General features: G+C 35.7%; 3 protein-coding genes across 3 annotated transcripts; 2 read left to right on the top strand and 1 right to left on the bottom strand.

The window, feature by feature from the left end:
• Nucleotides 1–39894: 39894 nt before the first annotated feature.
• LOC131873928 (probable LRR receptor-like serine/threonine-protein kinase At5g48740) lies at nt 39895–41188 on the bottom strand. Its single transcript, XM_059217107.1, has 4 exons — nt 40602–41188; nt 40383–40509; nt 40229–40297; nt 39895–40091 (listed from the first exon to the last, which is right to left on the bottom strand). Exons 1-4 carry the CDS (start codon nt 40794–40796, stop codon nt 39895–39897), a joined length of 588 nt encoding a protein of 195 aa, XP_059073090.1. The 5' UTR covers nt 40797–41188.
• LOC131874558 (LRR receptor-like serine/threonine-protein kinase GSO1) lies at nt 40992–55002 on the top strand. The gene has a single exon (XM_059218001.1). The coding sequence runs from the start codon at nt 52707–52709 to the stop codon at nt 54993–54995; it is 2289 nt and encodes a 762-aa protein (XP_059073984.1). The 5' UTR covers nt 40992–52706; the 3' UTR covers nt 54996–55002.
• A 122-nt stretch (nt 55003–55124) lies between these two features.
• On the top strand, nt 55125–58342 carry LOC131049090 (receptor-like protein 19). Its single transcript, XM_059217106.1, has 6 exons — nt 55125–56118; nt 56260–56321; nt 56501–56510; nt 56802–56858; nt 57628–57782; nt 57920–58342. The coding sequence occupies exons 1-6, from the start codon at nt 55125–55127 to the stop codon at nt 58340–58342; spliced, it is 1701 nt and encodes a 566-aa protein (XP_059073089.1).
• Nucleotides 58343–72089: the final 13747 nt, after the last annotated feature.

The following is a 72089-nucleotide window of genomic DNA, read 5'->3' as shown; positions in this document are numbered from 1 at the left end:
ATATGAATCAAATTTTAAAAGTGGAGAAGGATAGGGATAGTATATTAAAGAGAGGAAATGAGCTCTGAAATCTTATAATTTATTGTTTCATAAAATAGTGTATTTCTAATATGCAGAGAGAGGATCCCACTACGTCAGATGAAATTGAGTATTATGCCAATATCTTGAATGGTTTCATCTCCATTATTGAATCTCTTAAACAGGGTTGGGATACCTATTTTTCATTTTTGAAGACCATGTATGCAGATATTTTGAAGTTTGTATAGAACCGGCTCATGTTTATAACTGTACAAAATTCTTTGAGGACACCCTGCTTTGTTATTGATGTCAACGGGGGAGGAATAAGTGAAAAATGCATATATTTCTCAAGGGGAGCATCAGATGTATATAGCAGAGTCATGTACAGGTTAGGAGGTTATACAGATTCAGAGGAAGATTTAGGGTTGATGTCATTTTTCACATGAGTGTTGCCATCAATTCCAAAAGGGGAGATTGTTGGCAATTGACACTCATCCGGTAAGAGTTAATGGAATTTTGGGTTGTCATTGATGGAAACTCATCATCTCATGGGATTTAATCTTCAGGTGTATATAGTCTATTTGGTTTCATTGTCTTGTCTCTTTTGGTTAATTGTCATTCATTATACATCACCGACATTCACATTGCTTCACAACTAGCATTGACATTCACTTTGCTTCATACCCAGTTAAGTTCTGATCCTGATAACATGTATATGGAACCCGGTAATGGATAGGACCCATATAGGAAATCTTTTGGTCCCGATTATTTCTTTCATGGATTTTGTGGTAACGTGTGATGATTGACATGGTCATTGGGATTATGTTTGAAACTCATTATGTACTAGCAACTGACATGTTTATATTTCTCATTGAAGTAAACATGGTAAAGTTGGAAGGATATTTAAGAAGATCATTTCAGCGATAGATCAGATATGTGATGGAATGCGAATTTTTGGGTGCCAATGTTTCAGTGAGTATCGGTATACATTTTGGTCAATGATTAGAAGCATCTGCATGCAATTTCACGTGCACAACATAACCGGTAGTAGAACAGAGCATCAGACAACTAGTATACATATTTGGTTATCAAAGCTTGATCCAGAACTTATCCAACATGGTCAGATGCATTTCATAAGTTCATTTCAGTTTGTAATTACTTTTTAATACTTTCTAAGTCAATGAGACTTCCTATTTTGTGTTTGAGCAGTAAGCTCTAAGCGGTTGGCCTGATTGCATGTGCAATCCCCTTTATATAATATTTTTCTATCTTGATCAACTATATAGATTGTGGGTATCAGCCCCACTATGGTCTTCCCCTTTGTAGGGTTTTCCACGTATAAATATTGGTGGTATGGTGTTTCCTTTCCATGTGTTATTTGGTGTATGCACTTTAATTTTATTTACTGTTAACCCGTTAATAAGTAATAAGTTCAAAACTAAAATTACTGGTATAACACTGATTCACCCCCCTCTCAATGTTCTTGGATTCCAACAGAAGGTATGGAAGTGAAATAGCTTCTTCTACTTTATCATCATTGAGCTTTATTATGAAAAATAGGTTATGACAATCGAGGTTTAAGTTCGACCTAGAAAGCCATTGTACCCATTTGCATGGAGATCAGACAGTTGCAAACAAGGAATGCCCCAGTTCACACTAGACTCACGGTGTCCTCATATCCTTGGACAAGTCATAGTATTACTAAGAGACAATCCGCAGACAACAAATAAATAGTAGGTGAAACATATCCCATCCTCGCCTTTCTAGTCAAAGACATCTTGGAGATGAAATCTCTAGTCAGAGACATCTTGGAAAAGCTAAAAGACATGTCACCAAAAAGATGAAATCAAAAGAAAACCAAGACATGATACCAACACACAATGAAATCTTCAAGTTATTTGTGTTTCTTGCCACATAGGTTAACATGTTTGATTTGGTCATAATGTTGTCATCCTAATAAAGGATAGATCATGCTGAAAACCATGTTGTTGCAAAAGTTTGTTGAAAGATTTGATTTGTTGAAAGCCCACTATTGCTTGTGTCTCATTTGAAACTGATTGAATCCATGAAACTAATACTTTATTGCGAATAAGATCAAAAATTTATTGTGGATTGGTGATACAAGTGACTTTTTATTGCGAATTATGCACGAAAATAATGAGGAATGAGGAGATGATGCTCCTCAAAACATGTGATGCTCAGGGTACCACTTGCATCAATGGATTTAGGATTTTGCCCCATTTATAGATTAGACCTGATTTATTATGGAAGGAAAAGGGGAAAATGAAGGTTTATTATGAATGGTTAACCAATATTAGGTAGATCAATAACAAGCCATGATGGGAATGGGTAAATTTATTATGGATGGATAGGCTGTGATTGTGTGCAAGGTGAAAGGATGAGACTGAATTCTGAAGGAGAGAGGATCAATGTCTCTACACATTGCCCCAACAACCTGGTTTTCACCATGGTACTTGCCCAAGGTGCCACCAAAGTGGTTTTCACCATTAGAAGGATTTATTTCTCTTTAATTTTTTCAATTTTTCTAATTTTTTGTGTCACAAGGCGCATATTTGCTAGGTTTTCACCAAGTAACGATTTTTCTATTTTTTTTTGTTTTTTTTGTATTTTTGATTTTTTTTTTTTTTTTTTTTTATGCAATTTTGAATTAGTATACTCTGAAAAGCTATGTGTAAAACCTATGAAGGTGCATGTTGTTGATAGAATCCTCCAAAGGTTTTGAATTTGGTGTTGAAAGCTTAGATGTACCTAATCCATAAATTGTTGTGATGACGTAAGGACCAAGCCAATTGGGCTCAAATTTTCCTTTCTTTTCTCGATCCTTCTGATTTTTGGGATTCTCTCTCAATACTAAGTCACCCGCCTCAAATGTGCAAGGCTTTACCTTATGATTGTAGCTGCAAATTATTCTCTATTGATAAGCCTTAAGATGATTAAAAGTAGTTTGTTTTCACTCATCCAATAATTCTAGTTCATGTAAGCAGGAGACTCTGTAGTCTTCATCATTGATTATATCATCAAAAGAGATTCTTAAGGATGGTAACTCGACCTCCATAGGAAAGATAGATTCGACACCATAGAAAAGTGAATAAGGGATAGCTCCATCAGGTGTACGAACACTTGTATGATAATCCCAAAGTGTGGGGTTGAGTTGGATGTGCCAATTTCGGCCAACGTCATTGACTGTCTTTTTGAGGATTCTAAGAATGGTCTTGTTAAATGCCTCAGCTTGATCATTACCTTTGGTATTGTATGGAGTAGAGAACCAGTGGTTAATATGAAAGTAATCACAAAGTTCACGAACATCCTGATTCTTGAAAGGACTCCCCATTATCTGTGATGATGGAAAGAGGAACATTGTAGTGACAGATAATGTAATTAAGGATGAATGCAAAAATCTATTTTCTGATCACTTGGGTGAGACCTTCTTTGTTTTGTCAGGCCTGTTACCGGTGGAAGGTAGCCCTGTTACAGATTTTATAGCTTCTTTTGTGATTTTATGAATTGAATCCAACCAGAAAAATTCACCATGAACTCTTCTTAACACAATCCTTATAATATCCTTGGGAAAATCCGAGACACTAAGGATTTCAGTAAAACCTAGGGTTTCCACTATCTTACGTTCAGGCTTGACATTTCAAGACTCATCACAAATCATAGTGCTATACATATTCTTAATCTCATTATCACCTAATTCCTCAATATGACAATTTATATACATCCTAGGGTCTTCAACATATACTACTCCCTTAGGAATTTGAGAAAATGCACCTATGTTGTCATCTTTCTTTGCAATTTCGGGAACTAGTTGGAATATGGGTCTAGGGCACTTAACAACCTCAATAACAATAGTGTTTGCAATAAATTCAGGAGTGGATGAAGATGCCATAGCTATAAATACCTCAATCTACCTTAAGGAGGAATGTTTTGATGGATTGCTTCACTTCTTCGCTTAGAATGCCTTCGCTCGAGAATTTTTGCGCTCTCGAAGATTTGAATGCTCGGTGAATGAAAAAGGAGCCAAAACACTTGCTTTATAATGTTATTTTCTCCAACTACCACATTTAATGCTTGCCGGTTAAGTCACAAATTATCTCATCTATTGGTATAGAAGTAATTTCAACTTCTCACCATCAACCGAGGGAATAATAGCATGTTTTTCATTTTGTTGATAAACCCCCAAAATATTTTCCTTCAGTTAGATGAAGAGTCTCCTGCCGGTGGAGTGTTACTCTGTTCTGCCAGTGGAGGAGTATTCCTATCAACATTCTGATATGACTTTCTGATCCATTGTTTTGAGAATTCTTGCTTTACCTCTTCAAAATTTTCTTTACCTTTCAAACTAGGACCTTTGTTATTTGCCAGTGATGCCTTACTTCTACAAAATTTAGCAATATGTCCAATCTTGTTACAGGCATAACAAGTCAAATTGTTCTTCTGAATATCTTTCCCATATCCTATGCCGGTATGTGTTTTGCATTGATTAGATAAGTGTCCAAATCTTCCACAAACATAACATCTTACATTCATTCTGCAATTTTTTGAATTATGACCAACTTTGTTGCATTTAGAACATTGACCGGTGGGTCTATTAGTGTTTTAATAATTTCTAGATCTACATTGATTTGCTCGATGACCATACTTGTTATAGTTAAAGAATTTGCCATTAAATTTGTAAGCAGTGGGTTGCCTTACCGGTTTGCTATGATCATGATTGTTTGTAGTACCGGAGCTTTCACCAATTTCAAATCCAAGGCCATTTGTATCACCATTAGGTTTCTGATTCTTCAGCATGTAATCAAGTTCCTCCAAACTTTTATTGAATTTCCCCTTGTGTTGATTTGTAGTAGCCAATTCATTTTCCAAGAAGTCCTTTTGTCTCATGAGTTTAGTTTTATCATGCTCTAAGTGAATTAGATCTGTCTTTAGCATATCATTCTCATGATTAAGTCTGAGATTTTCATTAGCAGCATCATTCAGTCTTCTAGTCAAGTCATCTTCATTTTTCTTTCTATCTTCAATTTCTTTACAAAATCTCATAGTCATATCCTGTATCTCATTCTTTGTTGTACTGCTTTCTTGTCTTAGCTTGTTTACCAGATCATTAAGAGTTTCCTTTTCATCATTCTCATTCTACATCTTTTCACAAAGTTCTATTCTCTTGTTCCTTGCAATAGTAAAATTTTCTTGAAGTGCTTGAATAATATCCTGAGCAGCCTTCAGATCATCTTCAAGTTTGATATTCTTCACCTTTTCTGCATCATAGTCTGAAAGAGTTGTTTCCAATTGCTTTCTAAAGTTTTCCATCTCTACCAGTGACAAGATCTTCCTCAAGCTGTTAGGCTTTTGAAATTAGAGGACCAGGCTCTGATACCAATTGTTAGGATTCCCAAAGATACTGAGAGGGGGGGGTGAATTAGTATCTAATCGGTATATGAAATTACTTGACTTAAAACATGAAAAGTATATTAAAAAAGTGTACCGGTAAACCAAAAATAATGTAGTAAATAAGAACAATAACAACAACATGAGAAGCACACCATAACATAGTATTTTAACGAGGAAACCCAGTGTGGGAAAAACCTCGGTGGGATTTGTGACCCACAATATTCACTTACTAGCCAATAAGAGAATATTACTTTTACAATAGGGGCCTGCACATGCAGGAAGGCCAACTGCCTAGAGCTCACTGCTCAATTACAAAAGAAGTCACACTGACTTACAAAATTGGATTAAGCAAATCCAATGTCTTGTACTGCTTCAATTAGCATATGCTATGCCAGATTTAGTACCGGTTTAAGCTCTTCTACATACATAAACCCTTAACCAATAATTTACATATTAGGTCTGCTATTATCTTTCCATTATTCGCTACCTATCCCTTCTACAAAATTATCTACAATTATCTCATACATATATATGAGTCATATTACAATCTGCCATGTTGGCTTACAAAAGATTTTACAATTAATCACAAAATACATTAATACAAAATTGTTGTTAGCCAGGGTGCCGGTATTCTTCCTTTTCGGTGCCGGTGTTCTGTGTGCCGATGTAGAGTCTGTCGGTGTCGGTGCCTGCTGGTATCATATGATTGCAAGGTTGCCATCAATGAAAATACCTTCAATCACCTACAATTTCTCATTGGAGTGTGTATTTGCCAACATCAAACAGGTGAGAAAGCCTCAATCTAGTGGAGCACAACCCAACAAAAAGACTAAGTCAGATCCTGCTCCCTCCGGAAGACCCCAAAGAAGCGGATACGTCAGAAGTCAATTGGAAAAGGACCTTGAATTTGGAAATATTCAAGGTAAGTATATAATAATTCCTCCACTATCAATAGATCAATTGATAGATGAGATATTAATGGATGGTAATTTAAAGAATCTTCAAGCAAATTTTGACAATTTTGATGATGGCGATCAAAGAAAAGTAGAGGAAGCGATAGTATTATACTTGCATAATTTTAGTAAGACATTAATTGAATTAGAGAAGTCCATTCCAAAGGAATTGTACAATATAATAGATGCTAGAAGGATGAATGCAAATAAAATGGATAGAGAGATGAAGGAGAGAGAACTTGTAAATAGATGTGCATACATTACTCATGATGAAGTTAATAGAATAAACGAACAAGCTAATAAAAAGGAATTCGGAAGTAAGAAAAAAATAAAAAGATTGATGATTGGTAATATAGAGGAGGTCAGAAAAGAGATAGAGGAAATATGGAATAAGATCATTTAGAATGACCCTCTATACAATGATACCTTTAAATCATCTCGACCAGAAGACAAGCAAGGTGATTCCAGAAGTCAAAAGGTTGAACTCATCGACCAGAAGACCAAGGTAACACCACTATTGATGTTGAGACTGGTGGAAATCCTTTGAAGACTGATAGCACTACAACCCCTGAAATTCAATAGATTGGTATTAGGGACAAGGGTGAGAAGAAGGTTGCTAAGTTTGAAGAAGTTGAGACAACAAAGGTGGACAAAGGTAAGGGCATAGCTGATCTAACAATTTCCACTCCTCCGATAACAGGGATCCCACCTCAAATAAATCTTGATGGGTCAATTGATCTTGGCATGATATCTCTTGCAGAGAAGCTTATGCTTGATGCTGCAGTCCAAGCTCAAGCCAACGAAGACCTGGTGAAATCAGAGATTGAAGATAAAAAAGTTAATTTTGATGTCCATTGATGTTTTGCAGAAGGTGGCTACCAATGTATAGCTAGATTCAAATAATAGCCCCTCTGGTAAACTATTACAATTGATTAACAATGTAAATAATAATTTTGAATCTTTAGAAAAGACGACAACTCGAAAAGTTTTGGATAGATTTAAGGAAGTCAGAAAGAAAACATTCTTGAAAATGATTGAAGATGACAGGGTGACATTGAATAAGAGACTGTAGACCATTTTGGACACATTGTCAGAAGCCGGTAAACTTGATAAATCTTGTCTCATTTTGTCTAAATTCACTATTGATATTGATAAACAATTAAATGATTGCCAGGGCGAGCTCACAAGTATCTCACAATCTTTTGAACCTAATGTAACATTAACCAAAAGAATTGGGGGACAAATTATAGGCTTACATGATCATATCTCCGACTTGCAAGCAGATAAGGAGAAAGTTTTGAGAAAAGTGGGTAAACTCTGGAACCTGATTGCCATCCATATAGATACTATGTTGAGCAATAAGGCAGATTGTATGAAGGAGATGGCTCAACCTGTACCATCAGATCTGAGAGATTTAGAAATTCAAGCCACTGTATTCAATACATTTATTACAATTTTAGATAACCTGAAGAATGGGTGGGAAACTCACCTAGGATTTTTGAAAACCATTTATGTTGGCATATTCAAATATTTGTAAAGTTCTCATTTGTATATTAGTTTTGGGCAGTTTGGCATTGTTGTCAAAGGGGGTGAGATGAGGTGAAAAATGTATAGTCAGTTCGATGATGTAGATTTTTGGATTAATGATATAAGGGGGAGCCTTATAATTCCTTTATTCTTTCCTCCGATGTACAAGTTTCTTTCACAAGTTTCAACGCTTAGCCATTTTTCATAGGTTTTGCCATCAATGCCTAAGGTGGAGATTGTTGGCAATTGACACTCATCCGATGGTTTCAGGTGGCTTTCGATAGTTGTATATTTGTTTAGGGTTGTCATTCATGGCAATTCTTGGCAACTCTTGGAAACTCTTCTTGATAATTCTATTTGGCAGTTCTAATTCATCTTATCTAGAAGTTGGTGTTAACTGGTAGCTAGTTAATTGGTAAAATAGGGTATTTTGGTAACGTGTTGGTTTAGAGTGATTTTCGATGATTGTGTTGTTTTTGGTGGTTGTTTTTGTGATCTCAATGACCGGGAAGACCTTTGGGAAGCGTGTGATTATAATCTTTTATTCCAGTGCTATGTTTTGTTTGAGATTGAAGCTGACTTTGAGCTACACGGTACATCTCTTGAAGCCGAAATGAAGGAGATTTCTTTTGTGTTATGAACAAATATATAAGAACCATTTGGTGATTGATTTTTGGTGTGATTGAGCGTAGTTTCATGTGCACATTTTTCTTTTAGACCAACTGGTAGCTGACTAAGATAGAAACAGAGTATTCAACAGAGCAGAGATAGTCAGTGATTCAGAGCTTAACTACAACTCATTTTTGCATAGTCAGATGCTAATTAAGTGTTCATTTAATTGTACTTTCCTATTTTAATTATATTTTAAGTCAGTGAGACTTCCTTGAAGGTTGTAGCCTTCTAGACAACTTTATTTGAGCAGTGAGCTCTAGGCAATGAGTCTGCATGCAAGTGCATTCCCCATCTATGTAATTTTTATGTACTCCTGGCCATAGTATATGAATATTGTGGTTTCCAACCCTACCATGGTTTTTCCCTTTCTGAGTTTTCACATAAAAATTTCGGTGTTGTGGATTTGTGTACTCTTTGTTGCATGTTTATGTTCCTTTTTGTTATGCATTGTTAACTGGTGGATAAAGAATAAGTTTGAAGATTTAACTTCTGGTAGATCACTGATTCACCCCCCCCCTCTCAGTAATCTCTTATGCTAACACTCTCCTCATTTATCTCAATCGTAAATGAATCCAAATTGAAATCACTAGAAGTGCATTCAACAACGGGAGTCCTCACTTTGCGTGATTTTGACCTAGAACCTAGAAACGGGGATTGTTTGGGATCCTCAAATTTTTTTTCTTTATCATCCTCTTTTTGTGGTGTAGACTCTGAAGTATTTTGACCAACCCTAAATTTTCTATTAAACTCTTCTTCCTCTATGGGTTCACCTAGTTCTTTGAATGTTTCAGTGAGCTCATAGTCACTAGATGATTTGTCTGAACCCCATTCCCATTCATTGGAATTGTGGAGTAGCATTTTTCTTGTTGACCATTAAAGTCCATGATTTGCAATGCTTCTTTAGATTTGTGAGTACCTAATCTGAAAGGTATGAAACCAAGTCCTTTAAAGTGTTGATTTTTTAATGTCAATTATGGTTGCAAAGGTTGAGTAATTCCTTATTTTCTTAAGGCAAGAGGGCTCTTACCATCATATCCAAAATTTTACAAGATCTTGAATCCTTTACCATACTTTTCACATATTATCTTGATGTGATGATGTTTTGATGTGATGGTATGATGAAAGAATAAGTATCCAGTAGAATACTGAGAGAGGGGGGTGAATCGGTATATTGAAAAACAGATACAGAGTTCCCAAACTCAAATTCAATCTCACAAAGTAAAGTTTTCTTAATCAAAAACAATAATCATAAGAATACTTGACATTCATCAGTTTGACTGTTATATCACCTTAACAGTAAAATAACTTCAACCTTTATGTAAATCATCAATGCTTAAACATAACCTTCAATACTTCATCAAAAATTAATCTAATCATGTGACATCACATCCACAAAAGCATTCACCACTTGACACAAATATTTATATGTGGAAAACCCAAATAGGTAAAAACCATGGTGAGATGGGACTCACAAAGCTAGCTATTTGAACTCTTTCGAAGTTTGCCCTGTTAGGAGCCAAAGCTCGTTAGAGCTTTACAATAAGTCATGCTAAGAACTAATTCTTGTTTAGGAATCACCCAATTAAGGGATTTACAAGTATGCCTTGATGAAAAGCACAATACCCTGTTAGGATTAACCTCGCTGAAGGATTTAAGAATCCAAGCTAATGGACCACCTTGTTAAAGGATTTAATGAGTAACCAATCTTGTTAGAGCTTACCCGGTTAGGGGATTTCACTTATGTCGTAATTGTTAGAAAACAACAGTTTTTGTTGATCTATTTGAATAACACTATACTCACTCGATTTTATCCTTCTTAAGCTTCAATCTGTCTTTACTCAAAGTACAAATCCATCCATCAGTTAGGCAATTGCACACTCACAAGTTTCTACCAATCTTGTCAACTTTGCCAACACTTTTAATAACAACTTCATCGACCTTAAATACACAAACAATTAGGTCGGTAACACAAGAAAAAACCTAATTCTCATAATCAAGATTACAAACAAGTCGGTACAATCTTGACCATTAGAAATCATAACAATCTCTTCACATTCTTCAAGACAATTTCAACCGCTCCATGATCACCGCTCCATTGGACTCTGTAACTCATCACGTATTGTGCATTAGATGCAATCCACTTTGCTCCTTTCCAAGAAACCAAACAAACACGCTAAATTAATTTGAACGTATCCTTATACAATGATCACACGTGTCTCCATTATTTTTTCTCAATAGGTAGTAAACCAAGAAACTTGATCGGTTAGGGTTTATCAACAGGTTAGGGTTTACCGGTTACATTACATAGACATGTTTAACTCTTCATACCGGTTCACTGGTTTTACTCACAAACTCTACATACCGGTTACAACATCTTACAAATCTCTTCTTACTCTATTCATACATGTTTACAAGAAAAAAACAATAATAACGATAACATCAACAATATCATGAATATCATTATACCGGTTCAATTGACATCAATGACAACATATTATTAATGCAATCTATATGCAAAATGCCAACAATATGAAAATGCCAACAATGATGTTGTGTATCCTCTTTAGGTTCTTTATAAAGAATTTTTTATAATTCCTCTTCTTCCATCTCACCCCACTTTTGGAATATAGTCAGATCCCATTTTAGTGAATGATAGATACTCTTTTAGAAAGATGTGGTCATCCATACTCTTTTGGAGAATCCGTTACTTGTCTTAGATACATAGTTTGATTTAGAGTGTACTCATCCATGCCTTTATCCTAGTATTTCCCTTTAAGCTCACCTTGTTTTGATGTTGAAGGTTTTAATGATTCAGGATCAATATATGCAGATGATGGAGTTGCTTCTCTATTGATTGGTATTATTGTTTCTAGTTTTGACTGTAGACTATTGCAATATATGAATGGATTCGAGTCACCATTAATGGTCACTTAAACTCCATTGTGTGGGAACTTGATTCATTGGTGATATGTAGAAGGAACAACTCTTATTTCATGAATCCATGGGCATCACAAGAGTATATTGTATGTGAGCTCTAAATCAAGGACTTGACATACCACATCCTTTGTTACTAACCCAATTGTGAGAGGTAAGGTGATTGTGCCCTTGGATGAGCGCTCTTCATCATTATATGTCTTAATGGTGATTGCATGTGTATAATTCACATCCTTTTCAAAATATCCCATTTGTTTAATAGTATTCAATGTACAAATATTCAAACCTACTCCTCCATCTATCAGGACTTGGTTTATTCGGTTTTTATAGATAAAGGCTTCAATATGTAGAGGTGCATTATGAGGTTGGGTTACATATGCATCATTGGATTCCATGAATATAAGGCTATGCAGAATAGAAAGGTATCTCACCATGGCTTGAAATTGGTCCACATTCAGATCAATGGGTATGGAGGTCTCTCTCAAAGTTTTATCAAGGATGGCCTTGTGTGCAGGAGATATGCGTAAAATATCAAGGATGGAAATGGGGGCAGGTGTTTTCCCTAGTTGATCTATAGTATCATATTCATTCTTTGTGGATGATGAGGTTGTGGGCTTAGATGGAATACCTTGCAAGGTGACTTTATTGTGACGAGTTGTGACATTACATTCAGATGTTTCATTTTTGGAGGATGAGGAAGATGGTCCACTGTCTTTCAAAACAACTTTACTCCTTTGGGTGGAACCTTTGGGATTTTTTCCCTTTATGATGATGGTAGAAACATGATTATCCATTGAAATGTGATTAATAGTAGAGTCATAATCATAGGGCATCTTGGTATAATTATCTTGATTATTTGTAGTTTTGGCTTTTCCTTTGTCATTCTTAGGAAATGGTTCTTTGAACATCGCATGCTCTTCATTGCAGGTGTGACCATCAAATTCTATTTTACCTCTGTCAATGAGATCTTGTATGATATTCTTCAATCTTGTGACAATTGCTAGTTAGATGCCCTCTTCTCTTGTGATATTTGTAATATTCATCATAATTCCACCAATTTGGTTTTACTTTTGTCTCATATGGTGGATTATCTGGTAGTGTTATGATCTTGTTTGCCACTAACTTCTTGAATGTTGTTTCAATCATTTCTCCCAACAAAGTGTACTTTCTTCAGGGTTTTGATTGCCTTTGATTGTTCACTTGATCATTCGTATTAGAAGAACTTGCAGCAGGGAAAGTTATCTTAGGTTTGACAACATTTGCATATACTACCCATCATTGATTGTGTTCTTATTCTTGTTCCAAAAGCGGGGTTTGTCTTTCCCATTTGTTTCCTCTTTGTTATCTTTGAATATCTTAATGACACCTTGTTCAATAAGGACTTTCTCTATTGCCATTCCTTTCTCAATGACCTCTTTGAAGGTAGACAAAACAACATTTTCTTAGCTCATATCCAATATCCTTGTTGATGTTTTGAGTGAACATTTATACCATTTTTTTTGTGGGATATCACAAGAGAGAGCATCAACTAGAAAGACCTCTCCATCGCTGTAAAAATGAAGAGAAAGATTCCCCATTTTTCTGCTTAGTATTGCACAAGGTAGTTGCTGACACATCCATTTCAATGTTATATGAGAAGTGTTGTATGAAAGCCTCAGCTAGATCACTCCATGACTTAATTCTAGGTGGAAGTTGGGATAACCATTCCATTTCTTGTTCACCTAAGCTTTGTACAAATAATCTCATAAAATATGTTTCTTCTCTTACTACCTCAATGCAAGCTGTGAAAAATTGTCTTATGTGTGCCTTAGGATCCCCTTCGTCTTTGTAGTTATCAAATTTTGGTATCACAAAATGTGGAGGTAATGGAGCCATTGGAATGATTCTATCAAATGGGTAAGGACATATATCCTTCACTATGCATTGTTTCTTTGGTGTATTCATGTCTACCATTTTCCTTTGCAAATCCTTGATTTGTCGTTGCAAGTCATTCTTGGGTGGTGTCTTTTCTCTTTGAGCTAGTCCCATGCCTAAGCCACCGAGCGGAGGAGGAGGGATATAATGCATATATGGATGGTATTGATCATATATGTGTTCATATGGAGGAGGAACATAGTTATATCTTGGATATGGACCACTTGGTATGGTGTTATAATGAGGAGCACTAGGTCTAGGTCAATACATGTCATGACCATGAAGATGTGAGGTAACATAAGAGTGATCTTGAGTGTATTGCTCCCAAATCTGACACGGGGTCTCCTCGTGTCATGAATTTTAATGTCCACTTGAGTGTAATTGTATGCATTGGTATGATCTTGAGTATCATCATGAGCATGTATGGTGGTAGTTCTTCTCCATAGGAAAGAATGATTGTGGGGTTGTTCATGAGAGGTTCTATCATAACTGGCATGAGAACGAGTGTATGTGTTTGGAATTTCAGGTTTTTAAAATAGGAAGGAAGGTGACTCAAGCATGAGATGCTCTTTCTTATTACCACCATTATTAGGCCTCGTAAGCCTTGTATTAGCTAGATTTGATTGATTTGGATCATCCTCCAAAATTTGTGACATATCAAAATCATGGGGTAGTCTTGAACCAATTTATTAAAATGGGGATCCATGATAGTTTCCTCAACTTCTGTAGAATCCACAGATGCATTGTCATTGTCATTATCATTTCCATTGTTGTTCTCATTGTTGTCATTGTCATGGTCTTGTATATTACTGCGATTGTCAAATGGATTGTAAAATTCATCTCCCTCGAATTCATAGGTACTCAAGTTTAAAGACCTTAAAGCTTCTTCGACTTCCCTTCTAGACCTTTGTGAATGGGTTTTAACCATGGACTAAAGTCTTGACCAAAATGAAAGGTAAGATGAAAATGCAAAGACTATGGAAAACCAAGAGGTGTATGAGATGTAGATGAATCTAGGGTAAGCTTGAAATGTCCAAGAGTGTAATACCAAAGTAAGTATATTTTTAGAGTGAGGTGTGGCTTCCAAAGAGATGATGGATCTCTTGATGAGGTAAGTGGACCTTGACTCAAGAAGACTAAATGAGACCCTAAGATGATAGATCTTGATACAAGAATCGCCTAGTGTTGTGTTGTAGTATGTTTGAAAAGTTTGATGAGGACAAACAAAATAACCTTTTGACTCAAATTTAGAAAATATGTATGAGGGCAATGCAAGTCAAGAAAAATGATTGACTTTGTATGACCAAGATAGGTTGACTGAATAATGAAGCCCTATAGGAAACAACCTTAGAAGCTCTTTGAATCTGAAAACTTAAGTTCTTTTTCTCTTGACAAATATTTTGGAATTTATTAGTTATGAACATAGGCGCAGTTTAAGTAAACCCATACATGATTTTTCAGCAAGAACTATGTTATAGTAGACATAAACATGTTTTCTGGAAATTATGATAGTGACAAGTTTTGTAAAACACATACACAATGTTGTACTGCACAAACATGGTTTCCAACCAAAAATATGATTAGATCTGATACAGGTGTTGTTTCTAAAAATATGACAATTTCTTGTTGATATTCTGTTGTAGGACACATATGCAATTATGTACTGCACATATGTGATTTGTAAACACAAGCATGGTTTCAAAAGTCACATACGCGTTTTCTGATACTTTGTGCAATTCTATCTGATTGTGAAGTTGTTCAATATGACCAAATCTCAATTTTTTTGACTCTTTTTGTGGCAAGAGGATACAATAACAGTGAAGACTCAATGTTTGAAAGTGTTTTGTCCAAGGGATAAAAAATGTTCCAAATGTGAAATGTTTTGCATACACTTGAAAGCACGGTAGATACAATGTTTCTTTGTTTTGTTTGAAAATGTTTGAGTGTTTTTTATCATGCAAATACAAATCCTAGGGCTCGCTGAGACAAATAGCTGTTGAATCTCACTTGGGGGTTTAGCCCGAGCTAAGCAATTCGGAGTGGATACTTAGATTCTTGACCCCACTAGCTCCACCCTCGTCACTCACTTCTCTGGGGTAGCCAAGCACCTGTCCCCATGAAAACTTCATGTGGAAAACTTTGTATCTCTATTAAGAACCGTAAAAATGTGAGTCATTTCACAAGTCCAACCTCCCGTGCCAACAACTAGAAGGTTTTTGGCTTCTAACACAAAAAGTGTCTAGTAAGGGCATCCGTTCAGGTGGCTATAATCAGCAGCATCTTACACTCCATTAAATGGAAGGCCTCCCAGCCTATAGAGGTTACACTCTATAGGGTTTATAGGGAGTCATAACACCGTTATAGCAACATGTAACACTCATTGCTTGCAACTTTCGTCACAAACACTTTTATTTATAGTGGCTTGGAAGAGCTTGGCTTTATCCCATTACCACTTGGGTCGTTCCCTCTCACTTGGCCTTATGGGCTACTCAGGAGGCAGACCCTCTAAAATCTAAAATAAAAAGAGTCTATTTCTCAAGACACAAAAGACACTTGTTAATTTTAGAGCACCAATTGAAGTGTTTTGCTAGACTAAAGAAAACAAAGCAAGCAATTTCAAAATCAAATCTTTGCCAAAGGTCCTGCACCAAACTTGTTAGTAGTTTTGAAGTAATACCCCTCCTGCAAGCACACAAGTTAGGTAAATTTTAAAAAACCCAAAAGATTTGTGAAATTGGGGCCTTTGACAAGATGTTTTCTCGTTTTTAAACAACTACACCACTTCGTTAGTTGGATCAAAAGAGGTTAGATCCAAAAATCAAATCTGAAAAACCCTAAATGAAAGCGAAAAATACAAAATTGAAAAACACAGACACGGCTATACCGGACGTAGACATGGAAACAGATCACAGACACAAAATGATAGATCAGAGATGCAATTTTTAGATCTGAGATTTAAAAAATAGATAGCAAAACACAGATGCAACAGAAACTTGCACAAACACAAGATCTGGACACAGACATGAAAAAAGAACTCACAGATGCAATTCCAGAAACTTGCAACCTGGAAAGCTGACTGAAAAAATTGCAAAACAAAAATGCGACAAAAGGCAACATAGGCGTAGAAAGAAATCAAAGACGCGATTAGAAGTATCGCAGATGCAACTTTGAGATAATGGATCTGCAAAAATAACAAGAAATAAAAAATGCAAAAAAAAGGTAGTCGCAGATGCGGAAAGAAAGCTTAGACACGGTTAGAACCTTCACAAATGCAGAAAAATGGAGGATCGTTGCAATGTTGAACTTGCAATTTTTAAAATCACAAAATCTGCAAACAAGCTGTCAAAATAAAAAGAGACAAGAATCCCGTCGAGCGTGCCAAAATGTATACGATAAAAATGGATAGTGAAAACAACAATATTGAAAGACTAACAAAGATCCAACCACAAAACCCTAGCCTAATAATGGAAATGATTCACCATACACAAATGAAGATACCTAAGACCATGCAAACAAACAAAATAAACCAAGATATACCATTCACATGTCAAGTAGGGTTTCAATCTCCATTTCTTCCTATCTCCATTGATCTTGTTTGATATAGTTGCTCTTAGATTTTTATGTGTGCACAAGAGCTCAACAAAGAATGAAAATGTGGTTGATAGCTTGATTGCAAGAAGGCTTGATTTTGTCATTAGGGTTGATAATGAAGGAGAGTATCCTCTTATATAGAAGACACTTTAGGAAATGGAGGGATAAGATTAAAAGGCGAAGAGGATAAATGGTAGGTAAAGGAAATAATTAAATGATAAAAGGGATAGGCAAGTGAAGAATTAAAAGATGAATGACATGTGTCATGGGTAGAAAAGGAAAAGGACAATTTAAATAAATAAAAGTATTTATTTAAATGAGGAAAAACTTAGAAGAGGATTAATGAATTAATTAAATAAATAAAGATTTATTTAATTAATAGAAGACTTAAAATAAAATAATTAAATAAATAAAATTTATTTAATTAGACGGGACAATTTTGGGTGTCTACAATGGCAATGAGAGAAAGTTGTTCAACAAACCACACCACTCATCATGGGTATTGAAGATGACCGTTTTCCTCCTCTCCCCACAAACTCAAGTGGAATTTCAATCTCTAGTGATAGATCAAGAGTGAGCACTCCAAGCTCTAGTTCACCCTCTAGATAGAACAACATTAGTTTATAGGTCATGTCCAACTTCTAGTCCAAGCTCTTTACAAAAGGTAGAAAGTTTGAATGAAATTTATCAAAGGAGGTCTAATATGAAAACAATTGTCAATTTTGATTTGTTTAGTTCAATTCAGGTTGAACTTTATATGTACGAAGAAGCAGTTAAAGAACAAGTATGGATTGATGTTATTTATGAATGAAAAGATGCATGCAATTGAAAAAAAATAATGCACGTGGGAGTTAGGGCAACTTCCTAAGGGAAAAAAGTAATTGATGTCATATGGATCTAGAAGGTTAAATATCATGCTGATGGTTCTGTGAAAAGACACAAGGCGAGATTAGTTGGACAAGGATTTGCCTAAACACCTAGAGTAGATTATTTAGAGACCTTTACTCCAGTTGCAAGATTTTATACAGTCAAGATTATCTTGGATATTGCTACACAACACAAGTTAATATTTTATCAGATGGATGTCAAATCAACCTTCCTGAATGGTTATATTGATGAGAAGGTCTATGTGGAGCAGCCTATTGACTATAAAATTTTAGGTAAAGAAAAGTTGATTTACAAGTTAAAGAAAGCACTCTATGGGTTGAACCAAGCTCCACGCACATGGTATGCAAGGATTGACAATTATTTCTTGAAGAAAGGCTTCCATCAAAGTCCCTCTGAGCTAACCCTCTATATCCAACAATTGGGTAATGATATTCTCATTATTTGTCTTTATGTTGATGTTCTTATTTATATAGTAATAACACACCTCTCATGGGGAAGTTTCAAGATAAAATGAAGTGAGAACTTGAGATGTCAGATTTGGGATTCATGCATTATTTTCTTGGTGTGGAGGTGCAATAATACTCTAAAGGTATGTCCATTTCTCAATCTAACTATGTAGCTGATTTATTGAAGAGGTTTAGAATGATGTCATGCACTTTAGTAGCCACTCTTATAGTCCTTGGCAAGAAATTAACCAATTTAGATGCAAGTTCCATGGTAGATCTAAGATGCCACCTAATATAGAAGTTTGGTTGGGAGCCTCATGTACCTCACTACTAATAGACTCGATATTATGTATGTTGTGAGCCTTATCTCCCGATTCAGAAATAGCAACAAGTTCTCAAGCCATTTGGATTCATAGGAACTTGGAAGATCTTCACTTGGTTTAGGAATATCCAACCACCATTTTTTGATGATAAAGAATCCATTATTTCATGCACACACCAAACACATTGAACTCCGCCACCATTTCATTCATGATTTAGTTCAAGAAGGGCAAGTGGAATTGTAGTTTTGTGCTACATTTGAGCAAGTTGTAGATATATTTACCAAAGCTCTTCCTACAACCAGTTTTGTTGAGTTAAGGAATTAATTGAATCTCATCCCCGTTGTTCATCTAGAAGGAGATTGAAGATATGCATCACACATCCATATGAGAGGCTTAATGACACTAGCTATTTTATTTTTGTTTTAATATACATAATAATATACTGCAGTTGCATCTATAGTTCACTTAGACACTAATTATATTTTTTAGTTTACTGTTCTTGGTTTGTAAACTGTGGTTCATGCAATATGTTACACTTTAGTTTAGATTTCTTTTTGTAATATGACTTCTATGCATTTGAAAGCATGAAGTTCTTCTATGTTTAGATCTAGCAGCTAGCTATTTTAAGTTTGCTAATAATAGCCGTTTGGACATCGATGTTAGAGAATTTCAGTCTTGTATATATATGTTTGCTGCTACAACACTTTGATGTATGCACAGTATAGAGAAATCTTTATTTTGTAGTCAATGATTTTGTAGAAATCTTTTCTGTGCTAAATTGCTTAAATATTTCACGCAAAACAAAAGTGTGGAGTTTTGTAGTCATTACCTACCTACTTAGCAGATTATTTTCGTGACATGTACGTCGTAAATTTGCACAACTCTAATTAGTTTTCATTGTCATTACTCACAAAGTAAATAGATTGAAAGAAAATTTGCATGCTAATTTTCCACACTTTCCTTTAGCGTGCGAGAAGACTCAATGCCTTTGAGTAGAGTAATGTTTGTGGATGTAAATGGGTCATAAAATACTTTGACTATGGAGTCTAGAAATAAAAGACAAAAGACTTTAACCATTGCACTCGTATGCTACGTAACTTTCCTCCCATTTTCTTTCAATAAATAAATATTATAATAGAGCATTCTTTCAAGTAAGGAATTTTAAAAGCAGTCATTTAAGTTTAACAAGGCATTATAAAACAGAGCAAATCAATTTGACATATTTGAGTGATGGCATGCAAAATAACTTGATTACAATCCATGACATATTATATAGTGATTAAGATTTAAAATCTTTTTATAAAAAATAGAGAACAACGAGGTGTTATAGCCTTCTTCATACATAATCTCATAGTATTAGTGCACATTAATAAGTTGAATCTATCAAAATAGAAGTTATCTAGTCTGTATTTGACTCTTTTGTTAAAAAATTTAAGCCGCTTCTTAGTTCTAAGTCAATCATCTTCTAATTAGTCATTATTCATCATTTTTCACCTCAAAGCATTTTAATTGTGTGTCCAAGGCAAGTTTATGAGGACAGTACCCCTGAGTCATTTCACAAAACAATCAATTTTTAATCCATACTTAATAACATATTTATATTTAAATCAAAGTTTAATTTCTATGATTCAAAGATCATTTTATACAGTCCAAGTTCATTTTCATGTGCGCAAATTTGATCTTCAATCGTCTCTGTAATGTACATCCAACTTTAGCCAAATTTTTAAAATATCCTTATTAATATTTCATTGTTATGTTTTTTCGTGGGGGCTTCACTTAGTGAACTTGGGTTATATCACGTGCATTCATGGAATACTAAATAATCCCCATATTTTCAAAAAATATTGCCCTAGAATCTTTTCTTTCCACCCCCTCCCAATACACAACCTGAATTAAAAGCCCACCTGTTTTTTTTTTCCAAATATTGCATTTTTTCATAGCCCGAACTAAACCCCCCCTATTTTCACCGATAGGCAATATATTGTACATTTTTGGCATATTAAACCCTCCAATATGAATGCACATGATATGATATTACCCAACCAGTGACACCTCGTGTGTTTTTTATATTCTTTAAATTTAAACAATTTTGTGTTAAAATTCAATAGTTACAACAAGAAGAATGGGCGCCTATCCATTGAGAGTTAAAATCAATTAAGTACTTTCATTTTAAAAAATTCCAATCCCTATATTTAGTTATATAATATGACAGAATTCTAAATTAAATTGAATTTTCTTAGATATTTTTGAAGTGAAGTAAGTTGCATAATTATGTAACACTTGCAACATTTCATAGAAGAAATTCAAACAAATTAGCAAAGATGTTATCATTATCTTTATAAAGTCTCTTCGAACTTCTACACTATAAACATTTATTATCTAAAATAAATAATATATAACATTTAAACTAAAATCACAACTAATACATATATTTTTAATAAAACAGTATAATTTCCTAATCCTATATACAACTTTACAATCTATGAAAACTAAAATAGATTTAATTTTTCCAAAAAATTTTAGAAGCAAATTATTGGCATTAAAAAAAAAATGTGGTTTGATTGCCATGTGGTTATGGGGCTACAAGTTTAAATGTCGGAGGTGAATTTTTTTTAATGAGGGGCTGAGTCAACTTGGGATAATGTGGACTCAAAGTCAAGTGATGCAGACTCTTCAATAAATTTGGACTAGTCGTGATGAAAATAGCAATTTATTTTTGCTAATGTGGCTAGGGGTGGATTGTGGGTATGATGTGATTATTTTGGATAGACCTATCATGATGTATCAATGTCATCCTAGCGAAATGTGTGGAAACCCAAACAATAATGATTATTCAATCCTAAAAAGAAGAAAGGCCACAAAATTTATCCCAACCATCCCATCACATTGTGAGTTGTGCCATCAATACAAGTGGTGGGTTAAGAGAGGATGGAGATGAAATTATGATCTTGAAGGTTTGCACGTTTCTTATTTTCTCATTAACTATCAGTTTCTTGAGGTTGGTTTCAAAAAAAAAAAATTAAAATATCCTAGTTTCTAGAGAAGCATCCTTTCAACTGTTCTCAAAATTGGTGGGGATCAAGTTTTATATGAGCCTGATTATAAAGATGAATTTAGGGATGATGAAACTGTATGACATGTCCACAAGGAGGGAGGGGTTGATGAGTACTTAGAACATATGACTTGGTTTGATAAGGATCTATCTATACAAATCACTACCTCCTAAAATAACATAAGAGTCACGATGGGTGGAATCTCCTTTGAAATCAATGAGGAGGTGATTGTGAAAGTTGCTGGTTTTCCCATGGAAGGCAGGAAATGGAAGAGGACTAGTCATGTAGAAAATAGTGAGAGTCTGAACAAATTTTTTAGAGGGAAGGCAACTTGATTAAATTATAGGGTGGATACGCCAGAGAGGAGTTGCCTGACTTGTGGAAAAAGGTATGCCTGACGATTATGAAATATTTTACTTTGGAGGGTCATTCTAAAGTTCATTATTTCTATCACATGTCTCTTCTAAACCATTTTAGAAACCATGACCTCATTTCCTTCTCATTTTATTTGCTACATTCCCTAGAACATTATGTTAAGGAATTTGTTGTCACCACTGAAAATTAGGGAAAAAAACCTATGCTGTCGCACCAAGGTCTTATCTATAGGCTCTATTCCTTCCATTTATCTATGTGTCTTCCTAGGCACATTATGGTTATGCAAACCCCAATTTTCAACATCCCTCTCTTGCTACCATAATTAACACTCTCAGCTCTAGTAAAAAACAATGTATTCATCATTGTGGGGTTGCATTTTATACTTCTCCTAAAACCCCCTCAGCCTAAATGGTTATTATAGGGCTATGTGCATCATGGGGTCAAAAGCCTTTGAGTAGTAAGAAGAAAGGAAAAAATTTTGGCCATAAAAATAGGATTACTATTCTAGTAGAGTCGGGAAAGGAGGAGGATAAGATGAGGGAGAGTAATAGTAAGAATGAGGGTAGACGAAATTCTAATAGGCCATTATCCTGTAACACTAGTAAACCTAGAAAGCTAAAATTGGTTGATTATGATTCAGAGGAGGATGAGGAAGAACGGGGATAGAAAAATGAGAAGGTTGAGGAGGAAAATGTGAAAGGTGGTGGGGATGACTTGGAAGTTAACCCTAAGAAATTAGTTAACGATAGCTCTACTCATGCTTTGGATGGAATGTGGGCCAAGCATGTGAACCCAATTGGTGAGGATAGAATGGAAGAGGAGGATGTTAAGGTGACTGCTGAGGGAGATTACTACTCAAATTGTCAAATTGCACATGAGGAGCTGAAGGAGATGGATACTGAATTGTGAATGTTGAAGACTTAGATTCTTGACCTCAAAAGGAAGATGGGTAGCATCTCCAAGGTTAGTATTTGGGTGATGCATAGTTTTGTGAACTCCCTACATCTTATGCAAGAAAATATTCTGGGTGAAATGGTCGAGGATGAAGACATTCACAAGGAACTCTTCAAGTTCTTAACAAAGGATTGAAATAATGTACAACAACAAGCGAGCTATGGTATCAAACATTCTGGTCATGCATAGAGCCTTAGGGTTTGAACTTAGTTTAATTCTTTCTGTTAATTATGTCTTACGAGGCTTCGGTCCCTTGTTGAACACTCTCGTTAGTTACAATATGTCTTACATTAGTTATTGTTACGTTGTTGGATTATGGTTTATTCCTTTTGGTTGATGGCTTATTACTACTGCTTAACTTGTTATTTATTGTATATTTTGTTGTGAACGTGTTGATGATTAATTCTTGATGCCTTTTGGCTCTAGATGTAATAGGGACAACACCCTCATTTTGTTGCTCTTTAATATAAAAACAAGTTGAATTAAGAAGGTCAATGCATAAAATAGCCTTTACTAAGCTATTGTTCTATTTAGTCGGGCAACACTTTTCTTTTATTTCTTTAAGACTTTCCTTTAGAGATAATCTCAAAAAAGGAGAGACTAAAACACTAAACTCTATAAGCAACATTACTACTATTAAATCAACTGTATACATGCAATATTAAAATATAAATATAATTTTTAAAAGTCATTATTAGTACTTGTCATAGGCAATAGTATTGCATTTAGTGAAGCCCAATAAATCAATTGTTTTGCAAAGTGATTATTATTTTTGTTTTTAAAATAAACTAGATTTGTATAAAGTTGAAATTTATATTTTTAACATTAATATATTGTATAAATTATTCATCTCTATTATGATTGGTTTACAAAAATTGGTGTTATAAGAGTGAATTTGTAGGAATTATAGATTTTTTATGAATACGTGTGCCAGTATCTATATTATATTAAAAAATAATATATATACACAAAAAATATAGCGGGACACACAGTCACCCCTCCAAGTCACATAGGCAAATCCTAGAAAGAAGAACCAAAGTCACATGAGCAAAGCTCGAAAAGAAAGGAAACAACTAAACAAAATTACAATCATTATGTTGAAGCTTGAGCATGAAAAAACCATCACCAACTTATGTAGTTGGAGCAATTCTAGAGGGAAAGAAAGGAGGGTCTCTATCATCTGACTTACCCCATACATCAACAAAGTCTAGGGTGACATTAGGTAAGAACAATCCCTCATCAACGTTTGTATCACTTTCTTCTTTATCTTTGATGTATTTAAGAGAAATGACTGGATCCAAATGAGGGAAGATCTTAGAAGAATCTAGCCACCTACCACCACTGCTAGTCGAAGGCCAATCACTATCACCACCAATAGGCCACTGGAAGGCAGTACCCTCGTATGGAAGAGAAGAAGAGAACCACTAAGTCGAGCCACTCCTACCATCAGAGTGATGATGAGCTTGAAGAGCCCAAAATATTTCTTTAGAATCTCAGTCACCAAATTTTAACCAATGAAGTATGGCTTTGATATAAGGACCTTTATCATCATAAGCATCAACAATTTGCTTTTTTTCCATAGTTGAGCCACCCATACTTGCAAGGTTGGCAATAATGGATTGGTTGAGAGAGATTCCATAGCAAGTTGAAGATTCGAGGTGGTAGCCTTGTAGGATGATAAAAAATAGTAAGTTGTCACCCATAGATATGAAAACAGTGTAACATGTGCTGAATAGCACGTTTCTACCACTCAATCCACCCATACTGTTGAGTGGGATGACATTCAATATTCCAAACCCATTGTATGTGATCCAACATGGGCTTGTGACTAAGCAAAGAGGTATTCAAGAAAAACTACTTTTTGGAGGCTTGAGCCAAGCCCACACACCATTCAATGCCAAACTTTTAATGGGATAGTGGTATAATAAAGTGACCTCGGGGAGAGGTACAATGGGCAAAGCTTGACAAGATGCAAATGGAAAGAAGGATTGAGCCTTAATCATGGCACGATCAAGTTGTTTAAGGACTGTATCATTTCTTGCTTGTAAATTTCTTGATGTATGACATACAATTTGAGGATGGCAGTGGTAAGAATTGGATCATAAAGCACCAATTCATTGTGTATATAAAACCACACCTCTCATTCACCAATTGTTCAACGAAAAGGCACTAAGTCATCCCTGTGAAAAGCCACCTCAATCATATTGAAATCCCCACACAAAACCCAAGTAGTAGGGGGCATTGAATTGATAATCCATCATCAAAGGGTATTGAATCGACAATCCATCGTCAAAGGGTAGATCTTTCAACAAAATCATTGGGAGCATAAACATTAATTTATTGACATAAGGATCCACACCAGTCGGTGAGTAGGATAAGACCAATGGTTAACAATACAAGTATTCCACTATGGTGCAAGAAGAGTAACAACCTGGGCTGCATGAACAACCTTTTGTTTGAAAGAAATAGCTAGCCCAAGTAGCCAAATAACTCAACAAGTAGTTGAAAGGATGAAAGAAGCAATTTTGATTTCCTGAAGACATAAAACATCAATACTAGGATATTTCTGCAAAGTATCTTGCACAAAATACTTCCTAGCAAGGTTAGTGAGACCTCTTACATTCTAGGAGAGAAAATTCATGTAACATATTCTTGCATTCCATCATCATCCTTAGGGGAGAAGAACTGGTTATGCAAGAAGGTGGAGGCTAACTAAAACCCAGACAACCCACTCCTCTAAATTTCTCTATAACATCCTTTCCTTCCTCTATATGCCTAGAAGGTCTATGAGAATGATGTAACTAATTAGATTGAGTTGAAAGAACCAAGGCTGGCTGAGGAGTTCGAACCATAGGTTGGTGAATTGAAGCCTCAATAGTATGGGTGACAATAATATCTTTCCCCTTTTCTCAAGGGTTTGAAATCAGAGATGGTAGACTTAAATTGCAAGTACTTAAGGCTTAGCCATTTTAGTTCTAGATGAGGTGGCCTTGCCTTTATGCGTCATCATTGCCCATTTTTCTTCTAGTTTAGTTGCCTTCAAAGAAGGATGTGCACACATGCTCTACAATCTTAGGAGGGGTTTTATCTCTCAGGGTAGCTAGATGACAATATTTAATCTTATGCTCAACAGATTCACAATGAAAACAAGTATTAGGCATATTCAAATTGACAACAAAAATAGGTATTAGGCAGATTTAGATTGACCCAAGAACTTGACCGGAATCGGGACTCAGAGTTTCTTGTCTAGAGATACAAAAGTCAAAACACGCGAGAGTAGGGTTGAAAAACAAATAATAATGACCTAACAAACCACGGGCCATTCTGGAAGATGAGATGGACATGGTTAACCTTGAAAAAATAAAACAAAAAAAAGCCTTTAGTAAGGTTTTGGATGCCAACAAGGTGGATCCCATGAGTGGCCCATGCCTTGGCAACCTAATCTTGAAGCATGCTTTCAATTGGAACCCTGCCAACAAAATTATTATTCAGTGTAAACTGTTGGAAACAAATAACACTGAGAGGGGGGGGAGGGTGTGAATCAATGTTATATCGGAATAGTAAATTTTAGCCTTAACAAAACATCCATACACCAATCGGCATACCGATATAAACAAAATTGAAAGAAGTAATGCAACCAATAAGCCAAACACATAAATGAGAAACATATCACACATATTTATACATGGAAAACCTCAAAGAGGAAAAACCACAGTGAGATTTGTGACCCACAATATCAATTCACTGGTCATATGAGGAGATATTACAATATATGATGGCCCTGTACTTGCAGGAAGACTTACAACCTAGAGCACACTGCTCATCACAATAGGAGCATCATTGACTACATAAAAATCCAGACAACAATCCAGAGAAGTATGAACTGCTTGATATAGCATCTCCTATGCCAGAGTACGGTTCTAGTTTAAGCTCTATTTGTTCTGGTTAAAACCCTAAACCTCAGTACTGGAATAACCCTTACAATGAGTTCCTCACATACATAGTCTCTCAGAATGATTTCACATCATAGTAAATTTCCATGTCCATAACCATATCCATATATTACAAAATGATCTAATCAATCTCCCCTATATACCTTATACAAATTTATATGCCTTATGTCGGCTTACAATATCATATTACATGTTGGCCATATAAATGAATAAGCATTAAAACAATTTGCTGATGCTGGATCCAAGATGTGTCGGCCTCCAATACTGATGACCTTTGCTATACCAAGTTGGCTTGCATTGCCAGTGACTAAAGAAATCTTTTATCCTGCTAGTGCTAGTGCCGCTGTCGGTGTAGAGTCTGTGAAGTGCCTGTCGGTACACCATATGAAGTCAGAACCCAAAATCATGTTGCCATAAATGACAACATAATGAAACCTACCCAATAGAGTGTCAATTTCCAACAATCTCCCCCTTTGGCATTGATGGCAACACTCATGTGAAAAATAGTCATGGTTTCAACTGCCGGTTTCATTCTGCCCTGCTCCCCCTAAGTTGAATATGCAAAATACTCCAATACTCCAAAAAATCTGTAAGTCCCCCTAATGTATGCAACCCTTCATTCTTTTTCACATCTATACTACTTCCCCTTTGATATCAATGCCCAAAAAATGTAAAAAGAATGTCAAAGAATAATAACTGTACATTGAATACCTCCAAAAATGTCTTACTGGAGCTTGACCAATTTCAATATTTCTAGGTAAACTTTCTCTAATAACTCCATATAAGTATCCTAGCTAGTTTTGAATGTGCCAGAGATAGATACAAGTCCACTCAATAAATATGCAAGTGGTTCTTTCTCATTAACTTCTGTCGGTGTGGGCTTACCAAGCATATCCATGCATTCCTTCTTATGTACACCAAGTGAATCCAATCTTGGACTCACCAAACCTCTGATACTTCTAGCAATCCGAATTATTTTATCTCTTTCCTTTTCAAGAGCATAATTTTGGTTCTCCAAAGTCAAAATTTGTCCATCAATAGATGTTGTCAGTGAAATTAGTCCATCAAAAGAGTTAGCAATACTATCAATTTTGTCCTGTATCTCTTTTATCTTGTCATCTACTTTTGCTGTAAGAATCTCTGTATTACAACATACCTTGTATATATTAGTACCTTGTTTCAAATAATTTTCTATCAAAATTAGTTTCTCCTCAATCTTTTTCTTCTCTCTCTCAATGATCTGATCAAAAGTGGCTCTCTTAGCCAAAGTGAATTTTTCAGGTACTTGTCAGTTAGAGATATGTTGTAATGATTGAAACTCTTTAGAGATGTGCTCTGTTATTACCTTAAGCATGTCGAAAGGGCTCACTTCATTCTCAATCTTACATTCTGAGACCAATCTATGCAAAACAATTATGGATTGATCTATAATCCCTTTGTCTATGGTTCCTTCCTTCACCAGTTTCTGAGCAACCATCATCATTAGTTTTGTGGGACTCATCTCTGTGATGTTTTTCTTTTCCACTAGATAAGTGTCAATTGTCAATAATGATGTGCCAACAATTCGTTCCCTATCGGATTCCCTTGTTTTCTTTGGTGATTTAACTTTTATTGCCTCCTCACTTGCACTGGTGGCTTCGCCACTTGGTGCAGTCCGTGCAACTGTTAGTTCTTCTCTAGGAACGGTATCCTCAACCTGTATATTAGTATCCAGAGGACAAGTGTCCTCAATGTTAGTATCCTATATAATGTTCTCAGCATTAACCGATGTTTCAGTAGTTGTCTGTACATTTGTGTTAACCGGTGGCTCAATTTCCACTATCTTGATATTCTTCAAAACTGAGGGTGGAGTACCCATAATCCCTTTACCTTTCCCTTCAACCGATGTATCTATAGTATCAGTCTTTGTCTCCAGCGAAGTGAAGAATCCTCTATGCTCTCCCAAAATTTTTATCCAAGCCTTCTGTGTTTCCTTTATTATCTCTTTCATCCTTCCTAACATCAGGCTAGTTATTCTATGTTTGCTATTGAATACCTTCCTATCTGTAGCCTTAATTGTCTTTTCCATCTCATCTGGAGTTATAGCAACACATATAGCTAAAATTCCTTGCATCTTAATGTGTTTTTCTTCTTGCATTGTAGATAACCTTCTATCATCTAACATATTCTATAGCTTTGTCGGTATTTGATTTTCTATTTCAGTTAATGCTTTCTTATAGATATCCAAATATAGAAGAATTGCTTCCTCCACCTCTCAGTTCATCATCTTCAAATGTATCATAATAAGACTTAACATGTTTCAGCATCCCATCCTTAGTAATTTCATCAACAATTTCAGCACAAGTCTTAGGCGGAATAATTGTTACATTACCAGTCTCTACTGCCAAATCAATATCACTCTTCTTCCTCCTTTAGGCAGTACCAGATGCATCTGATGGTGTAGCCTTGGGTGCCTACTTTTATGCCAGTAAATTGATAGTAACCTTCCTAACCAGTTGTTTCTTTTCTTCCACTCTAGGTTCTTCCGGTTTCTTCCTCACAACCCTTTTGAATGCTAATGGTGTGTCATCTTCAGGCTCAAAATCTACAGTCACAGGTTCAATGTGAACTACCAGATCCTTCCTCTTTCTCCCTTTCTCTGGGACAACATCAATGAGTGCCTTCATGTCCTTAGAAACTTCCTGTACAAACTTGCTTGTCTTACCTTCTTGTTTTTCCCTCTTCTTTCAGTTGAACTTAATTTCAATCTCAAGAGTCTTTTGCTGTGCTATTCCATAAGGTTTTTCTGCTTCATCTATATCTGCATCAAGTAGAATTTTTGCATATGCATCAAGAATTAATGCATCCACCTCATAGCCCATTTCAGCTATCCAAATATTCTAGGGCTTGATTGCCTCCATGAGGGTCTCATCTTTCTTGACCATGAAACATATGTCGGTAGAGTATTTATCTACTATATGCTTAGGTACTCTTATTATAGACCTCATAGATTTTTGAAAAGCTTTGAAGTAACCCCGTACCTTATCATCTCTAAGGCTTCCCAATGCAACAATTGATTGTTTTAGCTGTCTTCCTACCAGAATGTCAAAAGCCCATTGCTTCCTTCCAGAACCAAGAGTATCATTCAAAAAGTATAACATTAAGCAGACCAACAGATTTCCATACTGGAAGGTGCCCTTCTTCTCACTTTTAATCTTCCCTAAATTGATCAATAGCTCCTCAAACATCTAGTCACAAAGATCTAACTTGATATTTTCTCTCATCATCCTATATGCGGCCAAAATATATGAACTGGAAACTGAATTTAGTCAGTTAGACTGAGTTACCTTGTAGCCTATGACCATGCTTCCAAATTTGATGTTGGTTTCAGTGATGGTGCTCACTTTCATCGATCTCTTGTTTGATGTGGTGCCGATGATTTTCTTTGCGAAGTCATTTGATACTTTCTTATTCGGATATGGCCCTATCGATGACAAGCCAGTAATTGCCTGAATGACTTCCTTAGTGATTTTGTAGGGTCTGTCCAACCATATGAATTCCCCATGTACTCTGCTCAGTACACATCTGACTATCTCATCCTTGAACTTTGGAATATCTAGAATATTAGTAAACCCTAAATCTTCGATGTGTTGATATGACAGTTTGATCTTACCAGATTCTCCCATGATTTCATTCATATACATCCCTTTGATCTCCGAAGTGCCGAAATCCTCTATATGACAATGAATATAGGCCCTAACATCTTCCACATATACCACTCCCTCCGGAACGCGAGAAAACGCTCCAACCGAATCTTCCTTGGTAGCCACATGTGGATACCATTTGAAAATTGGCCTGGGGCGGTCCTTAACCTCTACTACATTTGGATTTGCAACAAAAATAGGAGCAGAAGATGATCCTGAATCCATTATTCAAGAAAAATACCTTTAGAACGCTTCCAGTGAAAACCTTCAACAAATCCTTCCAGATGTCGGTGTGATCGCTCAAGAAGAAATTTGATTGCCTCTGAATATCTTTTGATTGCGCCAAGTCGCTCTGAAATTGCTTTGAATGTTGGGTGATTAATAATGAAGTGTAACCGACTTTTTATCCATCAAGAAAACCCTAATCTTCCATTGAAATAAATGATTGCCGGTGAAAGATACTGGATCTCACTTTGAATATATTAATGTCGGATAATCATTTCCAATATCTGGAACATCTTCCAGTATCTCCTCCAAGGGCGTATGCATCATCTTCCATGAAATTTGCCTACCCCTAAGGCATCTGCCTTAGTTACTAGATGAGCTCACTTCCGGTGCAGGAGCAGCCTCTTCTGCCGGATAGGTAACCGAGACATTCCCATTTGATGATTGCTCATCAGTCTTTCTAACCCATCTCTGAGTATGATCATGCCAGATTTCATTAGCCTTCTCTTTGCCTTTATCATTTGATCCTCCATTACCAATCGGTGGATTTCTGCTTCTACAAAACTTATCAATATGTCCAACTTCATTGCATGCATAACATGTAACATTGTTCTTTTGAATTGCCTTGCTAAAACTAGTGAAATTGCTTGACCTGCACTGATTAGCCATATGTCCAAATTTTCCACAAGCATAGAATTTTACATCCATTCTGTAGTCTTTTATCTTATGACCAATTTTATTGCATTTAGAACGTTTACCGGGACCAGAATCAGGGTTCTGATTTGCTCTGTTTCTACATTGCCTAGCCATGTGACCAAATCTATTACAAACAAAACATCTACCATTGAATTTATAAGCATTGAATTGCCTTACTGGTGCCTTATGGTTTTGATCTTCATTAGCAGTACTAGAACTCTATCCTTGCTCAAATCCAAGTTCACTGGAATCTCCAATCTGCCTCTGTCTCTTCAGTAACTCATCAAGTTGTGTTGAGTTGATCTTAATTTTTTCTTTGTACTCACTTGCAACAGGTAAATCATCTCTTAGTATTGGCATTTGTCTCTCAATCTCTTTCTCATTGCTCTGGGATTGTACCAAATCAGTCCTCAATATCTAATTTTCATGAGTCAACCTACCACATTCTTCAAATTTGTTCTTCAGGGATACAACAAGATTTTCTTCCTTTTTCTTTATGTCCTCAACCTCCTTAGACATCCTCATAGTCATAGCTTGCATTTCATTCTTCATAACCATTTTCTCTTGACTCAATTTTTGACATTGTTCCTTAAGTGTATTTTTCTCTTCATCATCCTGATTTTGCAAAAGTTATTTTCTCCTAGCTTGAACAGATGATAGTCTCTCTTGTAGGACAAGAATAAATTCTTTAGCAGAATTCAACTCATCTTGTAGCTTTAAGTTCTTCAATATTTTAGCATCATAATCTTCAAGTGCCATCTCAAGCTGCTTCTCCAAAGCCATATTCAATGATTCCAGTTTCAAGATATTCCTCAAGCAGTTAAACTTCCTTTGAGGCACAAGGCTTTGATACCAATTATTGGAAACCAATAACACTGTGAGGAGGGGTTGAATCAACGCTATACCGAAATTGTAAATTTTAGCCTTAACAAAATATTCATACACCAATTGGTATACCGGTATAAACAAAATTGAAAGAAGTAATGCAACCAATAAGCCAAACACATAAATGAGAAACATAACACACAAATTTATACATGGAAAACCTCAAAGAGGAAAAACCACGATGGGATTTGTGACCCACAATATCAATTCACTGGCCATATGAAGAGATATTACAATATATGATGGGTCTGCACTTGCAGGAAGGCTTACAACCTAGAGCACACTGCTCATCACAATAGGAACCTCACTGACTACATGACAATATAGGCAACAATCCGAAGAAGTATGAATTGTTTAATATAGCATCTCCTATGCCAGAGTACAGTTTCGGTTTAAGGTCTATTTGTTCCGGTTTAAAACCTAAACCTCAGTACCGGAATAACCCTTACAATGAATTCCTCACATACATAGTCTCTCAAAATGATTTCGCATCATATTACATTTCCATATCCATAACCATATCCATATATTACAAAATGATCTAATCAATCTCCGCTATATATCCTATAAAAATTTATATGCCTTATGTCAGCTTACAATATCATATTACATGTTGGCCATATAAATGAATAAGCATTAAAACAATTTGCTGATGTCGGATCCAAGATGTGTTGGCCTCCAATACCGATGACCTTTTCTATACCAAGTCGGCCTACATTGCCGGTGACCAAATAAATCTTCTATCTTGCGGATGTTGGTGCCGGTGCTGGTGTAGAGTCTGTGAAGTGCTTATCGGTACATCATATGAAGCTGGAACCCAAAATCATGTTGCCATCAATGAAAACATAATGAAACCTAACCAATAGAGTGTCAATTGCCAACATAAACCGTTCGAACCATTGACATGCATAATCAAATTTTGGAGTGGGTAAAACCACATTTAGGAGATTATCAGAATGTATAGGTTGTGAAAAACTTTTAAAACAAATTTCTAGGGTTGCTTGTTTAGTGGAGTCATTCATGCCATATGGCAAAGCATCAACACTAGCATCGACTACTATCTTGAAGCTAGTTATGGCCATTTATATACCTAAAAAATCCCATAGTAACTGTGGTATAACGCAATACTAATGCAAGAAACCCATAGACAAAGGAAAAATGACAACCTTATTACAACGAAAAACCATCACATAGCTCAATCGTCGTTACCTCAAAGAACCTATTTAATTTCTAATAGTAAAATAGAAATGTCTATTTTAAATAGGTTTTTTTTTATAATATTATAAGTAAATTATTTTTTCTATATAGTTACATAAATTTTAATAAAAAAATTATTTTTTAAAATATAGATAATAAAATCAATCTGATCTTATAGGGGTTTGATTAACATCATTTAAATAAAATAAAATGAAGCATTAAACTATTTCATAACAAATATTTCTATTAAAAAAATAAACCCAATTATTGTATGTATTTTTTATATTAGAATTTTGTATAATTTTTATTTTATTTTTAATACTTTTGAAAATCATAATTTTCTTTTAAATAATTTTAATACATACAAAGTAATTTAATAACTTATAATCATAAATTTAAATATTTTTGACTGAGTATTAGAAATATTATTTTTTCACTCTAATGTTTATATTATACAATTTTATAATTATTACTTATTCTATTAAGATCAATTATAATTAATATTACATAAATATAATTAAAATAATATTATCTTGAACTAATACTTAATAATTAAGATTAATATGGGTTCTTCTCACAAGTGTGTTGGTTAAGTGGTGGGCCACTGTGATCACAAGCTTGTGTCCTTATGGATCCATGATGTTTGAGTCTAAGCTTTGATAATGGGGATGAGGTCCCTCGTGGGACTTGAGGGCATGTCATGCTAACTTATAATTATAATTAAATATACTTTTTTAATTTAAATTTGGATTATGTTTTTAAGAAAAAATATATATTTTCACTATTCTTTTTATATTATATTATAATTATTAATATTATTTAATTGAAATGAGAGTTATGGTCAATCTTACATAAATATAATTAAAATAAAATAATAAAAAAAAAAACAATTTCTTTAAAATTATAATAAATATTTTTAAATTGAATATTTTTTTTGACCTCATTAGATTTGAACAACCCATATGATGAGCTTGTTAAGATTAAAAAAAAGGCTCTCTGCACAAAAAGTGGTCTGTACAACTCTCTTTACCTAGATAGTGACAAAGAACATGTGAAAAAAAAGGTTCCACAATTTTTTTACCTAGATGATGAGCTTGTCAATATTAAAAAAAAAGAAAAAAGGCTCTCTGCTCAAAAAGTGGTATGTACAACTCTCTTTACCCAGATAGTGGCAAATAACATGTGAAAAAAAAGGTTCCACAATTTTTTTACTTAGATAGTGACAAAGAACAGTGTGCCAAAAGAAGTGATCATAGGATAGTGTGCACAAAAAGTGGTCTCCACAACTTCCTTTATCTAGATAGCAACAAAGAACACGTGGAAACAAAAAAGTGGTCTCCCCAACTTTTTTATCTAGATAATGACCAAGAACAGTATTAAAAAAAATTGTCTCCACAAGCTCCTTTACCTAAATAGTGACATTGTTCAATGTGCACAAAAGGTTGTCTCCACAACTTTCTTTTACCTATGTAATGAAAGTGACCAAGCAGGATGTGTGTGGCTATGCACGACTCCTTATCAGTTGTTGGCTAATAAAAATGAGGTGTAAGATTTTTATTAGCTGTTTGAATGGTTAAAAAATCTCAGTGAATGAAAAGCTTGGTATTCAAATCTATAAATATCAGCAAGTTGAGAAAGACCCAAGAATGGAGAAGATGAAGAGAGGGGTGGTGGTGGTGGTGGTGGTGGTGATGGTGATGATGATGATGAGTGCGAGTGTGGAAGCAGGAACTGGACCCTGCGAAACAGGTCCCTGCTGTGGTCCGCCCGGGAATTACAAAATTGTTTGCGCGACCAATCCTCAGACCAAAAGGGATTATCCTTGCTGTAGTAAGTATGGCTACTGCGGAAAGGGCCCTGAGTACTGCTCTAAAAAATAACTATGGCATAATAAAGGGACTGGATCTTTATTATTATTATTATATATAGATTATATGTATCACTCCAGTGCTCATGCTTCCACGCTTTTGATCATATGTTTTGTTCCAGATCTAACGTATAATGTACGATGCCTGGTTTTTTAATATATTTTGTTTGGTCTGTTCATTATTATCACCATTTTTTATATTTCTAAGAACCCAGATGGGATGGTTGTATCTTTAGTTATTCCTTTAAAATTGTGTCTCTAGTTTTTTAATAATAGATCTTTGGGTTTGATCTGAATTTCTGATGCATGCAAAAGTCTTGTATAAGTAGTTTTGATTTGAACTAAAAGATTAAACGTTGAATCGCAATCTTAATACAAGTTCGAAAAAATCACTTTCTTGAATGTTGATACAAAATCTTGTATAAATAGTAAACATGATTTTTATTATTATATTTTGTTTCAGGATTGGAATTTCATCCTACAAAAGTACTTATAATGTACCTTGCTGTTCTGTGTTTTTCCTTTTTATAAAGGCAATGAGAATTATAAGAATGTTATGGTGTAATTAAAGGAGTTGATCTTTTGATCACAGCTCATATTGTTCAATGCCTGATTTTCTAATATAATTTGTTCCATGCTTTTTCTTTCTTTTTTTCTACGAATGGAGAGAAAAGTACAATATGGATACCTGTAAGGCTTTCAGTGTTTTTCTGGCAAGCTCAAAAGTTAATTAACAAGCAGAGCAGTTTAATTTTTCATGTATACGCACTACTACATGATAGGGATGTTTAAGACATTAATTAAAGACAAAACTTTACTTTTGTCTTAAACACACATTTTACGTTTAATTTATATTTTTAGTTATTTAAATGTCTTAGCTTAAGACAATATAAAATAAAGTTAATCATTTCTTCGTTTCTCTTTTATGCCGCCGTATTTTTTTCCCTCTTCACTCGTCTCCCTTTTCTCTGCTTCCGCGGCGGCATTGGAACCCCTCTTCATGCAATCGTCTGCGGCCTCTTCTCTGCCGTCGGGTTTTTAACCCTCTTCACTCGTCTCCCTCTTCTCTGCTTCCGCGGCGGCATCGGCATGAAATTTCCATTGGCGGGAATGATGGGCGTCGTCTCATACTTATCGCATGAGTTCCTCAATCTTCCTCAATCTTCCTGGCTTGGTCACGCCCTCCAACTCTTCGTTCAAGTGGAGATTTGAGAACAAAATTCGTGGACGGGCTCACATCCTTGCGTTGAAAGGGCGATTATGTAATGAGTATTTACAACTTCCCTTTCAATATTTTTTCCTACGATTGCCCTAATTTGTGTGGAAGGTGCATCGAACAGCATTTTGGTTGAATGCCTGACCTTTTTTTGGCCTTTTTTTCACAGATTTCTGCTAACCCAACAGTTCAATGATGGAAAATTTGCAGTATTCGTCAAGGTATTTGCTTCCTGTATTTATTTTTTATCTAAACTTTTGCTCGAGCCTAGAAAATTTGTGTCGTGCCTAATCATTGAAACCCTCTGTCAAATTTATGACTTTTGGGATTATCTTTTGCCCACATTCTATTTTATTTTTCGCCTAGGTACCATTTTCTCTGTTTTCTGCTAAAATGTTTTACATCATCAGGCTTGGGCAAACTGCGGCTACTTCCTCATTTTCTTTTTAACTTGGTCCTAGAAGAAATGATTTCTCATAGGAATGGTCATTATTGATGACTAGAGTATTATTAAATGCTATGTACAGTTAAAAAAATATCATAGACCTAAACAATGTTGTCTGCTATGTACAGTTACTAAATCTATGGTTAAGAAGAGCGGTTGATCATGGACCTACAGCCGTTGGGGTAACAGGTTGGAATCAAACTCTCTACTCTTCTAAATATTTGTCTATTATCACTGATTATTACAATCTAAATAAACTTCATCAATTTGGTTTTACAGATTAGAAATACATTTACTTTCTTGTCAGAATTTCTTAATGGGTATTGACTATAAACTTTCATTAATAATTAGCATAGTCAATTAGATATCAAGTTGTTTGAAGATAAATATTTAGAGTGCAGAGATGTAGAAATCTCCCAAAAAGGCATCTCAGTCACACAGACTGGTAAGTTAAATTTTTTGCATCCATTCCCATAAGAATTGTAATTTGAGGAGCTAAAAATAAGAGTTTTAAAAAGAGAATTTGCATGAAGTTTGTTAACTGTACTTTTGCATGTATGTGTTGAAATCATCTATATGTTAGCCATTAGTTGATTTGTCCAAGACCTCTATATAATGAAGCTATTGTAATGCAATTATTGTCTCTGATCCCTTGATCTTGTGATCAAACAGTTTCTTGTATTAATGTTCCTTGATCTTATAATTAATAAGATTTGTAAATCTTATTTGAATGAATGAAAAGATTTATCTGCTTTTGAACTATTTGTGTAATTTTTAATTTTCTCCAAGTCCTGTATAAAGAGGCATATGCCAATCTTTTGATGCATGCCAATAAAATTCTGTTCTGTGCAGCAGCACACGGTTATTATTCTGTTTTTATCTTCTTTTGTCTCTGCCCACGGATACTTACATTATTCTCGTCACTTTTGAGTAAACACAACATTAATTAAACCATGAAACACATTTATTGTCTGTTTCAGAGACAATAAAAATGGCAGGGATGAGGCAATTGGAATCTTGGTATTTAATGGAAACCCTAGTTTGCTGGATTGATTGGTCACAGTACAACTCATACACAGCTCACGATGTTGTAATTTTACAGACAATGTCAGATGCACCGTAGACAAATGAGCATTTAAAACATGATATAAGAAATCTCGGACTACATTATCTGGGCATACTCCTCTCCTTCCATGAAACTGCGTGCAATCTTATCTGTTTTACCAGTAACATTACTGTAATATTATCTGGTAATACATTACTGTTCGCTCAGTATAATCTCTTTACCCACAAACATTACTGCATTATTACGTGTTTTTTTCTGAGATAAGATGTGCTGCATCCACAACAAACAATAAAGGCAACCTGTCTTCTTCTAAATAGAGGAATCTTTTCCATGTGAGGAGTGTTCCCTGTGAATGAAACAAATGGGATTTCTTTATTCAAGTTTGTTTGTCTACACAGACTTCTTGATCATTCGCAATCATATATTAGGCTACCAAGACCATTGGTACTGTGCTAAGCCTGAATGAGATAAGTTTCTCATAAACCATCATTCAGGGAAAAGTTTTAAGTCAGATTTTACAGTGATAAGAGGGATTTTTTCCCACTTTTGATAATGGGAATTTGCATTTCTGTCCAGGGTAATGATGTCTATGAACCAACTGCCAACGTTATCTTAATGGACAACCTGTATTGTTCCTACTATGCAGGTTTCCTCGTTGAAAAAATGGTTAAACAGCTTTGTCTGAAATTCTGTTTTTCAAGCACATTAATGAAATTTGTATCAAAATGTCTTCATTCATTTGATATGAACTTCTTCAGTCTCTCCAGTACAATATAGACTACTCAATGGCAACTGACATTAACCCTATTATAGATAGCTTTCGACAATTGCATTGAAGATGGCAATCAGATGAACAACATTTTCCGGATGCGCTCCAAGGTCACATCTCTACGTTAGATTGGGGCAATTGATACCTGGATTGTCGTAGGATGGCATGGCCAAAGTTATAAACAAATAATAGAACAGAAATTGAAGTCACTAAATTTACCAATAACATACCATATAATTGTTGAGCAATCTCATGAATGGTTTAGCTGAATATTTATGTCATCTGCCAGCTTGACGGAGGCTGCTGCTACAATCAGCTGAACCATATTCCTCTGTTGGCAAGGCATCCACAGATTTTTCAGCATTTATGTCTAGATCTTTAGGCTCGATATAAATCATAGCCACTCTTATCCCTGCCACAATCTCATTCATGGTGGGTCTCTTGGATCCTTCTCTATCCACACATTGCAATGCAAGATTAACAACACATTTGAAACTTTGCATCTCATTTTCGCCCAAAGACAACCTCTTATCTATGATGTTGGTCAAGTGAGAAGGGATGTCTTCGTTTGCCTCTGCATGGAGCATTACCTATCATGAAAATGAATATTGTCAGTTTATCTAAAATACAAAGTGCGACAAATCAAAACGATCAAGTATATGGAAATTTCTAATGATGGTTAAAATTAAATCTTACCCATCTCACAAGGTTGACTTCTTCTTCACAAACTGCATCTTCGATTGGTTTTCTCCCACATATAATCTCTAACAAGACCACTCCAAAGCTATACACATCACTTTTCTCTGTCAACTTATTGTTACTGAAATACCTTCAATCAATCAAGGAAAGTTACAATAATCTTTGAGTAAGCAGTTGTGGTAGTCACATGAGAGATCCAATCATCTTGAAGAATTTTTGAAAGCCCAAAATCTGCGATTTTTGCCCTCATATTCAAGTCTAGGAGAATGTTTGATCTCTTCACATCTCTGTGAATGATTTTCGGTCTGGACCTCGAATGCATAAATTCCAAACCTTTAAATTAAACACATTAAGAGGAGGCCTCATCAAACTATATTCGAGGCCTCATTAAACCATAATTGAGGCCTAGAAAAGAAGAAAACCTACAAAAGCCTTTATTAATCCTGGTAAATAGAACAGAAGTGAAGTACCTTCTGCTGCATCTAGAGCTACTCGAATCCTAGCTTTCCAGTCTAGGGCAGAGGAGTTTGCCAAAGAACCTGCCAAAAAAATAAATTGAGATCCATATAAGTTAGTTTGTGTCGCTTCCATACGTTAAATACTTTAGCCTGAAAGTTAACCCACCATGAAGGTGATCCCTGAGTGATCCTCCACCCACGTATTCGTAAACAAGCATAAGCTCCTTGGAGGAGTTGCAGTAGCCAAGCAACCACACCAAGTTCTTGTGACTCACTCTTGAGAGAAGGTCAATCTGCTTGGTGAAAAGTTAGCATAATATTTGAGCATAATATTATACTTCAAATTTTAATCAGAAAACAAAATTGAGGCAGATATATGTAGTACCTCATTTAAGAACTCTAATACTCCTTGCTTCGATGAAGAGGATAGCGCTTTTACAGCAATTTCTTTTCCATCCAGTAACTTGCCATAGAAGACAGTTCCAAAACCTCCTTTACCGATCTCTTGGCTGAAATTCTGTGTCACTGTCCTCAGCTCTTCTATGCTAAATGAACGAGTTCTGACATTGTTCGGTACCATGACCGGTAAATCTGCATTTGCATTTGGCTTCCAAATTCCAATCAGAAAAATCTTGAGTGAAAAAAAAACAAGGGGCAAGTTTAAGCAACATTTATTGTGATTTGACGATTAGATTTATGGAGGAACAAGGTGAAATTGATCTCCTCACCTGATTTTCGAGAGTATCTTCTACGATAGATAAAAATCAATACCAAGACTAGTTGAGCAGCGAGAATGCCTCCAATGATTGATCCAATCTCTACCCCATCGTTTTTACCAGATCTTAGTAGATCTGATTCAAACCCAAACAGAATTAGATTTTACCGTAGTTGCCAACTAAGATTACAACTCTAATCTAACTCAAAACAAACTTAGGACACGAAATCCAACAACGATACCTGAACTTCTGAAGTGGGGACGAGCCAATAAAATCAAGACATTCTTCTTTTTCATTGCTTATAAATTATATGCAAGGGATGATGACGATATATTCTTGTTTTTGATGTCATTGACCAATAGGAATACAGTATTAGTTCTAAATAACATGTCAATGTGAGATCTGCTGGTTCTTGGACATGCACATGAATCCCTCCAATTGAGGACATGGTCATTACAACTTTGCCCAGTTTGATTAGGCTGGTGGCAAAATAGAATGTGGTGATACTGCAGATATCTTGACTAAGTAATTCTTTTGAGATGGATATAATTGGATTTTCAGCATGATACAGAAACTTATTCTTTATTAAAATTTTAATTTACCCGCATTCTTTGTTCACCAGGAATTTTAATAATTATCTCAATTATAATCTAATTTTAATAAGATCATCCATTAGTTAAAGACATCAGTTCACTGACCAAGGAATGCGGGTGAACAAGCACTGACCAGTGACAGTTCCACACACAAACCGCCTCATGGAGACATCAATTTCCATGCGCAGGTGCTAGACATGTTCATTTGGTAAAGTTTCAAAAACATACGAAAAACGTCCAACTGGGTAAGTCAGCAATCTCTGTGTGAAATCTGTAATGGTCATATTTCCTGTCAAGCCTGATTCTATTACAGGCAATTGCTTGTACAATTTTCCTCAACCATATCATCTATATCTTGTCTTGCATCATCCTTAGCCATTTTCTTGGTCACATTTCTTACCATGCATGTGAATCCCTTTTTCCTTTTACCAATAAATTATAGGTATTGAACTGCCCGACCTTTTCCAGAATGCCCATCAAGCTCGGCGACCCGGAGCTCGGCATCGCTGTCGGACTTGTTCGAAGTTTGTTCGTTTTCTCTCTACTCTCTGCTCGCGTCCAATGTTCATGTGCTCTGCCCTCTTCCCGTGCCCTCTGCTCGCGCCTACGACATCGCATCTAAGAAAACCCTAGATGAAAAGCATCTAACGAAAATAATTTTTAATAAAAATTAACACGTTTGTTTTACTGCGAATTTGTTCCAAACTTTAACGAATATTTTCTAATTGGAATATTCGACGAATTTCGAACTTGATGATAGACATTCACCGAATGTGGTGACTTAGCCAACAAACATCTCTTTACAATATCTGTAAAATTCCTTTGTAGAACAAAATTGACTGTTGTATTCTTTATCCAAGGATTGGATCTCTGAAATTTAATAACTAAAATGGTTTTAAGACAGTTCTTAAGGAATATCCCACTTAAGAATCTTGATAATCTGGGTGGAGTATTTTAAAAATAGAAATGAGATCTCTGTTCAATCCTGGGCCCCAGACTAGAACCTATAAACCCCACAAACTTGGGTTTGTAAAAAGATTTGAGCAGCGACGACATCTAATTCTCATTCAACTGTAGATTGTTGTGCCTAATCTATGGATGTTGTCTCGTGCCTAATCTATGGGTGCTGTCTCCAAATCGCTGGAAAATTGTTCACGCCTTCATCTTTTGGAGTTTGGGTCTAACAAGCTTCTAGAGAGGCCAACAATTCTCTGCGACTGTAAACCCTTCTAGCCCTCAAAATATCCCTTTGTATGGAAGAAAATTTTCTTTTATCATACCATCTCATGAAGATTACACGGTCATTGATCTTCACTTCATTATTATGATAACCCTTATGATTGAGGTTTTCTCTGCCTTGTTAGTCACAAATAACCCTATCTCACTATTCACTGTCTTTCTTCTTAATGCATAGATCTGAGCACAAAACCTTTGTTGCTCTGATCAACTCCTTGATTATGTGATTGAGATGAGTCATTTGCATGCCCTAGCACTGTGATTTTTCAGTCCATATCCTTAACACAAGGTCACCTTTATGTCTTGTTGCAGGTTGTTTCTACCATATGCTTAGCTTTCAAAGTCCTTTTTCTTATGTTTGATTTGCACATTGTTGTCCTAAAGAAGCACTTGTACAGAGACTTGTTGATCATTGAATCTATCCCCTTTCACTGTCTTATTGAAGCTCGTTAGGCTTGATTTGAAAATAATCTATGTTCATAGCCTTCAATGTCATTGGATAGTGAATTAAATCACCGTGTTGTTCACTGTCTTTTTAAGTTGGATCTGCTGTATCTCATGATTGTTTCCCTTTTGTCCTGTAATCAAGACAATGGCTTTTTTTGATGTGAATGTTGACTGAAGTACTAGATTGAAATATTGTCCTTGACATCCTTGCTGCTAATATATCTTAGCTTGAATCAGGCCTCAATCTTGTGCATGAAATCAATGACGATTGATGACTATTTGACCATTATACCATGTGCACTATATTTCTATTATTGCTTATGTTATTGACATTCTTTAGGGTTGTCCAGTGGTATTATTTCCATGCATGCCTCTGTATGACTGTAGATTTTGTGCCTCGACAATGAATGAAAATAAGCTCTTACTTTCCCAAAATTTGATTGTACTTAGGTGCATGATCTTTATGCTTTTAACAGTGTAGAGTTAGACAAACTCGAGTCATACAAGGGCATCAAAATAGAGTCTTAACAATAATAACATCCTCTTAACTGGCATAATATTAAACTTGAATGACTGATGCTGCAATATTCAACAGGAAATTGCCAATCTAGCTATTGAAACCTGGGTAGAAGACAAATAAAGATTAACTTAATCAGATTTTTTACAAACTGGTTTTAAGCTATTCAAGAATCAATATCTTTACCTCTTCCAATACAATTTTTCTTAATAGTCTTCGAAAAAGAGAATCAATCACGCCATCCATAACACTGAAGCACTTTGTGCTCGAAGATTTGGAGTAACACAACACCCAAATCAGAACAGAAAATCCAACTGCATTGCCCATTCCCATTCCCACTTCCCACCATATATATTCCTCCACTGCTTGTTTATCTTCTTCATCACTAGGAGGAGCAGGATGACTTCCCGAGCATGAAATCCTGATTTGCAGGCAACAGAGGCCTAAATTGTTGGAAAATGATGAGGAATCAAATGCCATCAATTGTCCTCCCTGTGGTATCATTTCTCATAGATTATTATGAGACACATCAAAGTAACTCAAAGATGTGAGTTGTTGCAGCTCAGCAGAAAATATTCTTGATAATTCTTTTTTCACAAATCAAGTGACTGTAGTTGTACCATGATTCCAATGAATTTGGAATCTAGCTATTAAAATGATTTTTTGAAACATTGAAAATTATCATCTTTGAGAGATTCAATATCTCAAGCTATTTTACCAGATAAATTGGTGTTTAATAAATCATGACATTTTACAAATCTCAAAATGTTTGCATACTCCAGATCTTGCCCGTTGCTCTTAATTATCATTTGATCTGTATAAGTCACACCTATGGAAGCAGCATGGTATTCAAAAACTTTTGTGTTTTCTGTCTGATTTGCCATTTCACTCAATTTCATAAAATAATGAGGGATGATGCCTGAAAATTTGTTGCTTGACAAATCCATGATCTGAAAAATTTGTTGCTTGACAAATCCATGATCTGAAGATTTTGCAAGTTTGAGGATTCTGAGGGTATCTTGCCTACAAATTTGTTAGATTTTAGCATTAGGATGCGGAGACTTTTCAATCTTTCAATTCAAATAGAAATGCTCCCATGAATATTGTTATTCCTCAGATCCAAGATTTCGAAAGAGCCACAACTTGCAGGGGATGATAGCATGTTCCCTTTCAGCCCATTAAAACCTAATTTCAATGTATGTAGAGAAATCATGTTTCCAAACATATTTGGAATTGTACCCTTGAGATCATTTTTTTCCAGCTTTAACATAGACAACTTGGAGAATTGGTCTAAACTTGAAGGAATCCTACCACTAAGTTTATTATTTGGCAAGTCTAAAACATGCAAACTAATTGGCTCACAGATGGAATTTGGATTGACACCACTCAAATTGTTTCCGGCTAGAGATAGAAAACTAAGACATTGTCCATGTTTGCCAATTTCTTTTGAAATGGGTCCGTCAAACAAATTATCTGAAAGATCCAACAATGCTACATTTTGTAGAGGAAGGGGAATATTTCCTTGTAACTTATTATATGTAAATCAATAACTGAAGTTTGCTCAAAATTGTGCTCAAATCCAAGCAGCTTGAAGGGTGAATTACCTACGAACTGGTTAGAAGAGAGGATGAGATAAGAAAGGTGTATAGAATCCCATAGCCAATCAGGAATATCTCCACTTAAAGAGTTTTGAGAAAAATCTAATGAGCCTACAGAGTACTGAGTTGAAATGAAAGCTAGAAAATCCCCTTCTATATTACAAGATCTCAATTCTAAGGCTTCAAGTTGAAAATTAGGAATATAAGTCGCATCGGCATTTATAGTCAACATATCCAGAAAAGAAAGTGTGTAAGTGTCATACAATTGGCTGTTGCTAAGATCAAGATATGCAAGTTTGGTGAGGCGACACAAAAAATTGGGGATTGTACCATTCAAAGAGTTGTAACTTAGTTCAAGATATGTGAGCTCAGATAGGTTAATAAAGATGTTGGAATAGTGCCACTGAATGAGTTAGCACTCAGGTAAAGATATCTGAGCTTAGACAACTCACCCAAAGATGTTGGCATGGTGCCACTCAAGGAGTTTGCTTGTAGATAAAGATATGTGAGCTTTGACAAGTTTCCCAAAAATGTTGGGATGGTGTCATTCAAAGAGTTAGAACTCAGGCCAAGCTCTTTGAGATTTGACAACTTAGCTAAAGATGTTGGGATGTTACCATTCAAAGAGTTCTAATATAGGTATAGATATGTGAGTTTTGACATCTCATCCGAAGATGTTGGGATGGTGCCACTCAAAGAGTTTATCCTCAAGTCAAGTTGTGTGAATTGTGACAGATTACCCAAAGATACTAGAATGATTCCACTCAAAGAATTATAACTCAAATCAAGATTTGTAAGCATTTACAGGTTACACTTTGAAATAGTATTGCTCAAAGATTTAGATCCCAAATGAAGATAAGTTAACCTGGACAATTTATCAATCTCTCTCGGGATCTGGCCACTAAAATTAGAGAAGTACAATCTCAAATACCTCAATTTGTTGAGCTTGTGAAAGTGTGAAGGGATGGCAAGAGAAGGTAAGAAGGCACTCTCAGTGAAGTCCAAGCGCTCCAGATGCCGTAGCTGGAACAGTTCCCCACGAAGTTCCCTCCACGACATGAATGGCCATGACATGCGGAGGAGCAAGGTATCATCATCACCATCTTCATTGCCAGATTGCTCACACTTCTCTGCGCTTCCTTCAAACAACTTTCTCTCTCTCTGACAACAATGGAAATTGAAAGCTCATTTGTAATTGTATGAAAGCTCATTTAATATTTTAGTAAATTCATTATTTCTTGTAGATTTTTAATTATTGTTTGTTGTTTTTGTAATGACTATCATAACATTCCCATTTGCTATGGAAATCAAAATCATATCAGTATAAGATTTGTGGGGATGTTTGAGTCATTTGTGCAAGTTGTCTATTTTATTTGGTATAATTTGGTGTAGTTTTATCATTATTATAGAGATAAGATCTAACTTCATATAAATTATTATATATTTAAATTGTGCAAGTTCGTTAGTATCTAGTCAAATATTTGTGTTTTTGAAGTATAATTAATTGTTGTTGTTTGGATATATATTGGTGAAGATTGTTGGTTATATTTTTATTAAATTTTATAGAAAGGGAAATACATAGATTATGTAGATAATTTATACTTTCATAGGTTTATGCTCAAGGAATTGATAGAAATATGTCCAAATTTGTCCAAAAGAGATATGGAGCCATGCACAGGCAATGGAATGATTAGAAATGAAAAAGAGGTCGAAAATCCATTTTTGATATTTTTCATTTTCAAAGGCATTTGGAGCAGGATATAGGGTCAAAACTATGGCCAATCCCTTAAATGGAATAGCTAAAGGCATTGGATTTAAGGGACTTAAATAAGAGCCCTCGAGGATATTTCTGACAATGTAAGAAGTTTGAGATTTCGAGCACCAAGTAGAAAGTTATGCCCCCATCAAGTTAAGATCATGAGGCTACTGCAAAAAGGAACACTAATGAGCCACATATCAAAGCAATGCAGTTTCTGTAGAACAAAACTCACCACTGTTGTCATTTCTCAAACATTTAATCTCCCTATTAGTCTAATTTTCAACCAAGGATTTAAACTCCTTAAATCGACTAAATACTTTAGCATTATGCCTGAGGAAATAAACAATGTCCATCTACTATAATCATCTATGAAGGATACAAAATATACATATTTTGATAACGAAGAAACATTTACAGGACTAAACACATCTGCATGGATGTAGTCCAACACCCCATAAGACTTATGAGAACTTTTATAAAATTGCACATGGTTTCGTTTACCAAAGATACAATATTCATGAAAGTCGAATTCGAGATTGTAATCTTCAAGGCCTTCTACAAGACTCTTAGATTTTAAGTTTAGGAGACCCTTCTCACCAATATTGTCGAGTCTTTGGTGCTATAACATTGTCTTCACTGCAAAAAACTTCATTTCCAAAGAATGAGGACCCCTTAGGTACCTAAAAAGAGCGACCATCAGAAGTAGATGCAACAAATTTCTTCACTTCTTTATCCGATAGTGAGGATGAAGAATCTAAAGATTTTCTCTTCTTTGACTTGTCAGAAGAACTATTGCATTGAACACTGCATGAATCTGGCTTGAACAAGGTTCCTATCCGAACTCTTCTAGCCAAAACCATATCTCCTCTATTCATCTTACATCCTCCACTCGAAAAGACAACTTGCACAACCACATCATTCAATTTACTCATTGAAAGGAGGTTTTGTGCCAAACCAGGGATATGCAACACACCATCAATTCCCTTCACTCTACCATCAGGGAATTTAATTCAGACTCTTCCATGACCAGCTATTTCTAGATAAGAATCATCACCGAGATACACCTTTCCACCATCAAATTCTTCATACTTCGAGAACCAATCTCTATGTGATGTCATGTGAAAAGATGCGTTGAAGTCTATTAACCACACATCTTTAGATGTCTGTGTTGCCAAAGTTGCAACCAATGCTTCACCAAAATAATCATTCTCCATCTCAATCCGACCAGATGTTCTCACCATCTTTTTCTGCAATAGGATATCAAGAAAATCACTCCTGCAAAACTCCGACTGAAACTAGATCAGTACAAAAAAAACAACAATCCCCACAATTGAGATCAAAGGTGATCGGGCTTTGATACCAATTGAAAGGAAACCTGGTAGTGGAATACATCTTCCAGTACACTGAACTATGAGGAGAGTGAATGCAAAAAATAAATTCTAAACTCTTTAACAATTACAGATTCAGATGCACATCTAATTAAACATTAACAGATATTCAAAATAGGATAACACACATAACATAGCATATACGTGGGAAAACCCTTTTGGGAAAAAACCCACACTCCCAAAGCCATCAGGCATCCTCAAATTATACAACTACATTCATAATTGAATTTTATTTTCTAATGACTTCGTCTCATATAGCTTTGCAAGCTTATTCCACAAGTAATATGCAATTTTTTCCTCTACAACATTGAACAAAACTACATCTGCTAGAAATAATTGGATTGTTTCTCTAGTCGTTGTATCATTTTCAGTCAAATCTATTGGGATCATGGCTGCAAGTTTTGACACTATTCCTTTAAAAGCTAGGGCACATCCATCCTTCACTAACAAATCTTGAATTTTAAGCTTCCAAAGAGAAAAATTAGAACCATCGAATGTTTTCACCTCAAATTTGGTAACTATATTTCCTGTCATTATTTGCTTCTTGATAGGTATAGCTTCTACACTAAAAACCAAGCTCTGATACCAATTGTTGTGAAGATATATAGTGTTATGTGGCACAATATTAATAATGTCAACACTTCGAAGAAAAACTCAATACTTTAAATCATTTATGCAGGTTAATGTGCAAAATCATGTTGAAGCCATTCAAAATCTTGTTGCAATGGGATTTGAAAAGGTCTCATTGTAATTTTGAAAATGTATTTTTTTTAATATATGTAATTGAAATTCATCACACTTCATTATAGTCAATAGATGAGATTTAGACAAAATTGCTTTTGGCTGGTGTCTTTATTGTACCTCAGCTTGAATTTTGATTGAATTACCACAAAATTCTGCTCTTTTGGAAAAAAATATTTTCTTGGAGTGGATAGCTTTTTCATTTTATTTCATATCATAATGTAGGCCAGTGTATGTGAAAATTAGATTGCAATGATGTCGTCTTATTTTGGAAGCTTAAATGATATCATAAAGCATTTTTTATGCACTTACTAGCAATTTTGTTATGCACCTTTTGGGACCTAGTATTGTGCCACATAGCATGATATTAGGTGGTATAATATAGTAATCATCATTCTCTCTCTGGTCTCTCCCTCTCTTTCTTTGCAACCCCTACCTTCCACCCTCTCTCTCTCGCACTTGGGTTTTCTCTCCCTCTAGTCTCTTCCTCAACCCCTACCTTCCACCCTCTCTCTTTCTCCCTCCCTCTCTCTCCCTCCCTCTCTTTACCTCTCTCTCTCCCCCTCTCTTTACCTCTATCTCTCTCCCTCTTTATGGTTGATGGAAAGAAAAGAAAATATTAGGGAGAGAGAGAGACCAACGAGGGAGAGAGATGGAGGGAGGAAGGGAGTGGTTGATAGAAAGGAAGGAGAGGGGGCATTGATGAAAAGAGGGGGAGAGACCAAAGAGAGAGCTCAAGTAAGAGAGACATAGGGGTTTATGGAAAGAGAGGGATGTACTAGGAAGAGATCCCAGAGAGAGAACCTAAGCGAGAGAGGGGGAGAGAGAGAGAGGGGGGGAGAGAGAGAGAGGGGAGAAGGTAGGGGTTGAGAAAAAGAGAGGGAGAGACTTGAGAGAGAGATAACCCTGTCTTCCTCCCTCCCTGCCTCAACCCCTCCCTTTCTCCCTCTCTCTCACTTTGGCTCTCTCTCTATCCACCCCTCCCTTCCTACCTCCCTCTCTCCCACATGGGCTCTCTCTATCTCTATCTTTGGTCTCTTCCTCTCTTTCCATAAACCTCTCTCTCTCAACCCATCCCTTCCTCCCTCCCTCTCTCTCACTTGGGCCCTCTCTCTAGTCCCTTACCCATTTCCCATCCCTTCCTCCCTCTCACTTATTCTCTCTATGTCTTTCTTAGATCTCTCTCTTTATCTCATAGGTCTCTCTCTCTCTTAGGTTAGGCTTGGAATGGAGAGAGGGAAAGGGAAGAGAGAGGATGGGGGAGGGAGACAAGGAAAGAGAGAAAGAGAGACCTGAGAGAGAAAGAGAGGGTGAGAGGGAGAGATACTTGAGAGAAAAAGAGAAAGGGAGCGCGAGAGAGAGAGAGAGAGAGAGAGAGAGAGAGAGAGAGAGAGAGAGAGAGAGAGAGAGAGAGATGGAAATAATGGAAGGGAGAGGGAAGAGAGATGATGGGGGAGGGAGAGAGGGAAATATGGAAAGAGAGGGAGATAATATGAGAGAGAGAGAGGGGAGGGAAAGAATTAGAGGGAGAAAGAGAGAGGGAATATAGAAGATGAGGGAGGGAGAGAATGGGAGAGAGAGACACTTGAGTGAGAGAGAGAGAGAGAGAGAGAGAGAGAGAGAGAGAGAGAGAGACTTGAGAGTGTTGGGATCCAAGAACATTGAGAGGGGGGGTGAATCAATGTTCTGTCGGTAAGATAAGATTTTATGCTTTTATAACATACACATAAAACCGGTAAATGAATAAACATATAACTTGAAGCAAATAAACCATCCACATGAATGAACACCATAACACACAAAGTTATACGTGGAAAACCTCAAAGATGAAAAACCACGGTGGGATTTGTGACCCACAATATCAATTCACTGGCCATATGAAAGATATTACATAGAGAGGGGACCTGCACATGCAGGAAGACACACTGCTCATCACTAAAGAGTCTCACTGACTACAAGCTTCTGCTGAAGTAAAACAATAAAGATGAACTCACAAAATGCATCTGCTATGTCAAAAAGAGTTCCGGTTATGGAGCTTCTTTGTACCGGTTCATAAACCCCGAACACTTCTACCGGTATCTCCTTCCCTCCAAGAATGTCTTACAAACATCTACAGATCATTGCATGATACAACATTCGCATACAAATGATCTTCGCATTCCACAATCTTATTCTGTTATAATCCACAATCTCATCCACATGTTCTCTCATATCATAATGACCTAACAAATTGACCTAAAAAAATTTGCTACCCTTTTTCTTCTTCTTCTTTTGTGATTAATAATGGTCTATCAAGGTATATTAATTCTTCATGAATGTGGCCCAACACTAATTAGATCCATTTCTAAAGGTTGCTAAAATTTGAAATATTTTCTCAAATATATAACGTCCTTGAATGCTTTTTGCTCGTTTACAAAATTTACATGATCTACTTCAATTAACTTAACATGAATGCATTTGTAATTTTCTTCAAAATACATTACACACATTTATATCCTAACATTTTCAAACAAAAACAAAAATGTAATGACAATGATTAGTTTTTTCAGATAACATTTTATCTATTAAACATGGATTTAAAAATAAACTAATACATTATCATTATAATTAAAATGTCCTTTAATTAAAAAAAGAAAAATAAAATAAAATAATAGTTGTTAAATATAAATGAAACTGAGCTATCATTTGCAAAGAGTAAAAAATAAAATTACTTTACAATTTTCTCCGTGCAAGCTTTCCTTCTATTTTCCACAATTTTCTTTCATTTTTGTTTGGAATACAATTTTATCTTGTAAAAGAGATGAATTCAAATTAAATTTGACGAATGAAGCAAACGACGAAGATTTGATTACCCTAATTTTCGTCATTCCCACTTGCATTTTCATTACCCTGCATGTACGCCCACATTACCTACCTACTTTCCTTTCATTTTCCACACTTTTGTTTTGTGTGGGAGAAGAGTCATTACCTACCTACTTACCAGATTATTGACCCTCAAAATCTGTTTATTTTCGACACTTTTTCTTTAGCGTGCGAGAAAACCCACGCATTTGACCTGAGTAAAGTTATGTTTGTTGGTGTAAGTTGGTGCGAGAACAGTCATTTTCTCCGACTTGGCTACAAACACTTGCTCATAATAAACACGGCATTTCCTCCCCATTAAATGATCGACGAATATTCTATGCCAACAAGTCGTTGAAAAAGTTTGTGTTGATTTGGTTAAAAGAAAACGTGGGTTACCTTAAAAACTTTGAACAAGTATGGGAATTGCTAAAAATGCATTCAATTCACAACGACCCAAACTACATACAAAACGAGTGTGGAAAATTGAATGGAGGAGATTTTCCCCCCACTTTCTCCCGTAGAATAAACGTAGAATTTGTTTCGAGTAATAGGAGAAATACAATTATAAATCAGCTTTATTTTCCATTATTTTTACAAGAGAGAGACGGAGCAAGTTGTTTGGAGGAATAGAGAAGTGCTGTGCAATCTGCAATGATGATGATGTGGGTCTTGCTATTAGTGCTGATGATGCCCTTCTCCTCCGCATGTCATGCGGATGAGAGGAATTCCCTCTTAGATTTCAAACAGGGCCTCAACTTCACTTCCTCTTTTAACACACTGCAATCATGGAAGGGATTTAACTGCTGCTCATGGGAAGGAATCACCTGCCACCCAATCACTGCCCACGTCATTTCCTTAGATCTCAGTCCTCAATCACTTAATGCCTCCTGGGATCGTTCTAAATTCTGGCCCTACATCTCATGGAGGGAACTTCGTGGAGGACTATTCCAACTGCGGCATCTCCAGCGATTCAACTTCACTGCGAATGCCGTCGACCCTCCTCTTGCCATCCCTTCACACTTTCACAAGCTCAACAATTTGAGGTATTTAAGCTTGTACGACTCTTACTTCATTGGCCAGATTCCAAGAGAGATTGGTGATATGTCCAGCTTAACTTATCTTGATTTGTATTATAATATTTTGAATGGTACAATCCCAATATCTTTAGGTAATCTGTCAGAGCTCACATATCTTGATCTCAGTATGAACTCTTTGAGTGACATAATTCCAACATCTTTGAATAAGCTATCAAAGCTCACATTTGTTGGTCTGAGTTCTAGCTCTTTGAATGGTACATTTCCAGCATTTTTGGGCAACCTCTCCAAGCTCACACATCTTGTCCTAACGGGAGACAATTTGAATGTCCTAAGGGGAAACAATTTGAATGGCACCATTCCAACGTCTTTGGGTGAGCTGTCGAAGCTCGCATATTTTGAGCTCAGGTATTACTCTTTGAGTGGTACAATCCCAACCTTCTTGGGTAACCTCTCCAAACTTACACATCTTATCCTAAGTGAAGACTCTTTTAGTGGTACCATCCCTACATCTTTGGGTAAGCTGTCAAATCTTGCATATCTTGATTTGAGTGGAAACTCTTTGAATGGTACAATCCTAAGCTTCTTGGGCAAGCTGTCAAAGCTCAGATATTGTGATCTAAGTTCAAACTCTTTGAGTGGCACCATCCCAACATCTTTGGGTGAGCTGTCAAAGCTCACATATCTTGTCTTGCGTTTTAACTCATTGAGTGGCACCATCCCAACATCTTTGGGCAAGCTATCAAAGCTTACATATCTTGACTTGGGTTATAACTCTTTGAATGGTACCATTCCAACATCTTTGGGCAAGTTGTCAAAGCTCACATATCTTGTCTTGAGCTCTAACTCTTTGAGTGGCACCATTCCAACATCTTTGGGTGAGCTATCAAAGCTCACATATCTTGTCTTGCATTCTAACTCTTTGAGTGGTACAATTCCAACATCTTTGGGCAAGCTGTCAAAGCTCAGATATTGTGATCTAAGTTCAAACTCTTTGAGTGGTACCATACCAACATCTTTGGGTAAGTTGTCAAAGCTCACAGATCTTGACTTGGGTTATAACTCTTTGAGTGGCACCATCCCAACATCTTTGGGTAAGCTGTCAGAGCTCACAAATCTTGCCTTGAGTTCTAACTCTTTGAGTGGCACCATCCCAACATCTTTGGGTAAGCTGTCAGATCTCACAAATCTTGCCTTGAGTTCTAACTCTTTGAGTGGCACCATCCCAACATCTTTGGGCAAGTTGTCAAAGCTCACATATCTTGACTTGGGTTATAACCCTTTGAATGGTACAATTACAACATCCTTAGGTAACCTCACCAAACTCACACAACTTGATCTTAGCAACAACAAACTAAAAGGAGATTACACGTTTTCTTTTTTTGATAAAATACCCAATATTCAAGGATTATATCTTTCAAGGAATATGTTGACTATAAAAGCCAATGACACTTATATTCCCAATTTTCAACTTCAATACTTATATTTGGGATCTTGTAATATACAAGGGGGTTTTCCAGCTTTCATTTCAACCCAATACTTGTTACACTATCTAGATTTTTCTCAAAACTCTCTCACTGGAAATATTCCTAATTGGCTATGGGATTCCATGCCCCTTTATTATGTCAACCTCTCTTCTAACCAATTTGTGGGTAGTTTACCCTTGAAGCCACTTGGTTTTGAACATAATTATCATCAAAGCTCAACTATTGATTTGCATAATAATCAGTTACAAGGAAATATTTTCCTCCCTCTACAAAATGTGAATCTTTCAGAGAATCTATTTGATGGACCCATTCCATCAGGAATTGGTAAATATGGACAAAGTCTTTCATTTCTGTCATTGTCGAAAAACAATTTGAGTGGTGTCATTCCACATTCTATTTGTGAGTCAAGAAATTTGTAAATTTTAGACTTGTCAAATAATAGGCTTAAAGGTAAGATTCCCTCAAGTTTAGATCAATGCTCTAGATTGTCCATGTTAAATCTAGAAAATAATGATCTCAAGGGCACAATTCCTAGTATATTTGGGAATATGACTTATCTAGAAACATTGAAACTTGGTCTCAATGGGCTAAAAGGGAATATACCATCATCTCTCGGAAATTGTAGTTCTTTGGAAATCTTAGATCTGAGGAATAACAATATTCATGGGGGCATTTCTACTTGGATTGAAAACTTGAAAAAGCTTCGCATCTTAGTATTAAAGTCGAATATATTTGTTGGGCAAATACCATCAGAACTATCCAATTTGCAAAATCTTCAGATATTGGATATGTCAAGCAACAAATTTTCAGGCATTATTCGAAGTGGTTTTATGAAGTCAAGTGCAATGGCAAATCAGACAGAAAATACAGAAACTATTGAATTAAATACTACAAATGTTGGTAGGATTTATATAGATAGCATAATCATTAAGAACAAAGCACAAGATATGGAGTATGCGAGAACTTTGAGATTAGTAAAATCTCTTGATCTATCATACAACAATTTATCAGGTAAAATACCTTGGGATATTGAATCCCTCAAAGGATTGATAATTCTAAATGTTTCAAGAAATCAATTCAGCGGTGAGATTCCAAAATCTTTGGGAAGTATGGTACAGCTAGAATCACTTGATCTTTCCAAAAATGAATTGTGTGGGGTGTTTCCTGCTGAGCTGCAATATCTTACATATTTGAGCTACTTTGATGTGTCCCATAATAATCTATCAGGAGTGATACCGCAAGGAGGACAAATGATGACATTTGATTCTTCCTCATTTTCCAACAATTTAGATCTATGTGGCCTACAAATCAATGTGTCATGTTCAGAAAATCATATTGCTTCTTCCAGTGACGATGAAAAAAATAAAGAAGTATTTGAGGAAGATATATGGTGGGATTTGGGAATGGGAATGGGCTATACATTTGGATTTTCAACTCTGATTTGGGTGTTATGTTTCAGCAAATCTTGGAGTGTAAAATGTTTCAGAATTATGGATAAAATTATTGACTCCCTTTCTCAAACATTCAAAGAAAAATTGTATCGTACAAAATAAGACATTTTGTGATCTTCATCTCCTGTACACCTGATGTTGATTGTTTAACCACCAATAAAGAAAGAGTAAGTTTACTATTTAATTCATAAATTTATGACAAATTTTCTTTATATTGTTAATGATTTTGTAGAACAGCTTAAAACTAGTTTGTACAAATCTGATAAAGCTAATTTTTATGCATCTTCTGCCCAGGTTTTAATTGAAGTCAAGAATATCCTGTTGGATATTTAGATCAGGAACTAACATTCCCAAGTGAAGCACGTTTGGCCCTAAATAAATGCAGTTTCCTCTTGTTGAGAATAGAGAAGTACAACAAATTCATCTATATAATTCTGTCATTTGTTCTCTGACTGTCATGTTGGGGCTTTCAGAGTTACATAGGTACAAACTCAACTAGTCAGAAAAGAAATTTTTTATTCAATCTACAAGTTATTTCAATTCTGATTTTTCATTGTATTTCTCCATTATCATATTGATTCAAACTTCTCAATTAGAGCAGATTTTTATTGGAGTTTGGGACAATCTCTATTCCCATACCTGCTCTTCCAAAAATAGCTGGTACTCACCTTGCATTGAATAATAGTCTTTTAAGCAGAGCTTGTTTGAGCTTTCCTTTTTATTGTGATGCTGATTAACAAGAAGTATGTATGAATATTATTTGTTTTATGACAGCTGAGCCACTTATGACAGGAGGAGTTGTTTTACAAGGGCTTTCTATGGATGGTCAAGGCATATAATTGATCATTTAGTTCAAAGCTTCTGAAGGGAATCGATCTATTGTGTCCAAACAATGATTTCGTGCAGGAGTTTGAGAAAAAGTATACTATCCTTTCCACTTGCTCGCTTTGGCCTTACATTATTCCCAGTTTTAGATTTAAGACACTCAATCAATGTTTCAGATTGTTAAGAAATCAAATGAGATTGTTTTTTTGGAATAGTTTTCTATTTTTCATGAAAGTGGAAAATATACAAATACAGGGTTTAAGGTCAAACATGGTTTAAAAGTATAAGGAACTTTGTTTGCAAATATCATGCTCTGTGGTTATTTTTTTTACGGACAATCGCAGTATCTTCAAATTGTAGCTTGACTTTTGTTGCGAGTAATCTGTATTTAATGTGTATTTTTCTTATATACACTTCAGACAATTCTATGTGGCGTAACAAATTTTTATGGAGTTTGAAAATTGGCAAATATTGTACAATCTCCTAAGGAAAGAATTGCTGAAAAATCAAACAGGTCTTTGCTGCATACTTGGGAGAGGCATGGCAGTCCACATCGTGTGGATTAGAAAGCAATCTTTGTGGGGAAAGCACAAAATTCATGGCATTTTCAGAATGGATTTGAATGGTAATAAATGTGCTAATAAGAATGCTTTCACTTCTATTATCAAGCATCAATACGCATAAACAATAGGCATATATACTATTTCAGCATTTGAAAGTGTTAATCCCTAATAAGATGTTAATTATTTCTTGGTTGGCAATACACAATTAACAGCAGAAATTACTGGTGATAGAAAGATTGTTCAGAACAGGAGGAAGGATGAACTGGTGGATATTGGCCCCATTGCCTTGAATGACTTACCCGGGCTAGTGAACTGCACAGAGCACAAGACAGGAATAATTCTTTCACAACGCCAATTTACAATACAGGTGAAAAATATTTAAATTCCACAACTTTTTTATGGAGCATGGGATTTCAAATTTTCACTGAAGCCAACTTTTATTAATCTTAAAATTGGAAAATATTATTCAGTTTTTTGGCTGAATAATTGGGAGAAGCACGGCAGTGGACAGTGTTTCGATGTTCCAGACTCAACAATGCGGGGCTCAGACAACAATCTTTGTTGGGAAAGCACAGGCTTATTGGCTTTTTCAGAATTGATGCAAATGGTAGGAAAGATGTTAATAAGAATACTTCCACTTTAAATATTAAGGCTCAAGATGCAGACACAATGGGCATATCTTCTGTTTCAGGATTTGAAAGTGCTAGTCTGAATAAAATGTTAATTTCTTGCTTGGCGGGAAATACAAAATCAACAGTAGAAAGTAATGCTGATAGGAAGATCGTTGAGAACAAGAGGGAGGATGAACTTGCGGATATTGGCTCCATTGCCTGGGATGACTTACCCAAGCTACTGAACTGCACAGAGAATATGAAAAGAAGAGACACAGATCAGTTCTCTCATAGTATCAATTCAGAATTCAGGTGATAAGGGTTTAAAATCCATCAAGAATTCTATGAAGCATGTGTTTTCAGATTGTCATTAAACAAAGTTAGTTTTGATTTCATCAAAATCTAGTGCTCACTTGTCTTTAATAATAAGTATTCAGAGATGCGAGAAGATGAAATGCATAATGGCACAGCAGGTTGAAGGGAAGATGGATTTGGAGCCGAGCAAAAGAGTAACCCTTGCAATGCTGGTGTTGTTGAACATGAAAATAAGCAATGCTCTGAAGAGTGATATGTGCAGGAACTCTGCCTGTGAGAAGGTCCTGGTCCCTGGATGCCCTGTTCATCCTAACATGAATATAATCATGGCCGAGGGGTTGTGTCCGGTCATCCACTTTATTATGATTGTGGTCATCTAGGTGCTAATTCCCTTATGCAGCTATCGACTCCAGGCAGGAATCTTCACATGATTGGCCAAGAAGTGGAACAGAAAGATGCTTCCCAACTCTGGTAAAGCTTTTAAGTTTTGTTTCCATGTTTGTTTTCTTGGACAAGGTCAAATTTGCAATGCTTTAACTCTATTAGAGTTTTGTAGTTCTAATTAAAGTTTTTAAAATCAGCAGATACATTGTCAGAGAGAAGAAGATGAATGGTGCAAAATCTTGTACCTGCCAACTTCTCATGCAGTTATTAGTGGCATGGACATGCTTTCCTCCTTCACACTTCACAGCAGTAAGCCCAGCTGGCCTTTAGTTGTCATACTTCATATTAATTTAAATGGCACAGCTTTTCTATCTGGCCACCTGAATTTTGGAACTTTTGGTCCAGTGCAGGTTACAACAGTTCCTAACATCCTTGACTGTGCCAGAGGAGAACATAAACTGTGGTTCAGGGGCTTCATTATCTTTCTGAAATGAAGAAAGATTCTTTCCGACTTCATTTATTACATCATTTCAACTCCACTATTTTCAAGCTTTTTCATTTCCATCATATTCAGGGCAGTGGCACCGTGTATTAGTTAGAAAAGGAAAAAATTTCTGTCTTATCTTTTCCCAGAGAAATGATGGGAAATTCCTCTACTGCTTGAAATGACCATAGTAGCAATGATAGAAAATCACACGATCAGACTCTTTCATCTGTATTTACTATATCAATCAAGTGCCCTGTATGTGTTTAGGCAAGAGCAGATGGGAAAACATGGCTATATATCCCATCTATTAAGTTTTTGTTTATTGTAAATGCAGTGTATATGATGTAAAGATGTCACCACATTCATTTGGTGAGCTGCTAGCATGGTAGCATTATACTCCAAAAACTCTGCCATTAATGTCATGTACTTGTGATCCACCATTCTCAAATTTCCCAAGAATTGCTTTTAACAAAATACAGAGCAAAGGCGGATCGGATATTTTTGATGTCTATTTCTCCAAGTTTTTCTAAAATAACTAAGAAACAGGTATTGTTTTTTTGTTTAAGATATACATTGGCTCGTGTTTACATGAGCAAAGCAAAATACAGAGCATTAAAGTATTTTTAAACTGTTTTTTTTCGGTTTCGAATTAGCACTAAGATATTTTAAGTTTTTTGGTTTTATTTTGAATAGATTTCTTTCAGAAGTTAAAAGTTTGAACGAGAGAATAATGAAAAAGATTATTGTCCTTCTAGGTCAATTCAATTGATTAGACTGGCCTGACAGTTTGGGCATAAGTGTTTCAAATTGAAAGATCTTTAGAATGATTAGTGTATCGGATTTTGAATGATGTTTAGATCTGAATAAATGAACATTCAATGTCTTTTGTTCTTATTGACTAACACATTTTATCATCATTTCTTCTTAAATTAATTAAATAAATTTCCTCCTAACAAATCTCAAGTATCTTAATGTTTTTTTAAAATTTTATGGACTCAATTCTAAACTAGACATACTAAGGAGTAGATAAGATTGGTGTAATATTATTGATCATGTAGTAGGATTGTTTTGTTGTATTAATCTTGACAATATGTGTGTTGTATGAGACATTTTTTGTGCTAGAGTTAGATTATCCCCACACTTTGGACTAGACTTCCTTATTCCTCTTGATGATGTAGATAACATACCCTTTATGATCACACTTTAGAGAAGTTGGATTTATCACAAGTCTTGCATATTTTGATGATTCAAAAGCTTGTCTTCTTGTTCCCACTCTTCATATCAAGACCCAATATCCATATTTTACTTATCCTAATCATATTAATATAATCACATCCATGCCCCATATTAATTTTGTATATCAACACACTCATGAAGTCTTATAGATGCAACTACTTGGGATTCATAACTATTAGAGATGTTATCTTTATTTGGGATTTTCATATTGTAGATTTGGAGGATCATTTTTAATACATTCATCTCCTCTTTCATGGAAACCAAATTATCATTGTTAGCCCATAATCATTTTCTTTGGAGCTTGTTCTACATTAGCCTTTTATGGATCACCATCTCATTCCATCCTAGATATTTGAGAAAACTATTAAAGGCACATTTGGATTTGGATTCCCTATTCATCTAGTTTATGGGAACGAACTCTCCAAATACCAGTGTATCTTTTTCTTCTTAAGGAAACAAATGTTATTTGAACATAATGTATCATGTTCTTTCTTTGGGCTTTTAGGAAGCAAGCAGTGGCAACAACTTCAGCTCAAAACTTTTGTTCTAGATTAGCACCACTCAACATACTTCTAGCATTCTCTATCAATGTCATGTTCATTCTTTCTCTAGATCCATTCTACTGTGAAAATATGGAATCGTCTTTTGTCTATTGTTGCCATAGTCTTTGCATAACCTATCAAAATGTTTAGAGCAAAATTCATTGTCATTATCAGTCCTCAAACGCTTTATTTTCTTTCTAGTCTACAACTCAACCACTATTTTAAATTCTTTAAATCGATTGAAAACTTCATATTTACTCTTTAGAAAATATAATCATGTCCCTTCGCTAAAATCATCAATAAATGAAATATAATATGTGGATTTTCCAACAGAAGGAACATTTGTACAACCAAATAAATCAAAATGGATAAGGTCTAACACACCACAAGATTTATGAGAACTCAAGTAAAATTGAATGTGGTTTTTTTCCATAAATGCAATGCTCACAAAAATAAAATCAGGATTACAATCATTCAAACCTTCAACAATTTTTTTGTTTTTCAAGGTCATTAGAACTTTTTCTCCAATGTGGCCAAGTCTTTGGTAACATAACATAGTCTTCTCTATAAGTAACTTTTTTCCAGAAGAAAGAGCACCCTTAAGTACCCAAAAGCCATGTCCATCTATTGAAGGTGAAACCCTCAAACCCATCAACGAAGTATCCATAGATTTGTTTTTCACAAAAGTGTTATTACACTCAATAGTGTATGCTTCTAGCTTATACAATGTGCCAAATCAAGAACCTCTAACCATTTTACATCCCACATCAGAAAAGACTACTTGCACATTTGCATCTATAAGTTTGACAAATTTTATTTCAGTCCAAAGATATGCAACACACCACTAATCCTTTTTACTCTTCCATCGGGAAACTTGATTCTAAATTTATCGCGACCAACAATATCTAAATAAGAATTATCACCTAGGTACACCTTACCTCCATTAAATTATTCATATTAAAAAAAATAGTCTTTATTAGAAGTCATATGAAATGTTGCACCTGAGTCGGTTAAACATGCATTGTTACCTAAATGCGTTGCCAAAATTGCAATGAATGCATCACCATCTTCCTTCTCAAACTCAAAATCAGAATCAGACTTCTTCCTTTTATTCTTCTTGTCTACTTTGCAATCCTTATAGAAGTGTCCTGATTTACCATAATGCCAACAAATAACTTTGGACTTTCTAGGAGATTTGGATCTCCCTCTAGACTTGGATTTATCATGCTTCTCATTCTTCTTGTCTTTTTCCTTACATCTTCTATGAAGAGTTAGGGCTACCTTCAAATTGATGGATACCTTCTTCTACATCTCTTCACCAAGCAAGACATCCACCACATCTTCAAATTTCAAAACAATAAAAGTACTGTGAATAGCCATAGCAAGAAAATCCTGTGAATTAGGCAAAGAATAAAGTAAGATCTAACATTTCTCCTCCTCATTCATCTTGACACTAATGGATGTCAATTGAGCCACCAACATATTGAATGCTTCTAGGTGGTTTGTAATCCATTCACCCTCTTCCATTATCAAGGAATGCAATTTTTCTTTCTTAAAAAAATCTGACTTAACAAAAATTTGACTTGATACATCTCACCATTCCATAGCGTCTTTGCAGAGGTCTCTTCATGGACAATGATTATAATAGAGTATACCAAGTAAAATGTGATTAGAACCTTGGCTTATGATCCATGGCATCAAACAGAGTAGTTGTAGTAGGATTTGAAGTTCTTGAGACATTTGCGTTAACATCTCATAGATCTCGATCTATTAGTAGATCCTCAATATTTAGGTTCCATGTCTAAAATTTACTTCCAAAACATTTCTCCATCTTTACTCTCCCTGATGAACTTGCCATCAAAAAATTTCTGAAACAAGATAGAAAAGTATCGTCTGCACAAGCTCCCATTTAAATTTGGATTAGTTCAAAGAATCCAACAACCTATAGCTGAAATCAAAGATGATCAAACTCTTATACCACTTTTAAGGAAGTTAAGTAGTGGACCAACTTCCTACACTAACCTTGAGAGGAGGGTAATGCAAATTTTTTAACAGATCTTTACAACAACTACATAAACTTAATAAAAATAAACACAAATAGCATGCATACCACAACACAGTGATTTACATGGGGAAAACCCTTTCAAGAGAAAAACCCCACACTCCAAAAGCCGCCCAATATATTATTAAAAAATGAACAAAAGATTACAATATACCTACAGAGCAAGGTTCTCACAGGACTATCACCAATGGAGATCCAGAGGTAACTCAATACCTATCAGACTCTAATAATACATCACACTACTTAGCTATAATACAAGGTTTCCTTCTAGGGGTAAACAAAACACACAAGATATACACTATTAGATCTATGACCTAATGTCAAATGACCAGGATTTACAATGATAAGTTATACATAAAATGTGGCTTAATCAACTACCAAGCATTCTAGAAGCACTTCCATAGCACACAAAATGCACTAGTAGGAAAAATCAAGCATTCTTTATCCAAAGTACTCTAAATGTACTTAAACATGTGTTTTTTTTCAACCATCTAAATGCATTAGTACAATATTCAACACTCTAAATGCACCTAAACACGTGTGTTCTCTTCATTATTATTTCAAGCACAATTTACCTAATACCATCAAGGGTATCTTTTTAATTTTTCCTTTTATAAGGATTCATTATTCATCTTGTAATCATCCAATTATTCAATGTAGAAGCTAAATTATGTTTCTTTGTTGGATCAATTCATTTCTTAAGGTTTCTTGGCACAATTAATGGCTTTTCTCTCTTCATGTGATATGTGTTTTGGTTGCAATTAATTTTATGGGAGTTTTGGGATTCAAGAATCAACTCTAGCATGAACAACTAAAGAAGGTTCCAAAGATATGAAAAAGGTAAAATAAATAAACAACCTCATCATTGCAAGAGACAAAAGTCATGGAGAAAATCATCATGACAAATGGTAATAGATTGAATAAATATTCTAATCACTATAGATATACATAGAATAAAAGGAGCAGAATAAATAATTCAAGCAACATCAAATAAGTAATGTTTATTCATGAAGAAAAATAGAATGTACTATGATGAAGAATGAAATTAGACACATGTAGTTAATTATGAATCAAGGATGAGAAATAGGAATCATTGAGATAAAACCACCATGAAAATCACCTATAGATCACTGGTTGATATCATGTATTTGTACTTACTTGCACTAGTCTTACTATTTGGCTTCTTCTCATGTTTTGAGGATGAAACATGTCAAGCAGGAATGACATGCTATGTACCTAGAGATATGGAATTATAACTGTAGACGTATAAAAATGACCATATTCCTAAATGAATATTTTATGTTCATTTCTCTATTTAATTAAATTATCCACATTCTTCTATTTTATTAAGTAAATTACTCAATTTATTTACATAAAATTCACTATATCCATTTAATGAATAAATCATTTTATTCAAATAAATCCTCCTATCCACTTTTAATTAAATTCAAATTCCTAAATTGAATAAATCTAATTCATTTAATTTCTCCAAATTGCAATCAAATTGAATAAAATCATTTAATTCAATTAAATCCTATTAACCCCCCATCCACTTGCAAAATCCCAAACCCATTTCTAATCCCTTCTAGAATCTTCTAATCGCTTCTAATTAACATAACCCCTCCTCTAAACTTTGTCACATCCCTAAGCAAAGGGAAGTCACTTCTCAATGTCTCAAAGTCTTTGATAACCATTAAAGGCTTTCAACCTTCAACCACTAAATGTCTCAAAGTCTTTGATAACCTTTGAAAGCTTCCAACCTTCAACCACTTAATCCACAAAGTCTCCAATAACCATTAATGGTTAACTCAAACCCTCCTACATGGTTAAAACATTTGTTTTGACTCAACCTCTACCCAACTCAAGGGTCTCATCAGGCCTTTAATGCTTTGACCATGATTATCTCTTAATCATTTGCACAAAGGTTTATCCTTGGATTAACTCCTAATCCAGTGGGTAATCCTAACTTAGACTTGACCCTTAGCCCCTAGATAACCATGAGGTCTTCTCAGGCATTCAATACCTCTAACCCCTTCTTTCAACCCAATCTTATGTTGACATTTGTCACCATGTCATTGGTGCAAATTGTGCACATGGATCCCCAACTTTCAAACTTGGCCCTTGATTAAACCTTTCAATCCCGACCATCCATTGCCATGTTTGTGCTATAAATAGAGCTCTCATTTCTCCATTTTTAACAATCTTCTTTCAAATTTGAAGCATTATACTTATGCTCAAATTCTTTCAAGCTTTCTCATTTCATATATGCTCCTCATTTAGCCTCTTTTAGATCAGGAATTAGACTAAATATGCATGCTAGAGTACTTTCTTTATCATTTTAGCTCAATCATAGACTAAATATAGCATGTTAGGATAGTATTCATACTAACCTCATCATCTTATCATCTAGTGTATTGCATTTTAGAATCATACATAGCTTAATCTCCATTTCATACTAAAATCTATCAAAGCATCTCTCGTTTTCATATTTGCCATCCCTAAACCATTTTGCTCTGTGATCTGAGAGCAAAAACATTGGTTTGAGGGACATTGTGAGATAGAGAACCATGGGACCCTCCTTGGAAAGCTGAGTAATACGTTATTACTCCATAGCTTGCATCAAGAAGTCCTCTGTGTGTGTGTGGACTAGTATTTTACAATATTTTCACATTTTAAGTTTTATAAGCCCACTTTTCCCGCATACATTTCTGGTGCCCACCGTGGGGCTTGAACCCATATATCAAATCGGTTTTTGAATTTAACCACTTTTGCAGGTCCACGGGAAAAATGAATTAGCGCGTTAAGTTGACTGTTTAGCGCATCCAGTAAACAGAGTAGCGCATCCAATCCACTGTTCAGCGCGTGGAGACCATCATCTAGCGCGTGGAGTTCAAACATTAGCGCGTGACCTCCGTTAAGTTTTTCCTGTAGGCCTCAATGCGGAAACAAAACAGAGTAGCGCATCCGGTTAACAGCCTAGCGCATCCAGTCCACTGCTTAGCGCATGGAGTCTATCATCCAGCGCGTGAAGTCAATCTTTTAGCGCATCAAAACACTAATATTTTCCTGTAGGTATCAACGCGGGAGAAAAATAGAATAGCGCATCGAGAAAACAACTTAGCGCATTGGGGGCACATAATAGCGCGTAGGGGCTTTTTCTTAGCGCATAGACATTATTTTTTAGCGCATAGAGTTGGCAGAGCCAAAAATTTATGACAGAGTCAAAAATTAGGCTTGTGGGAGACATAATATATATGGAATATAACATTTAAGTATAAGTGAACTTATACTTTAAGTTATATTCCATATATACTTTCAGGATGTTTGAGAGGGGTTTCAGACCTCTAGGAGTTATAATGCAAAATCTAGTTTTTGGAAGATCTTCCAAATTTCAGACTTAGTCAAATTTCAGGGCATTTCAGGATCAGGATTGTAAAATTTGTAACCAAGATCAAAATTTAGGCTTGTGTAAGCCCACACTAACACTTGATCACTGACTGTGTGCAGGTTCTAATATTTTTTGTGCAGGGGAAGGAGCAAGTTTAGAGGCTTTAAGTTTCTTTTTTTACTTTCTTTCAACAAAAGTTGGTTAAAAAGAACTCACTCTCTTTTTTTGCACAAATTAAAATAAACCTCATCATTTCATTTGGATGCATAAAATGAACTTCATGCCTTCCTTTTTGGTGTTTTAAAAGAAAATTCATCTTTCTTTATTGCATGGTAAAAAGAACAACAAACTTCATATTTGCTTTCTTGCAAGTTAAGAAAAACACTTCATTTTGGAAGCTGTAAAAAGCACCAACAATCTTTACTTTGGCAAAAGTTTTAAAAAGAACCTCACCATCCTTTGGTGTTTAAAAGGATTCACTTCATTTTGCAAAGTAAAAAAACCTCATCTTCATTTTGTGCAAGGCAAAGAGGGAAAGTTTTCCCCTATCAACTTTAATTTTGTTGACCAAAAATCACGATTTACTTTTGTTGACCAGGCTTGTTTTACAAAAGTTTTGGAAATACACACTTTACTATGAAAGGTTAAAAAGGAACACCATGCTTTTTGGAGCAACATCTCCAAATAGAAGTTAGCAAATCATTGTCTTGGAGGCTAAAAAGAACAAATTGATTGCCTTGTCTCGAAAGTGGAAGGTATATGTTCTCCCCATAACTGGGTGACCAAAAAACCAAGCCACTCTTAAGCTTTCTGTACTTCAAGCATTTAAATCTTTTAGCAGGCCTGCCTTCCCAAGGGGTTGAAAAACTCTTAAAGCCATTCTTTGGCCGGTGTGAAGGGAACGACCTAAGTGGGGAACGACTTTGAAGCCAAGTGTTCCAACCCACTATAATCAAAAGTGGAGGGTGACGAAAGTCCCTTTCAACGGTTACGCGTAGCGATTGGCCTTCCCCCAGTATCTTTACGATACGTAAAGCCTTTGTTCTAAAGGTTGGGAAGCTTCCTGAGGGAGTTTATCACTGATGGCCGAACGAGAAGCCTGATTATGAACCATAGAATTAGAAGCTTTGAACCGAGTCAGTAACCAAACATTTGTAACATCATAGTGCAAGGGTGGGGAAGAATCCGCCCCCAAGATTACTCACCATATATCTCCCAAGATAACTACTCAACTGTGAAGCAATTCACTTTGGGTTAACTTCTGGCAAAAGGCAAAAAAAGGGCGCCCCCTAGGGGGTGACACGACTGTTTGAGCTGACGGAGTATCGAGACTAGTGGGCTATGATGTTATTTATGACCCTTGAATAAAGAGTCTTTCTGAAGTGTATTACTTGTATCCAAACCTGTTAAAACATTGGGGATTTGAACATATCCTCGCAGAACATACACTTTTTGTTAGATTAGGCAAAATGGTTGTACTTTTGTGCCATGCTTGCATTTATTACTTTAGAAAATCATCCATCGCACTTGAAAAATTCTCAACAAAAATAAAAAATCTCAAGAAAACACCCAAACTGAAAAATCAGGGCAGTCTAGCGCATAAGAACAACATCTTAGCGCGTAGAAAATTTTTGCTAGTGCATTTAAACCTCAAATTAGCGCGTGGAGTTAAAATAGTAGCGTTTTATCATTAGGCAAACCAGTATACAATCCTTTAGCACATCCACAACACAGTCTAGCACGTCTCAGCAACCTCTTAGCGCGTGGGAACCAAGGATTAGCGCATAAAACAAAACAGTTAGCGCTTCACAGGCCCAGTGTAGCGCGTAACTTTTTCAAAAAAATTCAACAACCATTTTCAACAGTCCTACTTTTAGTGCGTGGCAGCAACAACTTAGCGCGTAGCATACATACATTAGCGCATTCACTCAAACAGCTAGCACGTATCAGGCCCAGTGTAGCGCGTAGCTTTTCCAAACAAAATCCACAACAAATTTCATCAGTCCTAACTTTAGCGCGTGGAAGGAACAACTTAGCCCGTAGAAATCATATTTTAGCGCATATACTTCAACAGTTAGCGCATTTGAAGTCCAGTCTAGCGCGTAGATTTTTCACCAGTTAAACAAAATTTTTCCAAAATTCAAATTTTAGCGCGTATCTGGGGGCAGATTAGCACGTGTGCTTATTCCTTTAGCGCATCAGGTAAATTCAGTAGCGCATGTAAACTCTGTTTTAGCACGTGATCTAAGGCCGAAAAACAGAGAAGTCCAAAACTGAAAAATTTTGAAAATTTCAAAAACATTTTAAAGACTTTTTTCATCAAAAATCATCTTTTATTAAACCAGAGTGACAAAAACAAGCTGTTAAAAACTTTTCTCAAGCTAAATTTGTGTTAAACAAAGTTGTCCGAATCCTAAACAAATCGCACACTAGAGGATGTCTCTCCTATCATAATCCGGAAAATTTTCATCATCAGTATCATCAAAGTCCATTATCATCTTACGGATTTCTATCTCAAAACACTTGTTTAAAATTCTCAAATCGTCAAATCCAGTTTCCAGATCGGGAAGCTTTTATCCATATCATTTGACACACTTTATCATGAAGGGGCAGCCTTCACTCTGATAAAGTAAGATTTGAAATTTCCAAAACAAGAATCAACTGAATCCAAACCAATCAAAGGAAATCATTGATTACTCTTGCATGACTAATCCCCTTATTCTGAGAAGAAAGAACCTCTATCGTAACATCACGTTAAAGAAACGACAACCTAGTTTTTCCAAATTCATCAAGCGAAATAAGTTTTTATACATCAATCGTCAACTCTTCAAATCTAATCGGGTATTCCTTCATCACGTCAAACGTTATATCCAAAACAAATCTAGCGAATTTGACAAGGAACCCTTGAAGACAAGAGCATACTGTCAAAAGTCTGCTTTTAATCAAACCATAAACCGCGGCGGAAAAATCAATCCAGCATTCTTACCCGACGAGTGCATACATATAACACATCTCGACCAGAACCACCAACGCCCGAGCAACACATCGAGGAGGTTTTTGTACCTTTCATCACTGAAAGCTTCTATTAAAATGCCTGTTACTCGCTCTCAACGAGACAAACAAAGCGAGGCACACGCAGAATCAAGTATGAATCGTAGATTATCAAATCCTTTTGAAGTTCCACCCGTAGAAGAACCTGAAATTACTGAAGCCCTTCTTTGGGAATGTCAAGTAAATCCCTCCTTCCAAAAACTTGTCGAAAAGCTCATGGAAAATGACAAGGAAAAATATCTGTTGATGCTCACAAGCAAGGGCGTTAAACTTCCGGAGGATTTCGACCCAAATCTTTTTCAAACCGGATCTCGACAATATGCATCTCAAGAACAAAACCGAGAAGAAGAAACTCACATACCTGAACAACATAACTTTGAACAACACATTCCAGAACAACGCATACCAGAAAAGTGTATACCTGAACTAGAAACACCAGAGCAACATATACCATTTACCACTCCTTTTCAGCTGAGAACCAATACAAGGCAAAAACTTTTTCCTCGGCAAGACAATGCACCCTTGATTTCTCTTACTCAACAAATGCAAATGTTGCAAAGGCAAATACAGGATATGCAACAAGGGACAACAGTGCGGTACTCTTTAAACGAAATCTGTCCTTATCCATTTGACAGAAGCTTGAACATGGTGCCTTTTCCTCCAAACTCAGACGTTCCCAAATTTGATAAATATGATGGGAAAAGTGATCCCAGAGATCATGTTCGAGAATTTTGCACACTGAGCTTGGAATTTGCTCATGATAACACCTATTTGATGAGGTTATTCCCCCGGAAGCTTGGGAGGGCAAACTATGGAATGGTTATCCAAAATTTTGCCACCTGTTAGATCATTTGATGAATTGGTTAACAAATTCGTAACCCACTATTCCTACAACATCCAACATGCCATAACCATGCTAGATGTTTGCAACACCAAACAAAAGAACAATGAAACATTTATGGCATTTCTGCAACGCTGGAGACGCATGGTCTCCAGATATCCTCGAGATATTCTTGAAAAGGAGAAAATGGAAATCTTCATTGATAACTTGAATGGCGAAATGAGTTTCAGACTAAAAATTCAATGCATACCATCTTTCGCTAAATTGATTGAAAATGGCATTCAAGTGGAGGAAGCATGTGTCAAAAAGGGAACACTCAAATTCTACAAGGAAGGAACAAATTCATCAAACTACAATAACCAAAACAACACCAACTTTGACAAATCTCGATTTTGGACTCGAAACAAAAACGAAGGCAACAATGAATCACATGATCCTAAATCAAAACAACCAGTGCTTGCATTATCTGGAAATCCTCAGAACACGAAAAATCCTAAAAATGCTACTCCCAGTGCTAACACATATGTGCAAAAAACTGATCAAGGACAATTCAACACAAACAACACCAACGATAATCAAGGCAAAAACATGAATCCAGGACCTAACAACAATCCACGCAGCAACACGAACAATTTCCAAAAGCGTATCTTCACACCACTGGGACAATCACTAGAATCAGCATTCAGAGAACTTTTGGCAAACAAGATTCTTTCTTTACCGCCACTCAACAATTATGAACCCCCAATCAAACCACCTTGGTGGAATGATTCACACTATTGTGATTTCCATCGCAACAAGGGTCATAAAAAAAACAAATGCATGAGATTAAAACATATAATACAGGACATTATTGATCGAGGTGACTTAACGGTCGATGGTCTCAAAACAAATGGTGATCATGGAGCCTTTAAAAATCCTCTCCCAAATTACAACAAAGATGGAGCATCTACTTCAGATGATACACGCAGAGCTCGTATTAATCACATCTACAATAACACTATCAACCATATATCAGCTGAAGATCATCAAGTAAATGTCATCACCATCCGAGATCAGCGTGATCATGAATCTGTCAATGTAACAACCCGCACTCAGAAATATGTCTTGAAAGGACATACTACACCTGTAACCACCACACCAAAAATCCAATATGACTTGGTTAGCCAACTACGCAAGACTCCAGCTCAGATATCTATCCTGGAATTATTGAAACTATCACCCAAGCACAAAGACATATTAGAGCAAGCATTATTGGAAACAAATATACCTCAAAATCTGGATACAGACAGATTTCAAGCCATGGTCGCCCATATGACAGGACCTCATAACCTCACCTTTTCAGAGCATGACAATGCTTCCTTGATCCATCCACATAATACTCCTCTCCATATTGAAGTCATTGTTTGTAAACACCGAGTCAAAAGAGTCCTAATAGATGGAGGAGCCGGTCTTAATATATGTACTTTAAAGCTTATCCGTGCATTAGGCTTCTCAGAAGAATCTATTGACCCTTGCAAGAAAATTACCATAAAGGCATATGATGATGAGGAAAGGTCCTCTAAAGGCACAGTGATATTACCTATTCAAGTAGGCCCAGTACAAAAGGATACTATTTGTCAAGTCTTAGATATTGATCTAACCTACAATATTTTGTTAGGACGACCCTGGATACATGAAATGCAAGCAGTACCTTCTACATATCACCAGTGTGTCAAGTTTCCTTATGATGGACAAGAAATCTCCATATCTGCTGATCA

This window comes from Cryptomeria japonica, chromosome 3 (genome assembly GCF_030272615.1).
Source record: "Cryptomeria japonica chromosome 3, Sugi_1.0, whole genome shotgun sequence".
Lineage (NCBI taxonomy): Eukaryota > Viridiplantae > Streptophyta > Pinopsida > Cupressales > Cupressaceae > Cryptomeria > Cryptomeria japonica.
Note: the sequence above shows the minus strand (reverse complement) of the source record. Positions and strands in the feature narration are given on the sequence as shown.

Coding starts and splice junctions, on each gene's coding strand:
- LOC131873928 (XM_059217107.1), bottom strand. CDS start 40,796: ATGGTACCGAACAATGTCAGAACTCGTTCATTTAGCATAGAAGAGCTG. Junction 40,298..40,382: donor ACTCAGGGATCACCTTCATG/GTGGGTTAACTT, acceptor TTTTTTTGGCAG/GTTCTTTGGCAAACTCCTCT. Junction 40,092..40,228: donor AGCTCTAGATGCAGCAGAAG/GTACTTCACTTC, acceptor TTTAATTTAAAG/GTTTGGAATTTATGCATTCG.
- LOC131874558 (XM_059218001.1), top strand. CDS start 52,707: ATGATGATGATGTGGGTCTTGCTATTAGTGCTGATGATGCCCTTCTCC.
- LOC131049090 (XM_059217106.1), top strand. CDS start 55,125: ATGACTTATCTAGAAACATTGAAACTTGGTCTCAATGGGCTAAAAGGG. Junction 56,119..56,259: donor ATTCAAAGAAAAATTGTATC/GTACAAAATAAG, acceptor ATGATTTTGTAG/AACAGCTTAAAACTAGTTTG. Junction 57,783..57,919: donor AACGCCAATTTACAATACAG/GTGAAAAATATT, acceptor GAAGCACGGCAG/TGGACAGTGTTTCGATGTTC.